Source organism: Coffea arabica, chromosome 5e, assembly GCF_036785885.1.
Source record: "Coffea arabica cultivar ET-39 chromosome 5e, Coffea Arabica ET-39 HiFi, whole genome shotgun sequence".
Classification (NCBI taxonomy): Eukaryota; Viridiplantae; Streptophyta; class Magnoliopsida; order Gentianales; family Rubiaceae; genus Coffea; species Coffea arabica.
The window spans coordinates 39,376,580-39,448,668 of NC_092318.1; the positions used below are offsets into that span (position 1 = coordinate 39,376,580).

The 72,089-nt window shown below is 38.3% G+C and overlaps 2 protein-coding genes and 1 non-coding gene across 3 annotated transcripts; all 3 read left to right on the top strand.

Annotated features, from left to right (window-relative positions):
- Positions 1-854: 854 nt before the first annotated feature.
- LOC113743803 (cysteine-rich receptor-like protein kinase 25) lies at positions 855-34,970 on the top strand. Its single transcript, XM_072048653.1, has 7 exons — positions 855-1,762; positions 32,532-32,675; positions 32,759-32,883; positions 32,972-33,182; positions 33,708-33,945; positions 34,081-34,231; positions 34,365-34,970. Exons 1-7 carry the CDS (start codon positions 907-909, stop codon positions 34,695-34,697), a joined length of 2,058 nt encoding a protein of 685 aa, XP_071904754.1. The 5' UTR covers positions 855-906; the 3' UTR covers positions 34,698-34,970.
- LOC113688653 (small nucleolar RNA R71) lies at positions 16,337-16,443 on the top strand. The gene has a single exon (XR_003448021.1). It is a non-coding gene; the product is annotated as a small nucleolar RNA R71 (small nucleolar RNA).
- Positions 34,971-38,915: 3,945 nt separating the features above from the next.
- On the top strand, positions 38,916-40,826 carry LOC113687317 (uncharacterized). The gene has a single exon (XM_027204954.2). The coding sequence runs from the start codon at positions 38,916-38,918 to the stop codon at positions 40,824-40,826; it is 1,911 nt and encodes a 636-aa protein (XP_027060755.2).
- Positions 40,827-72,089: the final 31,263 nt, after the last annotated feature.

A 72,089-nucleotide genomic window follows, 5' to 3' on the forward strand; every position in this document is an offset into this window, starting at 1 on the left:
GATGGTTACTTTGAACAGAAATTCAGTTCATCAAGTATTAGTTTGCTTTTGATTTTCCTTTTAGCCATGAAACAATCACATATGTAATTGCACTTATTGTGTACTACATATCCTTCACTCATATATTGACTTACCACTATTAATTAGAGTAAATATAATTCAACTATGGGATAATATTCGATTACAACTAAATATTAAGTTGTTATAAATTAACCATTTTTAATGTGTTTAATTTGAATCCTTGTCTTACAAATACTATATTCACTTTTATACACTAGCATTTTAAGTTGTCCTATAAAATTTTTTGTTAAATAAAAAATTAAAAATATGAAAAATACAAAGCGCCATTGTAAAATGAAAATAGTTAAGGAGAATGAGTATAAGTGAGACTTAGTGTAACATTTGAATGATCACATTAGAATTTAGTAACATGAAGGGATCCCATCCAGATACCAAATTGGGAGAAGTGAAGACAAACGTTAATTAAATTTGAATGAAGAATTTACACGTACAATTGCTGCAGTGTAGGATCTTTCTCAGGCCTTGCGAAGCCCATGGTCTGTGCTTCCTAGTCCAAATGGCCATTTTTTGATGCATCGATTTTTCGTCTGGACACACACAGCAGACCTACGGTAGGAACGGTCAATGCGTTCCTACCATAAAGGATCCCATCCGGAAATTTGCAATCCCGTCAAAATCCGTTACTGCGTATTAAATTTTCGTTAGGGACCCATTCATCTGATGGTTCACGTCCAGGCGACTTGGTTGACCGACTTGCTAAAGTAAAGTCATCCTATAGGCTAATCATTTTCGGGGGGCGTGTACAACTTTCATGATTCCTCAACCAAAATGTTGGCTCCTATTTTACAACTGTAATTTGTGGATATTTAGCCTTTTATTCTTTTGATGCCTGCCTTTGACATGATCTCCAGAAATTTGTTGTTCCACTTCCATTATTACATGCTTTGTTTGCTTATTAGCTTCCATACCAAATTCACTAGCCCCGTTAATTTTCTTGCGCCTTACTGTGAAAATACTACATACAACCCTAACAGTCCTACCGGCAGCATTTACAGAACCAATCTAAATTTCGTGCTTGACACTCTATCTTCAACTGCATCTCGGACAGACACCAATGGCTTCTATAATTTCAGTACTGGCAATGACCCTTCAAACAAGGTCTATGGCCTCTTTCTCTGTCGAGGCGATCTCAGCGCTGATGTTTGCAAAGAATGCGTAGCAAGTGCCAGCACAAGAGTATTTCAAGAGTGCCCGAATCGGACGGCTGCTATTGTTTGGTATGACGAGTGCTTGTTACGTTTTTCTGACCAGACAATCTTCTCCAAGGTTGATTTCGGAGTGAGATTGGCTATGTACAACGTACAAAATGTCTCTGGATCGGACTCGTACAGCTTCGTACTGTTATTGGGAAATTTGTTGTATAACACTGCGGATCAGGCTGCAAATCATATTGGGAAAAAGTTTGCTGTTCAACAAGCAAACTTTTCCGCTTTTCATACGTTGTATACCCTTGCACAGTGCACACCAGATATATCTGGTGATGACTGCAAAGGGTGCCTTAAAAATGCTATAGCATTGCTGCCCAGGTGTTGTGCTACCAGAGTGGGAGGTAGAGTAATCTTTCCAAGCTGTAATATTAGGTATGAGCTCTACCGCTTCTACAATACTGCATCCCCTGCACCACCGCCTATGACAAACTTACATTCCTTCACCGGTGCTCCTCCTCCTAGTTCCACTAAAGGTATGTCCTGGAGCGTTGCTCTGACCAGATATTTTTTTCCTAGTGTTAAAAACAGACTTAAATCTTACAATTTTTTTTTGTTTTTATTGAATTCTGGATCGAAAATGAAAATGAAAGGGCTATATTCGCATCACTTTATTTTAAATCCACACCTTTAATGCATTTATAATTGGTATGAATGATAGTAGAATTTGTACAACGAGTAAATCTCACCATTGGCATATAGTACAAAATAGATTTCAGCATAAGCGCATCATACTGATCATAGCACTCATGATTTGTCATATATGGTAGAATTTTAAGTGGACTTATACTTCAGAAGACAGTGATTATCTACATATTTAGCATTTTTGCAAGCATTAGGATAGTAATTAACTATAGAATATATATTGAAGTAATAGCGTGGTCGCCATCGTAGGATCCCTTGTGTATGATAGCTTGGTTTGCGAAACTGGGTTGGGCTTCTCTCCATTCCGTTTCTTTTTAGTTTTCCATTCATTTATCCAATTGACGAGGTCTCGCCTTACACCAAATTTAATAGAATTCTGCTGGTATATAGTTTGTTTAATGAGTATAGGAGGTATTACTATTCTCGATCCCACGAGGGGCAAAGTAACAATTACTAAGACTTTTTCACTTGTTTTATTATCTAAATAGCCTCAAATATAGAAAATATAAATTGAAGGTAAGCAAAATAAGTAAACTAAGGAAAATCACAAGAATGGAAGAATCAACTAAACACAAGTTATAGGGAATAGAATCCACTATTTGTTCTAAACCACGGTGAAACAGGTAAAATATCACTTTTAACTCTTGTCTTCTGAGAATGTAATTTTCTAATACACTTGAAACTCGCTCTCGCCAATGAATCTTCATGAAGATCTATGAAAAAAATTAAGAAAATCCTCCTAAATGTAACACCACCTGTGCCAAACTAAATTTTATTGTTGACCCTCCTCCTTGTCCTTGTAAAGGTATGTTCTGGAACCTTTAGTCTTAAGTCTTACAATTTTTTTGTTTGTATTGATTTCTGGATCAAAAATGAAAATGAAAGATCCACACCTTTGATGCATTTATAATTGAGATTAATGATTTAGAATAAATTGGTGTAAATTTAGTGCCGAACGAAAATATATACCTAAAGGAGACCATCACGTAACTAATAGTTTAGTTGAATTGAAGCGTCGGCATGTAGTGCAAAATAGTAAGATTTCAGCATAAGCACATCATACTGATCATGACACTCATGATTTGTCATATATGGTAGAATTTTAAGTGGACTTATAATTCTTAGGACAGTAATTATGTACATATCTAGCCTTTTCGCAAGCATTCGGACGTTAATTGACTATAGAGTATATATTGATTTAATAGTATGGTGGCCATCGTAGAATTCTTTAGTTATGATGGCTTGATTCGGCTTCTCTCCATTTCGTTTCTCTTTAGTTATTCATCCATTTATCTAATATACGGTTTTTAAAACTCATATTATGATGTTATTATTTTATTTTTATTGGTTGATCAACATAAATAAAGATAAAGTCTATTTGACAAAGTTTTTGCATTCAATTTGGAAGAAACAATTAAACCAGTATAAAAGAGTTTAAGATCATGGAAAATTTTGTAACGATTAATTGAACATCAAAAATTTGTTAATTCAAATTTAACTTTTTGTGTTTAACTGAAATAGTTTATGAGGTATATTATGTATGGCGTTGATTTGCAAAATTAACTTCAAAATGAAATTATCATGGCGTAATGCTAAGAAGAACTCACTTTTGTTTCTCCAAATTTAGACAAGGACATTGAAGAAGATCAAGGATTTGTGCTATGCATGTAAAAGATTCTCCATTATAGTGGAATACATTTTTTCCACTAGTTTGAAAATATTAAAATAGGTAAATTAATTTTACTCCTTTGTGGTTTAATGTTTTGCCATGCAGCCCCTTATCGTTTCGAAATTGCAATTTTACCTTGTGCTTTTGTGAGAGGAGCCATTGAGTTTTTCTTTGTTTTGTGGCAAAACTAGTCGTCAAGATACAGAATAATTATTAAGCACTAAAGTAGGATAAATATCACACTTTAGGGAGTAAAGCATTCAAAATTAAAATTTAAGGATTAGAGTTGTAGAGAGTCCATAATTTAAGGCTCCAAATTGAAAATTAGCCAAGAAAAAAATGTAAAAAATATATATTAGCAATTAATCAACCAAATACCATATTTACCCTCTTTAAATTTGATTTAACAAAAAAAAAACAGTTATCTACAAGGGCCCGGGTTAAGATGATAATTTCAAAAGCATAAGGAGATTATGAGGTGAAACATTAAATCATTGATGGTAAAAGGTATTATTATTCACATTAATCAAACAATTAATTACATTTGTCTCGCAATGGATCTTTTCTCTCCACTCCTTGTGCTACTTCTTGTCCTAACCTTATGTAGTAGGTCATGTATTCTGCATGAACATCCTTTTTTAACCCCGCTTTTGTCCTTGAGTTCCAACTATGACTCACAGGGTTAAAAAAAGATCAAAATACAACAACTAAAACCAATATATGATAAAGAAATGAAAAATATATATACTAAAAAACTCGTAAAAATTTGATTTTTTAAATTAAAATTTGGCATTTTAGTCTATTATCATTTTTTTTACATAGTTAGTGGTTCTTGGAATTCAGAAGAAGAAAAAAAAAGAGTTAAAATAGGTTGTTTATGAAGGATACATGACAATATAATACAAGATGGGACCGAGAGTAAGCTAGGAAGTGATACGTAAAACCTATTGTGTATTCATCTCCCTTGAGATTTGGCCAAATTATAAGTCAGACCTATTGTGCATGTATTTCCATGAAATTTGACCAAATTACCAATCAAACTTTAAAGTTTGATCATAGTACTAAGTAATCCTAAGTATTGATAATGGGGTGAGAGACCGGTAGGATTGCAAGTTAATTGTGCCAAGCTTCTCATTGCCAAGATCAGGACAAGTAAACTTGGCCTCATCTGAGCTACAAAACACCCCCTCTGGTGGCACTTGTAACTTATGTTTTGAAACTCGGACTGGCAAGAAACTCGACTGAGTTCAAGGGTCAGGGACCATTAGATTCGATCAAGTCGGACTAGTATTAAAAGCCGGATGATGTCATTATGATGTCATAAATATTATTAATTTTTTAAAATAAAAAATATGGAAAAAATACTATTAATATATTAATTAGGTTCATTTTTACCTCATAGTCCTTGCATCATATCAAATTCTTAAAACAAATTGAACAAAATGACAAATCAATATCAAATACTTAATACGAATTTTAAATAAAAATTCAACAATCAAATTTTAAATTAATTTGTTAACGTTTATAAAGTTCAAATGCACATGCATGATAAATCTTAAACAAAATTGAGACTTATTTGTACAAGGTGCAAAAGCTAAAGTTGCACACAATAATTATAAAAGAAAGTTGCAAGCATAATTGTAATTGTTCAAAACATAAAGGGTCGAAACACAAAATTTTAAAAAAAATTAGGCTTGGAAGGCAGTTGCCACCTGGCCTTATCTTTGGTCTTCCTACTCTTCAATCGGTCCAAACACCCGTCCCTTATACTTTGATGCCATTAATTCCTCCTCATGCATCAGGCGGAAACATTTCCGCCTCTTTCTTCTCCTTCTCCTCAACCTTCAACCAAATTAAAAAGGAATTCCATTTTTTTTTTTTTTTGCTTTTTCCAGTCAACTTCAACCAATGTTATTAGAAAACAGAAATTCACCAAATTAAAAAGGAAAAAGAAAAACATGACATCATCAAATCACTAGCATGCATCATCACCAAATTACCAGGGGGTTTCATTCTCTGCATTCTCTTTTTTTTCCTTTCATTTTGTGATTTTCTTTCTTGTTTCTTTTCTTCAAATAGGCAAAATTCCCCTCTCTTCCTTTTGACAGGTCGTCAGCCTGTGCAATAATAATAATAAATATAGAACCTAGCTACCACTAAAAGCAGTCAATAATTAATCCTAGGTACTGGAGCAGGGACTCTAGGTGTGCAATGGGTTACTTGATTCACCCTGTTCCCGAAGAGTTTGCTGAATCCGATATACCAGAATTGATTAATTGACGAAATTTACTAAATAATAGACAGTGGCAAATAGGGTCATCTCCTCAGGGACTGGAGATATTTGTCTCTTTTAAAATCTAATTGGTAAGAGGGGGATTCCACGGATAGGCAACTAAAAATAATTAAACAATCCAACTAAAAATAAATAATTAACTAGCACAAATTTAGCAGGAATTAAATCAATAATAAATAAATTCTAGCCAAGGATGCAACTACTCTGGCACAGTCCAATCATCCGATCATTGATGCAAGAGATGTTCACTTAATGTATTAATAGGCTAGTTATAGTCTGACGACCAATTTTTCCTTAAATTATTGATAACCAAGGTACGACCGTTGATTACTCCTAATCAGCAAATACTCCTAGGTACGACCATAGGAAGTAATTTTCCAATTGCATTAATAACTAGAAAAACGTAGCCCTAATCAATAACACGCTACGAGGGTTATTTAAATTAGATCGCACGTTCCCCTAATGTGTAAACACACCAGTTGCCACTAATATTAATCAATCAAACAATTACGGATTTAATTGACTAAATTGGCACGAGATTAATAAATCACATTGAACATCGGGCCCTTGACATCCAATTAATAAAATAATCCCATGAAAATTCAAGCAGACAACGTGCAAATATTAATAAATTAAGGAACACGTGAAAACTAATTAGATCTCACAAATTTTCGGGACTGCGCCGTCGAGTTGACCCTTGACTAGATGGAAGGCTTAGCCACGCCGCATAATGAAATCACCACACGAATTAATAAATTGCAAAGGCATTGCGTTTTCTATTGGGAAGTAAGGAATAAAAGGTGTTTTTCCCGTTGGGGAATATTGTCGAACACCTGGCGTGTGTCAGAGGCCAGTCAGGAGAAGGAAAAGAAAAAAACTAAAGACTAGGCTAAAAACTAAAACTAAAAGAAAAACTAAAACTAGAGATGTCTTCCTTCCCTACGTTATCCCTATTTAAGAGACAAAAGAAAGATAGACTAAAGCTATCTAGGTGGTCCCCACACATGTGGACAAAGCCTCCCAAGTACTTCTTGTTCCAAGTCTCCTTACGTAGCTTTCTTTGAAGAGCCCAAATGACTTATAACTTTGTGGTCCCCACCAATCCAAGGGCCCAAGGATTGAAGCCCTTAGAAGTCTTCATATTCTCCATAAAATCCCTCCTTTTTGGTAGTTTTATGCTTCATTCCTGAAATTAAGTTCAGATACCAAATATGAGTAAATATCAGCAATTAACACAAAATTTATCAGGGATACAAGGGGAAATAAATAATAAAATTACTAACAAATTCTACCCTATCAATTCCCCCCACACCTGAATCATGCTTGCCCTCAAGCATAATTATCTCAGAAGTACAATCAAGATACGAAGCAATTTACAGCAGTTCATACCAAAAACGGCACTCCAAATTCCCCAATAACTTCATCGCAATCAAAATATGCCAAATCAACAATGCTCACAGTTCAAAGTGCACTCATTCACTCCGAAGTGTATAGGATATATATATAAGATGGCTCTCAAATCAACACAATAGAATGACACTACCATAAGCTTGCTCATATATCATATCTCCACCACTTACTTATGAATTTAAATGCAGCAATCAAGGGACTTTGCAAGGTTGTAATGGGGCTAGGGTGAGAAGGTAGGATAAAAAGGAGTCAAAAGGGTGTAAAGGTATAAAGAAAGTGCTCAGAAACTCACTACACAGATTCTTGCACATTGGGAACTTCAAGGCATCTCAACCATCACACGAGTAGAGTAAATTGGCACTTGCCACGACCTTCGACTTTTCCTTTCTCCTCTCTCTCTCTCTTTTTTCTATTTTTTTCGTTTTCTTTTTTTTTTTCAACAACTCCCAACCAGCACCATAAGAATCAACTTTACTCGTTGCTTTCTTGCATTTTGCCTTCTTCCCACGTCTTTTTTCCTTTTCTCTTTTTGTGGGTTTTTTTTTTCTTAAATTAATTACAAAGGCCTCTCAGATACTGTTCCACAATTCTGTATAATGAAATCAAAGCACTTCTTCACACGAGGTTCAGAAAGAAAGTCCAAACAGAGGTTTCGCGGCTAAGAGCTGGGGTCTCAAGCAAAGAATAGGATTTAAGGCTCAACTTGGCTCCCTAATGGTAGTAAATAATCCAAGGGTTGGTTTTAAGAAAGTCTGAAAATGGCTCATTCCTAGGTGCCCTATCATTTCAACGCATTAAACTCATTTAAATGTGGTCTTGACATGCATAACCGAGCAAGTTCTAGAATGACAGACCATGTGCAATAACCACTCAAACAAACGAAAAATTAGGCCCAAAAAATCGCACACGTGGTCAAAATTTATGTCAAGTTCAGCATATTACTCAATCAATTCAGCATCGAGGAAAAATGGAGCACCCCATGGTATGAACTTGCTATGTATACTCATATCTCAATTGCATTCATCACAGTTTAAAGAAGAGAGCTACTAAGGCAAGGAAAATGCACATAAAACAGCTCAAAGCACAACTATTGCATAATTAACCCTCCCCCACACCTAAACCTTTCATTGTCCTCAATGGAAGCGGATAAAGATGAAATAAAGCGATAAAGGCAATAACGCTTCCCTTAATACGGCGGAGGGCAGAGGTGAACTAAGGTTATGGAGGGCACGGTGGGCGGAAACCCACGTGGTAGAGGTATTGTGCTAAATTCTGGGCCATGCCGGCCATTTGGCCCTCCATCCGATCCATATGAGTGTCCATGTGCTGCATCTGGAACCGAAGAGCTGCAAGCTGGCTATCGACGGAGGAAGATGGTAGAGGTGCCGAAGAGGATGGTTCGGGGCCATCCGTAGAAGGACCACCAGCCTCCGCGTCAGCGGTTTTGGAAGCTCTGCGCTTTGGAGGAACGGAGATTGGCCCCGGGGGAGCAAACTGAAAAATGCCCGCCACCTGTCTCACGAGACCCATTTTTTCCAAACAAACCAAATCGAGGGGTTCCATAGTACAAGCACGATGCAAGTTATGATTATTTAAGTCCAAAACCCCAAGATTTACAGCCAACTGAGTGATAAACGAGCCTAAGATTAATGGCTTATTTTTCTTACTTAGCACAGTTCGGAGGTGGAGGGCAAACCAGCTACCCAAATTAACCTTAGTCCGAGTGACCATGCACCAAACGAAAAAGAACTCGGGCTTGGTTAGAGTACCCGAGCTATCCTTCCTACCTGAGAAACTATAGGCCATGAATCTATGTAAATACCGGTAGGCGGCGCTCTTAAGATAAGAAGCCTTAGATTGACTGGGGTCATAGCAGTTTCGGTCCACTGACAAATTTCCCCAATAATCAAGGTAATGAGAGAAAAATGGCTCCGTGTACTCGCACGCACTGTGCATATATTCCTCACTCTGGGAGTAGGGAATATCAATGAATCCAAGAGCCAAATTAAATTAAGTTATAGATTGGGTGAACTCTCTACCCATTAATCGAAACCTCACTACCCCAGGAGTGGTAACGGAGAATTCATCAGGAATATTAAATTCAAAAGTAGCATAGAATTCCCATGTGAGTTCAGTAAAAGCAGGTAGATTGATAGAAGCATAACGGGTCCAGCCTACGTGAGTCAAGTGCTGCGTGACCCCATCCCTCAGGTTCAGCATATCAAGTGTAGGGCCATGGATGTATTTACAAGGAATTATCTTCCTTGTGCAAGCCGAGGCATACCGCTCCTTGTCGGCAGCCCGGGTGAAGGTCAAATTCCCGCCGAAGTGGGCCGGAGAGGAGATATGAACCTCCCTATTCCGCCCAAGACGGGTACGGGGCCCTCCAGGCCCACTCGATGGGGCAGGTCCCCCTAAGGGGACCGTAGGCTGAGGGGTGGAGGTGGATGGCTTGTTCTTGCCTTTAGTTTTTGGTTTAGTCATTTGGTCTAATGGATAGGACAGAGGCAAGGCAAATGTGCACAAAAGAGGGCAACAGGCAGCTGATTCAGTTAAAGGGTCCCAATCACAGCTGCCAATCACAAACAAGTGCACAACCAAACAATAAAATTACCCCAAAAGCTAATTAGCATTGTGAGCAGCAAAATTTTTCCAGAATACTACCAAATTGACCCAAAAATCACTTAATTAAATAAACGCAGCAAAATACCCCCAAAAACTAATTAAACAAGCAATCAGAGTAAAAACTTTCCCCAAATATCTCTGATTGAGCACAAAATTTCACAAATAGACCACAATCAACCACAGATATATCGCAGCAACCCCAAATAACACACAATTTCTGTCCTCAGCTAGCAAATCAAAAATCTGGCCTCAGCTAAGAAATTAAAATTCTGTCATCAGCTAATTAAAGACTAATAATCTGGCCTCAGCTACTGAATGACATAAAAATAAAGAAAGAAATCACCGGAGTGTGGACGAGGCAGTGGGTGAAATAGAGAGTAGGGGTGGCAGAGAGGTGGAGGAAGGCAGCGCCGCGCGTGAAGGGCATGCGCTTGGGCTGGACTGAGCAGAAACGGAAGGCGCTCTGCTGCGCGCCTGGGTTGTGCCTGGAGAGGAACTGGAGTCGCGCGCAGAAGGCTGGTGATGGCTGCTGTGGAGGTTGCCCGTTGTGGCAGGCAGCGGCGCGCGGCGTGGGCTGTGCAGATCGAGAGGGTCGCGTGCCAGGACGACGCAGCGTGAAGCTATGGACGGCGCGCAGCAGGTCAGCGAGCTGTTGAAGCTGCGCGCGATGGGGAAGATCCGCAGCGTCGAGGAAGCAGGGCTGCGGCGGCGCAATCTTGGGAGTGTTGGTGATGCTGCGAGGTGAAACTGGAGCTGGAGGGAGGCGCAGTCGAGGCCGCGCGGCTGCAGAGGTGGACTTGGAGATCGCGCGCCTGGACGGCGCGCCTGGGCTGCAGATCGCGCGCAAGGACGACGCACTTGGGCTGCAGAGGTGGCTGAAACTCGCGCGCGCCTGGGCTGGAGCTCGCGCGCAGAAGGCTGCTGGTGACGTGCAGCTGCGCGGCTGGAGTGGCGTGCGGGCTAGTGGCGTTCGAGCGGCGGCGGCGATTCGGGCAACAGGGAGGGAGCAGAGGAGGAAGAAAAGAAGAAGGAAGAAGAAGAAAGAAAGAAAAAGAAAGAAAAGAAAGAAAGAAAAGAAGGAAAAATAAAGTTTTTTTTTTTTGGCTCCATTTGAGCTACGGTGAGAAATATCCTCTTTTTTTTTGTTTTTTTTTTGGTTTTTTTTTTCTCTCTACGAAAATTAAAATTTTTTTTTTTTTTTTTTTTGTAAACAAAGAACTCCTGTCTTAGGCGTGATCACGTCTAACTGCTATAGAGTCCTCAGAACCTGCACGAAAATTTCTTCCCCTCGGGCGTGACCACCTGGCGTGGGCACGTCTAACTACTATGGAGTCCGCAGATCCTGAGCGAAAAATTCCTTCCCTCAGGCGTGACCACCTGGCGTGGGCACGTCTAACTGCCATAGAGTCCGCAGATCCTGAACGAAAAGTTCTTTCCCTCAGGCGTGACCACCTGGCGTGGGCACGTCTAACTACTAATTTCCTGCCACCAAACATCAAACTATTAATTGACACTAACACTTAACTAAAACTTCAAAAATGCATGAAAACTGAAACAAATAGTCTTGGGTTGCCTCCCAAAAGCGTCTTTCTTTAACGTCTTGGGCTAGACATTGTCCAAAACTTTGCTTAAACTAAGCTAATCGAGTCCCCCAAGTGCATCATCTCCACCCGTTCAGTTGGAAAACCTTCATAATATGGCTTGAGGCGGTGACCATTCACTACAAATTTCTTCTCAGTTTTCAAACTTTGGATCTCCACTGCACCATAATGAAAGACATTAGTCACAACAAAAGGGCCAATCCAACGAGAACGTAATTTACCTGGAAATAATTTCAATTTGGAGTGGTATAGTAGAACTTTTTGCCCACACTCGAATGTCCTCCTTGAGATCTGTTGGTCATGAAAAATCTTATTTTTCTCCTTATAAATTATCGCATTCTCATAGGCTTCATTGCGAATCTCCTCCAACTCCTGTAACTGTAACTTTCTTTGGATTCCGCCCTCCTCAATATCCATATTGCATTGCCTAACCGCCCAGAATGCTTTATACTCGAACTCCACTGGAAGATGACACGGCTTCCCAAATACCAACCTGTACGGTGACATTCCTATAGGGGTCTTGTATGTCGTCCGATAGGCCCAGAGTGCATCTTCCAACCGTTGACTCCAATCTTTCCTATCGGGGCGCACCATTTTCTCCAAGATAGACTTAATCTCCCGATTCGACACCTCCGCTTGACCATTGGTCTGAGGGTGGTACGACGTTGAGACCCTGTGGAGTACACCATACTTGCGAAATAACGCAGCTATGGTTCTGTTGCAGAAGTGCGTTCCCCTATCACTGACAATAGCTCTTGGCATTCCAAATCGCACAAAAATATTAGACCTGATAAAATCTGCAACTACTTTCGAGTCATTAGTTCGAGTGGCCTTAGCCTCCACCCATTTAGACACATAATCAACTGCCAGCAAAATATACAAAAAACCAAATGAAGTAGGAAAAGGCCCCATGAAATCTATACCCCAGACATCAAAAATTTCAACAAAAATCAACGGGACTTGGGGCATATGATCCCTACGGGTTATATTACCTACCCTTTCACAGCGATCACATGACTTACAAAACACATAGGCATCCTTAAATAATGAAGGCCAATAAAATCCACTTTCTAAAACCTTATGAGCAGTCCTCTTGGGTCCAAAATGACCTCCACAGGCAAGAGTATGACAAAAAGCTAAAATCGATTGAAATTCCATTTCACTTACACATCTCCTCATCACCTGATCCGCACATCTCTTCCACAGGTACGGGTCATCCCAAATAAAATACTTGGCGTCGCTCTTCAATTTATCCCTCTTCGATTTTGGCCAACCTGCAGGAAAACTACCAGTTACCAAATAATTGACCAGATCGGCATACCAAGACAATTGAGAATTTAAAGAAAATAAATGCTCTTCAGGGAATGCATCCCTCAATGGTTCCTTGTCCTCTCCAACGGGTATACGACTCAGATGGTCAGCTACTAAATTCTCTGAGCCTCTTTTATCCCTTATTTCCAGGTCAAATTCCTGTAGTAGCAATATCCACCTGATGAGCCTTGGCTTTGCATCTTTCTTGGTCATCAGGTACCTTAATGCTGCATGATCAGAAAATACAATCACTTTAGCACCTAACAGATATGACCTGAATTTTTCTAGAGCAAAAACAACTGCAAGAAGCTCCTTCTCAGTGGTGGAGTAATTCAATTGGGCTCCATTCAATGCTCGGGATGCATAGTAGATGACGTGAGCTGCCTTCCCTACTCTTTGCCCCAATACAGCCCCTACGGCGTGATCACTGGCATCGCACATGATCTCAAATGGTAGACTCCAGTCAGGGGGTTGGATAATTGGGGGTGAAGTCAACAATTCTTTCAACTTGTCGAATGCTTTCTCACATTTGTCATCGAATTCGAAGGTCACCTCCTTTTGTAAGAGTTGGAACAACGGGGCTCCAATTTTTGAAAAATCCTTGATGAACCTTCGATAAAAACCTGCATGTCCAAGAAAAGAACGCACCTCCCGCACATTCGCGGGGTAAGGTAATGCAGATATAATGTCTATTTTAGCCTTGTCAACCTCGATGCCCTTAGACGATACAATATGACCCAGGACTATCCCGTGTTCAACCATAAAATGACATTTTTCCCAATTAAGCACAAGATTAGTTTCTATACACCTTATTAGGATCAATCTCAGGTTATCTAGACATGTATCAAAGCTATCACCATACACACTGAAATCATCCATAAAAACTTCAATAATTTTCTCCACATATTAAGAAAAAATACTTACCATACACCTCTGGAATGTTACAGGTGCATTGCACAACCCGAATGGCATTCGTCTATAGGCAAAGGTCCCGAACGGGCACGTGAAGGTTGTCTTCTCTTGATCCTCTGGTGCAATTGCTATCTGAAAATATCCTCAAAATCCATCCAAAAAGCAATAGTAAGCCCTACAAGCTAGACGTTCAACCATCTGGTCAATGAAAGGGAGAGGAAAATGGTCCTTTTTAGTGACGGCATTTAGCCTACGGTAGTCTATACACTGCCTCCATCCAGTGGGTTTGCGCACTAGCACGAGCTCACCCGTTTGGTTGGCCTCTACCGTCACTCCTGCCTTCTTTGGGACTACCTGGACCGGGCTCACCCAAGGGCTATCTGATATTACAAAAATAATCCCCACATCTAACAATTTCAAAATTTCCTTCTTCACCACCTCCATCATGAGGGGGTTAAGCCTCCTTTGAGCCTGTCGTACAGGTTTGGCATCCTCATCTAGTCTAATCCGGTGCATACAGATGGCCGGGCTGATTCCCTTAATGTCCGCAATTGTCCAACCTATCGCCTCTTTATGCTCTCTAAGGACCCGGATCAGTTTCTCCTCCTGAGTTTTTGACAGTGCCGATGAGATAATCACCGGGAGTGTCTCATTATCACCCAGATATGCATATTTCAGGTGCTCTGGTAGAGGTTTCAACTCCAGTACAGGTGCCTGCACCACAGATGGCAATACCCTCTGGTGAGGTTCGGGAGTAAAAATAGGTAAGACTTCATACCTTTTCGTGGTGGTCTGCAATGAGTGTAATGCACCTATTGTACATTTTAGATCTTCACTCCACTCCACCTCAGGAGTTGTTTCCAACTCGAGGTGCTTGGTCAAAACTACCTCCAACTCATCCCTGCCAACAGTTTCAAATACTTCCTGCACCGCAGGGTCAATAGCACTCACAGAGAAAACTGAGCTAAAGTTGGAGTTTGAGAGATATTTCATAGTATCAAAGATATTAAAGTGCACAGTTTCCCCATCAAATTCCATGGATAAGGTACCCTTATTAACATCAATTTTTGTTTGTGCTGTGCTCATAAAGGGTCTACCTAACAACAAAGGTGAGGGATCGGGGGAGTGATCATCATCCATATCAAGTACATAAAAATCAGCTGGAAACACCAAATCATTAACTTTCACTAACACATCTTCAACCAACCCATCAGGATATGCATTAGTGCGGTCAGCTAATTGAATGATTATTCCAGTTTCTTTTAATGGACCTAGCTTTAGAGAAGCATATATAGATTTAGGCATGACATTAATTGATGCTCCCAAGTCCAACATGACCCTTCTAATCACAGTGTTCCCTATCCTACAGGGGATAGTAAACATACCTGGGTCCCCGCACTTGGGTGGAAGCTTTCTCTGCAGGACCGCTGACACATTCTCCCCAACAATAACCCGTTCATCTCCCCTCAATCACCTTCGGTTGACACACAAGTCCCTTAGGAATTTGGCATATTTTGATATTTGTTTGATTGCGTCTAACATGGGGATATTTATCTCAACCTTGCGGAAAACCTCCAAAATCTCCTTTTCCTTATCCTGCTTTTTTGATTTTTCCAACCTGCTAAGAAAAGGAGGCGGGTTAGTTTTAGCTGTAATTACTGGGTCGGGAAGTACCTTTAGATCTGCACCATTGCTGTCCTCCCTTTCAAGCTCATTTTCGATCTTTTTCTCATCTTTATCCTTAGGGATCACAGGTTCAGGCCCCTGAATTTTCTTCCCACTCCTTAGGGTCATTGCGCTCACGTTCTTCGGATTTAATTCGGGCTGAGATGGCAATTTACCTTGGTTCTGGGAATCCAAACGGTTGATTGTTGTGGCCATTTGACTTATCTGAATCCTTATATCCTGCATTTCGGAGTCCGTCCTTTGCTGATTTTGCACCATGGTTGTCATCATTTGTTGATTTTGCGCCATGGTTGTCATCATTTGTTTCATCATCTCCTCCAAAGATGGACCAGAACTTGGGGGCGGAGGTGGTCGGGATTGGTATTGCTGCTGGTACCCTGGTGGCTTATTTGGCACAAAGTTAGACTGCCTGTTCGGTGTAAAATTGGGTTGCCTATTCCCTCCATAACTGAGGTTGGGATGATCTCTCCACCCGGGGTTGTAGGTGCTTTAGTAAGGGTCGTACTGCTTCCTTGGCGCGGGCGCGTGGTCAGCCATGTTCACCTGTTCTGCAGTTTCTTCCTGAATCATTGGGCACATATCTGCAGAGTGACCTATACCAGTGCAAACCCCGCATACCCTGGCTTGTGATGCATTTCTCACAGCCTGTTGCCTAACAAACGCGGTCAACTCAGTTAGCTGCTGCTGCATGGAGGGTGTCTCTACCTCATTCACCCTGCGTATTGGACAATCCTCTCTCGTACCGAATTGTTGTGAATTCTCTGCCATCCTCTCTATCAACTCCCGTGCTTCTTGAGGGGTTTTGTTCACCAGTGCCCCTCCACTTGCAGCATCAATTATGCTCCTGTCCCCGAAAATGAGCCCCTCATAAAAATACTGTATGATCAACTGCTCACTTATTTGGTGTTGGGGGCACCTGTGCAACAAGTTCTTGTACCGTTCCCAATACTCATAGAGTGACTCCCCTGGATGCTGTTTGATTCCACAAATTTCTTTCCTCAGACTTGCAGCCCTGGACGCAGGAAAGTATTTATCCAAAAAATTTTTCTTCAATTGGTCCCACGTGGTGATGCTACCTGGTGACAGGTAGTACAGCCAGTCCTTCGCAGAATCTTTCAAGGAGAAGGGAAATGCCCTCATTTTTATCTGCTCTTCTGTAATGCCCGGGGGCTTCATACTGTTGCACACGACATCAAACTCCTGCAAATGCTTATACGGCTCCTCACCTGGTAAACCATGAAAAGAGGGTAAAAGAGAAATCAGACCAGATTTTAACTCAAATGAAGTGTTTTCACTCAAACTCGGGAAAGTAATGCATAAAGGCTGCTGATTTAAATTAGGGGCAGCCAACTCCCTTAATGTTCGTGCATTAGCCATGGGGATTTCTTCTTGCTCCGAGTCACTCGAGGTGCCACCAAATGAATCTGTTGGTTCGACTCCTGACTCAGGTATCTGAGATGTAGCACTAGAGTGCTCCTCTCTGAGCTGTCTGGTTTCCTTCCTCGTTCTACGCGCGGTCTTCTCTACCTCAGGGTCAAAAGTCAAATCACCTGTACGAGAAGATCGAGGCATACACTAGAAGAAAACCAGAAGATTAGGACAAAAAAAAATGAATTTAAAAAGAAACAAATAATAATGCCAGTCCCCGGCAACGGCGCCAAAAATTGACAGGTCGTCAGCCTGTGCAATAATAATAATAAATATAGAACCTAGCTACCACTAAAAGCAGTCAATAATTAATCCTAGGTACTGGAGCAGGGACTCTAGGTGTGCAATGGGTTACTTGATTCACCCTGTTCCCGAAGAGTTTGCTGAATCCGATATACCAGAATTGATTAATTGATGAAATTTACTAAATAATAGACAGTGGCAAATAGGGTCGTCTCCTCAGGGACTGGAGATATTTGTCTCTTTTAAAATCCAATTGGTAAGAGGGGGATTCCACGGATAGGCAACTAAAAATAATTAAACAATCCAACTAAAAATAAATAATTAACTAGCACAAATTTAGCAGGAATTAAATCAAGAATAAATAAATTCTAGCCAAGGATGCAACTACTCTGGCACAGTCCAATCATCCGATCATTGATGCAAGAGATGTTCACTTAATGTATTAATAGGCTAGTTATAGTCTGACGACCAATTTTTCCTTAAATTATTGATAACCAAGGTACGACCGTTGATTACCCCTAATCAGCAAATACTCCTAGGTACGACCATAGGAAGTAATTTTCCAATTGCATTAATAACTAGAAAAACCTAGCCCTAATCAATAACACGCTACGAGAGTTATTTAAATTAGATCGCACGTTCCCCTAATGTGTAAACACACCAGTTGCCACTAATATTAATCAATCAAACAATTACGGATTTAATTGACTAAATTGGCACGAGATTAATAAATCACATTGAACATCGGGCCCTTGACATCCAATTAATAAAATAATCCCATGAAAAGTCAAGCAGACAACGTGCAAATATTAATAAATTAAGGAACACGTGAAAACTAATTAGATCTCACAGATTTTCGGGACTGCGCCGTCGAGTTGACCCTTGACTAGATGGAAGGCTTAGCCACGCCGCATAATGAAATCACCACACGAATTAATAAATTACAAAGGCATTCCGTTTTCTATTGGGAAGTAAGGAATAAAAGGTGTTTTTCCCGTTGGGGAATATTGTCGAACACCTGGCGTGTGTCAGAGGCCAGTCAGGAGAAGGAAAAGAAAAAAACTAAAGACTAAGCTAAAAACTAAAACTAAAAGAAAAACTAAAACTAGAGATGTCTTCCTTCCCTACGTTATCCCTATTTAAGAGACAAAAGAAAGATAGACTAAAGCTATCTAGGTGGTCCCCACACATGTGGACAAAGCCTCCCAAGTACTTCTTGTTCCAAGTCTCCTTACGTAGCTTTCTTTGAAGAGCCCAAATGACTTATAACTTTGTGGTCCCCACCAATCCAAGGGCCCAAGGATTGAAGCCCTTAGAAGTCTTCATATTCTCCATAAAATCCCTCCTTTTTGGTAGTTTTATGCTTCATTCCTGAAATTAAGTTCAGATACCAAATATGAGTAAATATCAGCAATTAACATAAAATTTATCAGGAATACAAGGGGAAATAAATAATAAAATTACTAACAAATTCTACCCTAAAGAGTATACAAGGGGAATTGAATGGGAGTAAGTACGTTAAAATGAGGAGGTGGTTATGGTGATTGCGGTGGCAGTTGTAATAGATCTGATGTGACGCCCCCACTTCTCCTTAAGGCGAACCAAAGGGTATCTGCGGGACGCCTGCCCAACTCTCGCCAGGACTCACGCAAAACATTCAAACCTATAACTAATCTAATAGTCACAAGTACAAAAACATAAACACAGTGATGCGGAAGCGTTCAAGTTAACCATGGTCATCTATTATCCAACCCGTACATCGGGTGTTCAAAATACTACTTTAAATCCAAATTCATCACATGCCCAAATGCTACATTCCAAATACAAAAGTACAACCCAAAACCAAGAGACATAGACAAAATGATGATAGAAACCCTAAACAAAAGTACATCAAGAGGGTTTCTCCAATACGTCCCCGGATCCAGTCCTGTTAAGGAAAACAAATCTACAGGGTGAGCAAAACGCTCGTGAGGCCAAGAACACACATGCAAGCATATTGCTCAAATAACAATCTCAATTTACAAGTCAAGCAATAATATTGCAATAATTAACAATTCGAGCGGGAAAAGTAAACAGAAACAATTCAAGGATATAGTAGCTCTCAGGAGCTGAGTTCCACTTGCACGAGCAATAACCTCCACGAATTGATACTCCGTCAATCGGGTAGGTTTAGTCCGTAGAACTCCACTTAACCTGTCCCCTTTCACCTTACATACCCCTGTATCGGGCCCGCCTGTCATTAGTTTGTGGCGATACTATTCGAGTATGCCAAGCAAGACCTCTCATTAGCTCAAGCTTATATATCTCATGGTTCGCCAAGGTTCCCAACCAAACCCATGCCGGCTCGAGTCCAAGGTCGGCCAATGAGATTTGGGCGTCCCCCATGTGCACTTGTGTGTCGAGGAGATTCACTCCAACGACGTATGCAGCTAGCATACCAATACATTTCATTCATTCAATGCATTTCAATCATTAAAATTTCATTTCTAATGAGAACGAGTGTGGTAAAGTACACACTCGACTCCACTTTCAAGATTTCCAATCATTAATAACAATTAAGCATGTAACAAGTTTACATACACCTGACACTCATCAAATATTAGGTGTGAGTAAGGTCAAGGGAAGTTCAAGCGTCCACCGGGGAATCCTCTTGAAGGTTCTCGTGTGTGCCTGAGCAAATAATAGTGAATTCATCATTCACATCCCAAATATCGAGGAATAATTCGTTCGCTAGCATTAATCGAGGGAATTCCGTGAAAATGAACCTCAATTACTCGTAAATCGAGGTTCGAGTGGGGTTTGATAACGTTCAAAAGTATTTAAGTCTTTATCTAGGAAATCGGGGATAAAACGTTTAGATAATATCAAAAGAATAAAGAGTTCTTGAAAAACTGTATTTCCTTGAAATTGGAAAATTTCAGTTTTATTATGAATCTTTGAAAAATCGTAACTCACTCGGCACAAGTCAAGAATTGGAAAACTTTATACCGTTAGAAACCTCTTAGAAAGTACTATAAGTTCCTAGAAGACACTTTTCCATGAATCGAAGTGGAAAGTGCTCAAAAATGAGCTTGAAGGTACAGACTCGGTTTACAAGGTAGAATTAAGTTGGATTTCGGCCAACTTTGAAAATTCGGCACGATTCACACGTTGCAAACCGGCCTCTGAAATTTGTAACTCAATTAGAGTTGCAAGTGAGGTTTATAGCAAAGCAAGCGGATCAAGAATCGGAGTTTCGAGTACCGAGATACGGTAGCTCAAAGTTGGGGGAATTCAAGACTGGAGAAGAATTTCCAGATTTGAACCTCCAACACTAGAAATTTAATTAGGTATCGAAACGAACTTGGATTGGTACCAAAATTGGCAGTATTTTACTCCTATATGAAAGGTATATCTCTATCAAATTTCAGGGAAAAATACCCTCGGAAAGGTAGTTAACTAATCATCCAAAGTTCCGGAAAATTTCTAAGGCAATCTGCCTTTTGACTTTCATTTCCCAATTCAAATCGTTTAACCAAGAAAGCTATCCAACCATGGTTCATTTGTGAAATAAAGGTCTAAGATACATCCATGATACCTTTGGTAATGGTTTAGCATCAAAAATTTCAATTAATAAGATCACTCCCGGGTTTTGTCCCAAATCAGTCCAAATATTTCGTTTTTCCAAAACAGGGCAGTCCTCTTGTTTTGGTCACAACTCAGTCAATTTAGCTCGGAATTGAGCATGGTTTATGGCGTTGGAAAATAAATTCATAGGACTAAAAGTTCACAGAAGGAAACGTTCTGAAATTTTGCAAGAAACCAGCTCGAAATTAAGCCTCAAGTTGCTGCCTCTACAAACCATTCCAGCAGATCCGAGAGACAGGACAGCTATCTTAAAACGAATGGTTCGGCTCCTACACATGGAATCAGAATACTCATTTTATACCGTTAGAAAAGTATGGATGTCTAGTTTCAAATGCCACTAACGGCACTCAATTTTGACGTCGGAGGACAAAGTTATGGTCAAAATGCTACCGCTGGACAGGGTTATCCGAAAATAATTTTCCAGCTTGCTTAGTTCACGAATAAATTCATTTGCCCATCTAAACGTTAATGTTTTCGGATGAAAATTTTTACACATATAACATAACATATAAAAATCAGGTTCACACCAATAAATCACCAGAAATTGGCCTTATCATGGCCGAACAAAACAGGGGCAGTTTCGGAAATTTCTTGTCATGACCTCAACTTTGAGTTTCCAACAATAATACTCCATAAATCCATCATTTTAACCACTAAACTACCATTAAATCCAACATTAATCCTCTAATCAGCAACAACCCAAGTTTGGGAATTCATAGAGCCCACTTTTCAAATTTTCCAACAATATCAAGCCATCCATACACATGCAATAGCTTAAAGATGTATTTCTACCATCATAATCCAAGTTTAAGGTGTAGGATGAGGTTATACCTCCTTAGTGCTTTAAACCAGAAATTTTTGGTCCTCAAGAGGCTCCAAGAAACCGTGAAATGCAGCCCTTTAGTTAGCTAGATCCAACCTCCAAGTAGTTTGCTAGATGGTCTTCAAGTTTGGTGAAGATTGATTGAAGTTTTGTGGTTTATTTGATGAAGAAATTTGTGAAGCAAGGGAGTGAGAGAGAGGGAAGGCTGGCCGGCTGTTGGTGAGAGAAGAAAGAGTGAAATTTGATCAAGGTTAGCTTCCAAGAGAAGATTAAAATGAGTGGTGTAAATTCACTCCAAAGTCAACCCTCATTAGGGCTCGTTTGGTTCGTTTAGGGCTCGATTTCTCTCGCGTTTGGTTCACTAGTGCACTAAACCTCTAATGTACTTATGTTCATATAAATATTATTCACTCTTAATTGTCTCGAAATAAGGGTCTAAAGTCCCTCAAATAAAGCTGCGCGTATGAAAACGCGTACCGACAATTTTAACGCTATTACGCAAAACCTCCAAGAAATTCTTATAACGATAATTTTATTAACTATCACTTAAGTATTTAAATCTAAAATTACCTATTTTAAAGCCGTTGTACATGTCCCAAAATTTTCGGGCTAATTGTACTCCTAATTGGCAAAAATTCTCCAAACATATTTTCACCTTTTCCCTAAACAAGCTCCTAAGAAAAATAATTTTTGAAACGAGACACTTTAAAAATATAACGAAATTATATTGTCATGTATTTAGGTCTAATGAGACTAGAAAATATTCCTCGTGGTAAAAATCCAATTAGATAATTTATTAAGCCATAAATTAGGTTTAAAAATAATAGTTTTTACGAGTCCTCACATCCTCTCCCCCTTAAGAAAATTTCGTCCTCGAAATTTATCTTGGTTGATGAACAAGTCTGGATACTTCTCTCTGATTGTCTCTTCAACTTCCCATGTTGCTTCCTCTACTCCGTGGTTCTTCTATAGAACTTTCACTAGTGGTATCTGCTTGTTCCTCGATTCCTTCACCTTTCGATCCAGAAGTTTTACCGGTCTCTCCTCATAGGTCAGGGTTTCATCGATCTCAATATTCTCCGGTTGTAAAACATGAGAGGGGTCTGGATGATATTTCTTAAGCATGGACACATGGAACACATTATGAATTCGAGATAAGCTCGGTGGTAATTTCAACTTATAGGCTACATTCCCAACTCGTTGAATAATCTTATAAGGCCCTACAAACCTTGGTTGTAGTTTCTTCCCTTTTCCGGACATCAAGCTTGCTTTTAAAGGCGTAATCTTGAGAAATACCATATCTCCAACAGTGAACTCCAAATCCTTTCTTCGATTATCGGCATAACTCTTTTGTCTACTTTGAGCAGTTTGAATCCTTTGCCGTACTAACTTTACCTTTTCATTAGCTTCCTCAATCCAAGACACGGTAGTCGGGTCTAAAATTTTTCGTTCACCTACTTCATCCCAACAAATTGGAGACCTACATCTCCTACCATAAAGTGCCTCATACGGGGCCATCTGAATAGAAGAGTGGAAACTATTATTGTAGGCAAATTCCACTAAAGTCAAAAACTTACTCCAACTCTCTCCAAAGTCCAGAACACAAGTCCGTAACATGTCCTCAAGAGTTTGAATTGTCCTCTCCGACTGTCCATCCGTCTGGGGATGGTAAGTGGTACTAAAGTTCAATTTAGTCCCTAATACTTCTTGCATCTTTTGCCAGAACCTCGAAACAAATCTTGGATCTCTATCCGATACGATACTGACAGGTATTCCATGCAACCTAATGATCTCATCCAAATACAACCTGGCCAACTTCTCCAATAGATATTTCATATTAATCGGCAGAAAATGAGCTGATTTGGTCAATCTATCTACGATTACCCAAATCGCATCATGGCCTTTCTGTGTTCTTGGTAACCCCGATACAAAATCCATAGTGATATTCTCCCATTTCCACTCAGGTATTTCTAGAGGTTGCAAAAGCCCTGATGGTTTCTGATGTTCGGCTTTAACCTGTTGACAAATTAAGCATGTTTGGACAAATTGGGTGATCTCTTTCTTCATATTTTCCCACCAATAAAGACTCTTCAAATCCTGGTACATTTTATTCCCTCCTGGATGTACTGTAAACTTTGATCGGTGTGCCTCTTCTAAAATTTCTTTTCTAAGCCCTTCATCCTTTGGCACAACTACCCGATTTCGAAATCTCAATACACCGTTCGGTCCCAAGTGAAAATCCGATTTGTCCGCCTTTTTAACCTTTTCTGACCATTTCTGTACTTCAGTGTCCTTTCCTTGGGATTCCTTGATACGTTCCATCAAAGGAGAATTCAATACAATGCTCCCCAAAATTACTTTCCTCGGTTCCAGTCGAGGATTCCACTGACTAACTTCTTCCAACAATTCAAATTCCTTAATCATCAATCCAGCCATCTGTACTTGACGACTCAAAACATCAGCCACTACATTAGCTTTCCCTAGATGGTATTTAATCGTACAGTCATAGTCTTCCAAAAATTCCATTCCATCTACGCTGCCTCAAATTCAGTTCCTTTTGAGAAAATAAGTACTTAAAGCTTTTGTGGTCTGTAAAAACCTCAAATGTCACTCCATACAGGTAATGCCTCCATTTCTTTAAAGCAAAAATCACAGCTGCTAACTCCAAATCATGAGTCGGGTAATTTCCTTCACGCGGTTTCAATTTCCTAGAGGCATATGCTATCACCCTGTCATTTTGCATTAGAACACACCCCAATCCTTCCTTAGAAGCGTCTGTGTAAACCACAAAACTATCCTTTCCATTTGGCAAAGCTAACACAGGTGCCCTTGTCAGCCGTCCTTTCAATTCCTGAAAACTTTCCTCATACTTAGGATTCCATATAAACTTCCCGTTTTTCTTGGTCAATTCAGTCATGGGTCCAGCAATTTTTGAAAAATCTTGAATGAATCTCCGGTAATACGCTGCTAATCCAACAAAACTCCGAACCTCGGTAGGGTTTTTCGGTCGTTTCCATTTCGAAACAGCTTCAACTTTAGCTGGATCCACTTTAATCCCATTCTCAGAAATTATGTGTCCCAAGAAAGTCACTTCTTGTAACCAGAACTCACACTTACTAAATTTAGCGTATAGTTGATGTTTCCTTAAAGTTTGCAAAATAATTCTCAAATGCTTTTCATGATCCTCCACATTTTTAGAATATACCAAAATATCATCAATGAACACCACTACAAATTGGTCCAAATAGGGCTTAAAAACCCTATGCATTAAATCCATAAAAGCAGCAGGAGCATTTGTTAACCCAAATAGCATCACGGCAAACTCAAAATGCCCATATCTCGAGTTAAAAGCAGTCTTGGGTATGTCCTTCTCCAAAATCCTTAACTGGTAATAACCCTGTCTCAAATCCAATTTTGAGAATACTACAGCTCCTTGCAATTGGTCAAACAGTTCATCAATGTGGGGTAGCGGGTATTTATTCTTAATCGTAACATCATTTAAGTCTCGATAATCTATACATAACCTCAAACTCCCATCTTTCTTCTTTACAAACAAAACTGGGGCTCCCCACGGGGAATCACTCTCTCGTATAAAATCCCGTTCCAACAAATCCTGTAATTGTAACTTCAATTCCTTCAATTCAGCGGGAGCCATCCTATATGGTGTCCTTGAGATAGATGCTGTTCCCGGATCTACATCAATTTTAAAAGCTATTTCCCGTTCCGGGGGTAGAGACTCTAATTCTTCAGGAAAAACATCTGAAAAATCCTTTACTACTGGTGTGTCTTCCAAATTCACCTTATCACTAGGAGTGTTAATAAGAAAAGCCAAATACCCTTGAGCTCCTTTACTTAATAATTTTCTAGCTCGAATTCCTGAAATAAGTGCAGACGAAGCTAATCTACCCCTTACATCCAGTTTCAGGGTTGTTTCACCTGGAATATGCAACTCTACAATTTTCGTCCTACAGTTTAATTGAACATTATAACGGTCACAAGATTACATCGTATCCCTTAATCGTCAAACCGATCAAATCGGCCCATAATTTTCGTTCCCCTACATAGATTTCACTATTCCTGTACTCCAGATTAGCAATTAAGCTTTTGTCTCCAGTAGGTGTTTTAACCTCCAAGTCATATGGTAACTTAATTGGTTTCAAGTCTATTCCATTCATGAAGTTAGGGTTTACAAAAGAATGAGTTGCACCCGGATCAATTAAAATCCTAGCTAAACGATGAAAGATTGGGATTGTACCTTCTACCACCTCAATTGCCTCAGGAACTTGTTGATAATCCAGCGCATAAACCCTGGCCGGTACTTTCGGTCGGCTCCCTCCGGCACTGGTCTGCTTAGAAGTTGACTTTTCTGGCCTTTGAGCATTTCCCCCTGTCTTTGGTGATTTTGGACAATTGGCGACTTGATGTTCCGTACTACCACAAAATAAACATTTTCCCAACTTTCTCCAGCAATCGTTCTCAGAATGGTTGGGTTTACCACAATATCCACATGTAACTTGAGGGGTCACAGTCGATCCAACAGAAGGTGCCCCCCTAACTTGAGTCGTCCCGCTACGACCTCCTCTAGATAGAGCTCCCCTAGAAGCTCCAGCAGTTCTCGTTCCTCCTTCCCCTCTTCCCATTTTAGAAGGGTGTACATTCTTACTAGTCTGCCCAGAAGTGCGACTAGGAAAATTCCTTTTTCTGTTGTGGAAATCCCTCACTTGAGATCTTACATTCTCAACCCTTTGCGCTTTCTCTAAAGTCTCAGTAAGGGTAGAGATTTGGGCTGCAGCCAGGCCCTCCTGAAGTTCCACATTAAGTCCCTGTACAAACCTTCTAATCCTCCTCCGTTCATTGGCTACTAACTCGGGAGCGTATTTGGAAAGTTTAGTGAACTTCCCTTCATACTCTGCTACAGTAAGGGTTCCTTGTTTCAACTTAATAAATTCATCCTCCCTCTTCTCTTGGATTAAGGGCGGAAGAAACTTTTCATTAAACTCCCTTGTGAAATTCTCCCAAATCCAAGGGGTTTGAGCCCTTTCCCATTTTCCTTTTATCAGATCCCACCAAGCACGGACTACTCCCTCAAATTGGAAAGCAGCAAAGTTCACTCGCCTATCCTCAGTGTAATCTAAAGCAGCGAATATGTTGATCATCCTTTCTAACCAATTCTCCGCGACCTCAGGATCAGGCTCGCCAAGGAACTTAGGCGGGTTAAATTTTAAGAATCTCTTTAGGGCTCTATCCTCTCCTCTTTCCTGACGCCCAAGCTGGTTAAATGGTCCATGTCCTTGTCTATCAGCTAAACGCTCTAGGATATCCGTCATCCTGTTAATGGCAGTAGCCACTTGATTACCCTCTATATTTTCCTGGCCTTGGTTCGGTCCAGTTGCCGATCCCTGGTCATTCCCCTGAGGTTGGGCCGGTCTAGTCCCCCGCCCACGGCTTCGACCCCTTCTTAGCCCTTCCATAACTTAGGCGTGCCTAATGCAAGAAATAAATAAATAAATTATGCGGTGCAAAGTAAAGAGCAGGAGCCGATCAAGAAAATATTGAAATTAACAATAATTTACATTCATTAACATATCAAGTTCATACAATTAGCAAGTCATGGGGTAGTCACAAAAATATAGCACACAGGTGCCACAGAAGTACTTTTAGTCACAGAAGACTAAAGTAAGAGCAAATGCGTCAAAATAAGCCACACAGTCATGCAAAATACAATGGCCTCAGCACTTAGCATCACCCCAGCTAATTCTAGCTATACTGGTCAAAAGAGTCAAAAGAGTGGTCAAACTGCCTAGACCTAGTCCACAGTAGGACTATCAGGAGGAACCTCCTCCTCAGGGTCCTCCTCCGGATCCTCCTCAGAGTCCTGAGCTACCCCCATAGCCTCATCGACTAGTCTAGTGGCATCAGCTACAATATCGGAAGCCTGACTACGGACCTCCTCTCTCAGTCTAGTAAGCTGAGCTCTAGTGCTCCGGAGCTCCTCATTAACCACAGCAGATGTGGCAACCTCGCCCTCAATCACCTCCTCAAGCTCGGCGACCCTCTCGCCCTGAGCACTCACCATCTGTCGTAGCTCGTCCACCTCAGCCTGTAAGTCCAAGTTGGCAGTCACCAACTGACGACGCTCGTCGTCCAAGGCCAGTACAACATGATTTGGGTAAGCAAAAGTCACCCTACAAGCACATCGGGGGTATCGAGGATCAGGCGAGTAGCGTACACGAGCTCCCCCAGCTAAAGCTCGGTAATAGATAGGCCTAGGAGGCACTACATGACCATTCGCATGGCCATCCCCGTTAGCTGCCGGAACTCCATTTCCATTTTCCATCCCTGCAAAATAATAGCACTTTTCGGGTTAGAAATTTAAATCACTATCTAGTTCAAACGTCGTTTATGCATGCCTAACCCGATCACTAGTATGTCCCAAATACCCTTTAAAGTATAACTTAACTATCCGGTCTCAGGTTCTAAGGGTAGAGTATCCAATATGTCTCACATATAGATCTCTAACCTAGCGCTAACCTAGCGCTCTGATACCAACTGTGACGCCCCCACTTCTCCCTAAGGCGAACCAAAGGGTATCTGCGGGACGCCTGCCCAGCTCTCGCCAGGACTCACACAAAACATTCAAGCTTATAACTAATCTAATAGTACGTACAAAAACATAAACACAGTGATGCGGAAGCGTTCAAGTTAACCATGGTCATCTATTATCCAACCCGTACATCGGTTGTTCAAAATACAACTTTAAACCCAAATTCATCTCATGCCCAAATGCTACATTCCAAATACAAAAGTACAACCCAAAACCAAGAGGCATAGACAAAATGATGATAGAAACCCTAAACAAAAGTACATCAAGAGGGTTTCTCCAATACGTCCCCGGATCCAGTCCTGTTAAGGAAAACAAATCTACAGGGTGAGCAAAACGCTCGTGAGGCCAAGAACACACATGCAAGCATATTGCTCAAATAACAATCTCAATTTACAAGTCAAGCAATAATATTGCAATAATTAACAATTCGAGCGGGAAAAGTAAACAGAAACAATTCAAGGATATAGTAGCTCTCAGGAGCTGAGTTCCACTTGCACGAGCAATAACCTCCACGAATTGATACTCCGTCAATCGGGTAGGTTTAGTCCGTAGAACTCCACTTAACCTGTCCCCTTTCACCTTACATACCCCTGTATCGGGCCCGCCTGTCATTAGTTTGTGGCGATACTATTCGAGTATGCCAAGCAAGACCTCTCATTAGCTCAAGCTTATATATCTCATGGTTCGCCAAGGTTCCCAACCAAACCCATGCCGGCTCGAGTCCAAGGTCGGCCAATGAGATTTGGGCGTCCCCCATGTGCACTTGTGTGTCGAGGAGATTCACTTCAACGACGTATGCAGCTAGCATACCAATACATTTCATTCATTCAATGCATTTCAATCATTAAAATTTCATTTCTAATGAGAACGAGTGTGGTAAAGTACACACTCGACTCCACTTTCAAGATTTCCAATCATTAATAACAATTAAGCATGTAACAAGTTTACATACACCTGACACTCATCAAATATTAGGTGTGAGTAAGGTCAAGGGAAGTTCAAGCGTCCACCGGGGAATCCTCTTGAAGGTTCTCGTGTGTGCCTGAGCAAATAATAGTGAATTCATCATTCACATCCCAAATATCGAGGAATAATTCGTTCGCTAGCATTAATCGAGGGAATTCCGTGAAAATGAACCTCAATTACTCGTAAATCGAGGTTCGAGTGGGGTTTGATAATGTTCAAAAGTATTTAAGTCTTTATCTAGGAAATCGGGGATAAAACGTTTAGATAATATCAAAAGAATAAAGAGTTCTTGAAAAACTCTATTTCCTTGAAATTGGAAAATTTCAGTTTTATTATGAATCTTTGAAAAATCGTAACTCACTCGGTACAAGTCGAGAATTAGAAAACTTTATACCGTTGGAAACCTCTTAGAAAGTACTATAAGTTCCTAGAAGACACTTTTCCATGAATCGAAGTGGAAAGTGCTCAAAAATGAGCTTGAAGGTACAGACTCGGTTTACAAGGCAGAATTAAGTTGGATTTCGGCCAACTTTGAAAATTCGGCACGATTCACACGTTGCAAACCGGCCTCTGAAATTTGTAACTCAATTAGAGTTGCAAGTGAGGTTTATAGCAAAAGTAAGCGGATCAAGAATCGGAGTTTCGAGTACCGAGATACGGTAGCTCAAAGTTGGGGGAATTCAAGATTGGAGAAGAATTTCCAGATTTGAACCTCCAACACTAGAAATTTAATTAGGTATCGAAACGAACTTGGATTGGTACCAAAATTGGCAGTATTTTACTCCTATATGAAAGGTATCTCTCTATCAAATTTCATGGAAAAATACCCTCGGGAAGGTAGATAACTAATCATCCAAAGTTCCGGAAAATTTCTAAGGCAATCTGCCTTTTGACTTTCATTTCCCAATTCAAATCGTTTAACCAAGAAAGCTATCCAACCATGGTTCATTTGTGAAATAAAGGTCTAAGATACATCCATGATACCTTTGGTAATGGTTTAGCATCAAAAATTTCAATTAATAAGATCACTCCCGGGTTTTGTCCCAAATCAGTCCAAATATTACGTTTTTCCAAAACAGGGCAATCCTCTTGTTTTGGTCACAACTCAGTCAATTTAGCTCGGAATTGATCATGGTTTATGGTGTTGGAAAATAAATTCATAGGACTAAAAGTTCACAGAAGGAAACGTTCTGAAATTTGGCAAGAAACCAGCTCGAAATTGAGCCTCAAGTTGCTGCCTCTACAAACCATTCCAGCAGATCCGAGAGACAGGACAGCTATATTAAAACGAATGGTTCGGCTCCTACACATGGAATCAGAATACTCATTTTATACCGTTGGAAAGGTATGGATGTCTAGTTTCGAATGTCACTGATGGCACTCAATTTTGACGTCGGAGGACAAAGTTATGGTGAAAATGCTACCGCTGGACAGGGTTATCCGAAAATAATTTTCCAGCTTGCCTAGTTCACGAATAAATTCATTTGCCCATCTAAACGTTAATGTTTTCCAATGAAAATTTTTACACATATAACATAACATATAAAAATCAGGTTCACGCCAATAAATCACCAAAAATTGGCCTTATCATGGCCGAACAAAACAGGGGCAGTTTCGGAAATTTCTTGTCATGACCTCAACTTTGAGTTTCCAACAATAATACTCCATAAATCCATCATTTTAACCACTAAACTACCATTAAATCCAACATTAATCCTCTAATCAGCAACAACCCAAGTGTGGGAATTCATAGAGCCCACTTTGCAAATTTTCCAACAATATCAAGCCATCCATACACATGCAATAGCTTAAAGATGTATTTCTACCATCATAATCCAAGTTTAAGGTGTAGGATGAGGTTATACCTCCTTAGTGCTTTAAACCAGAAATTTTCGGTCCTCAAGAGGCTCCAAGAAACCGTGAAATGCAGCCCTTTAGTTAGCTAGATCCAACCTCCAAGTAGTTTGCTAGATGGTTTTCAAGTTTGGTGAAGATTGATTGAAGTTTTGTGGTTAATTTGATGAAGAAATTTGTGAAGCAAGGGAGTGAGAGAGAGGGAAGGCTGGCCGGCTGTTGGTGAGAGAAGAAAGAGTGAAATTTGATCAAGATTAGCTTCCAAGAGAAGATTAAAATGAGTGGTGTCAATTCACTCCAAAGTCAACCCTCATTAGGGCTCGTTTGGTGCGTTTAGGGCTCGATTTCTCTCGCGTTTGGTTCACTAGTGCACTAAACCTCTAATGTACGTATGTTCATATAAATATTATTCACTCTTAATTGTCTCGAAATAAGGGTCTAAAGTCCCTCAAATAAAGCCGCGCGTATGAAAACGTGTACCGACAATTTTAACGCTGTTACGCAAAACCTCCAAGAAATTCTTGTATCGATAATTTTATTAACTATCACTTAAGTACTTAAATCTAAAATTACCTATTTTAAAGCCGTTGTACATGTCCCAAAATTTCCGGGCTAATTGTACTCCTAATTGGCAAAAATTCTCCAAACGTATTTTCACCTTTTCCCTAAACAAGCTCCTAAGAAAAATAATTTTTGAAACGAGACACTTTAAAAATATGACGAAATTATATTGTCATGTATTTAGGTCTAATGAGACTAGAAAATATTTCTCGTGGTAAAAATCCAATTAGATAATTTATTAAGCCATAAATTAGGTTTAAAAATAATAGTTTTTACGAGTCCTCACATCTGAATTGGAGTAAATAAGGTTTGAGACGAAGAGGGTGCTTTCTTCTTTCATTTTATTTTACCTTTCCACACCGTCGGTTTGGCTATCTTGTATTCTTTCTTCTTAGTATTGGTGCATCTTCCTTTACTTTATATTTAATGTTTCTTCTCCACTTCTTTGTCTTTTATCTCGTTCTATTCTGATACGTACTTTCTTGTTCTTCTGGGGGAAACACCTATTTGCTAATTTGCCACCCAGCTTTTCTAAATTTAGTAATTAATTATCTTCGGCTTTTTTTGCTAGCAATTGTTGTGCCTAAAAATGCTATCCCATTTGTTTTAATTTTTATTTTCCAAGTCTTTTTAAAGTAAGGCATTGTTGTCATTTGATTATATCCAACGGTAGGGTCTGGACAGCCTCATTTACAAGCGTAGTTGTACTTTGGATCAAGCACAGAGCTAAGTTTGTAAATTACTGAAGCCACAGGGGAGTTTAATTCTATTAATCCATAACTAGAACAATTATTATGCTAGGATTGAAAATTGATTGTCGAAAATTTTTTTATTTACCGTCAACATGGAGTATGTGAGACGAAAAGGCAGTGAAAAACTTTTAAAGATACTGAAAGAATATTTTTTCAAATAATGTGTTCTTGCATAGCTATCCGTCTATCTCCTATGAGCTGACTTTTGAAGTAAATTAAACTTCCTTTAATCCAGGCAAAGGACGAAGACCCCCACGAGCAGTTTTTCCAATTGCTGTCCCATTAATTGGGGTTGCTGTTGTGCTATTTATCATGGCTTTTGTTTTCCTGAAAAGAAGATTGCGGAAGAGTTATGTTGCTATGGCACTGGAAACAAGTGGTAAAGTTGATTGATTAATATTACAAACACTTCAGATTTGTTTGAACAAATAAATTGAGTGTATTTGCTTATTTCTGGTGTAGATGGTGTTGCGGATATCTTCACTGCCGAATCTTTACAGTATAGCTTAACTGAAATTCAAATTGCCACAAATAACTTCTCTGTGGATAACAAAATTGGCGAAGGTGGATTTGGTCGTGTATACAAGGTCTTTGCATGAAATATTTTGCTTTTGTGAATATGAATATCTACACATTTAATATTTCAATTAAATTCTAGTATGCATGTCTTCTCAGGGTGTACTTGGTAATGGGCAAGAAATAGCTGTTAAAAGGCTGTCAAGGAGCTCAGGGCAAGGCGCAGAAGAATTTAAAAATGAAATTGTAGTAGTTGCAAAGCTTCAACACAGAAATCTAGTTCAGCTATTGGGATTTTGCCTGGAAGGAGAAGAAAAGATACTCATCTATGAATTTGTTCCTAACAAAAGCCTTGACTACTTTCTCTTCGGTGGGTTCAATCTAGACATACTTATAGTAATTTTTTGTTGTTCCATGTGATCTTGTTCTATTTTACTTGACTTGCCATTTTATGGAAAATGACGGACAAATTGCCTCTAGACAAATGTTTAATTGGTGTGAATTCTAGTTTAGACCCTTAAACCACAGACGCACTCAAACTTTAGTTCTTAAACTTTAATTTTGGATACTTCCCCTCCTAATGCATCACATTTGTCACATATCATCACAATCACTCTCTCAATTGTCAAAACTAATGGGATAATGGCAAGTAATGATCAAAGTGGGATGGAATATTCCATTTGTTTTAATGATTTCATTAATAATTATACTGAAGTGGGACAATTAAAAACCTTTAGGGTGAAGTGTCCACAATAAAAATTTAAGAACTAAACTGAGAGTGCATTTATATTTTAAAAGCTAAAGATGTAATTTACCTATTTGATTATGCTTTCTGGAATTATTGATTTAATAATTCTCAATGCTAGCACAATATATTGTGTTTAAATTTGTGTAGATCCAGAAAATAAACGATCATTGAACTGGTCAAGGCGTTACAATATCATTGGAGGTATAGCAAAAGGACTTCTTTATCTGCATGAGGATTCTCGTCTAAGAATTGTTCATCGCGATCTCAAAGCAAGCAATATATTATTGGATGGAAATATGAGCCCAAAGATCGCAGATTTTGGCATGGCAAAGATTTGTGGAGTTGATCAATCTGAAGGAAACACAAATAGAATTGCTGGGACATTGTAAGTTTTGTGCCCATACTATCTTTTCTCACATAATATGACTTTGAATCTTTATTGAAAATTATCTACACTTCCATTTCATTGCCTCATTGGGGTTATCTTAGTACTGTTTATAACAATCATTGTGGCTTGCAGCGGTTACATGGCTCCTGAATATATGAGACGGGGCCAGTTTTCGATAAAGTCAGATGTATTCAGTTTTGGGGTTGTTATTTTAGAAATTGTTACAGGCAAGAAGAATAGTAGTTTCCAAAAATCTGAAGATTCTGAAGACCTCGTAAGCTATGTAAGTGCGAATTGCAAAACCTCTACTACTGTTTTTATTATTTTTCTGTGGTTTTGCACAATTGCAGTCAAGGATTTGAACAAATTGAAGATTTTATGTGTGAACTCCTTAAAAGTTGAATTATTTCAAAAAGGTTTGGAAGCATTGGAGACGTGGCGAACCTTTAGCTCTTCTGGATTCAAGTATTGGAGATTCTTTTGCCAAAAATGAAGTCATTCAATGTGTCCAATTAGGCTTACTATGTGTTGAAGAATATGTCAGTAAAAGGCCTACAATGGTTTCCGTGGTCAATATGCTCAATAGTAGCTCTATTACCCTACCAACTCCACATCGTCCAGCAGTTTTCCGGAGCCATGGATCGGAAAGCATTGTGGAAGAGCTGGAAGTTGAGCAATCTAATACCGAAAGAATTTCAATTCCAAGCTCTGTAAATGAGGCATCAATTACTGAACCATACCCCAGATAGGGGAAGAAATAGGCCAATTCTGGTTGGGAATATTGAGTGCATCATCAGCACCACATTGTAGTGTTTGTTGCATGACTCGTTTACCAGGAAGGTATCTTTCTCCACTAGTGTTGTAAATTAGCTTCTTCACACTTGAGGATTTAAGGAAGTGCTTGAAAGAAAAATGCAAGTTGTTGTTGCACTATAGATTTTTTTTTTCTTAAAAAAAATAGACAACATGTCTTGAGCAAAGTTGGCTTTTATCACTTATATATAGCAAAGATGGCTTCCTAACTGAGTCTGTCAATTATTTTTTCACTATGTGTTGTCTTCTTTATCATAGTATCAGAGCAAGAATCATAGGGTCATTGTTTAAAATAATACTTTGGTATAAACTTAAACTAGAAACTGTGATGGGCAATGTTTTAAAACCCGGACCGTCAAGTAAACCGGTGAAGTGAAAGGGTCGAGGTTCAACCGGTCGGACCGGTTCAACCCCGATTCAATAAATAAATAAATAAATAATATATATATATATATATCCTAATTTGCCCTGTTAGTGATTTGGCACTGCAAAGATGGAAATCCAGATTCTGAAGTAATTCTACTCTAGATTTGGCACTGCAAAGATTCTGAAGTAATTCTGAAGTAATTCTACCCTAGGATAAAATTTATATTCTAACATTCTTGGTTACACCTGGCAGCTTTTGGTTGCTTCTCTAGTATTCAGACTCCTTGTACATATTTGGTAGTAGACAGCAGATTTAATATGTAGACATAATAGTTTTCCAATTGTAGGTTGTGCATAATTTAATGAGCTCTAATTAGTCAACAATAGATTTGGTTGTTGACCTTTCAGAAACAGGAGGTCACGGAATGATTTAGTAGCAAGAGCCTAGCAAGGGACTTATTTTATTTAATAAGTGGAGTAGCATTTGAGCTTCTGTGAAATACACTAATGGTGGATTGTAGAAAAGATGATTTGAAGAATATAAACCAAAAGGACAGAAACCAGATATGTATAAACATTTTGTCTTATAGACAGAAGCAGAAAAAGCTTTGGCTAAAGAAAGAAAAGAACCTTGCTGTACAGAAAATCAAATTCTGTTTCATCATAGAATCTTTGTGTCACTGCACTTTGGTTAATAAAGTTTTCTAATTATAGGATTAAGTGATTACCTATAACAGCTAAAGATTGAAAGACTGGCAACTATGATAAATGGTAGTATGAGATTATTATTGAAAGAGTCATGGTTATTATATCTATGTTAACCTGTTATATTAACCTGACAAGACAAACAAGAAGATTTGTTCAACAACTGAAAAACATGTTTTGGAAGCTTCTGTCAAATTCTCACTTCACTTCACCAAGTAACCAAACGTGTCAAAAATTCATCCCAATTCGCCAAATGGAAGTACTTGAAGCAAGGGAAACATTCTACATGCTTCAATATCAAATTATAATACAACTCCACAATGACATGGTTATCAATTACTGAATTAAGTGACAGAAGGGACCATATGATAGGCTGTCCAACTGAAAGACCGAGGACTTTTTTTTTCTTTTGTTTTAATCCAGTTTTAGATAATACCAAAAGAAAAAGACTTTTACTGAGGCCGTTGGTGGAATTTAGCAGTGAAGAACTGGGAATTTAGCAGTTTAGTACCAACATCTGATACCTGACCACCAATTAATTGACATTTTTGATTGTCGGCCAAAGACATTAACAGGGAGTGATAGGGCAGTATTTGATAGTAATTTTATTATTAATTTCCCCTTTTATCCCTGCTATTTATTATGTTAATCAGTGATATCTACTTATATTTGGTATCTGGACTTAATTTTAGGAATGAAACAGAAAACTACCAAAAAGGAGGGACTTTATAGAGAAAATGGAGACTTCTAAGGGCTTCAACCCTTGGGCCCTTGAATTGGTGGGGGACCACAAAGCTAGTGAAAGATATTTAGTCATTTGGGGCTCCTCAAAGAAAGCAACGTAGAGACACTTGGAACAAGAAACAATTTGGAGACTTTGTCCACATGTGTGGGGACCACCTAGATAGCTTTTAGTCATCTCTCTTTTGGTTCTTTAAAAGGGGACAACGTACAGAAGAAGGGGACAGCTTTTAGTTTCAGCTTTTAGTTCAGTTTTTTTTAGTTTTCTTTCTTTTTCTCTCTGACTGGCCTCTGACACACGCCAAGTGTTTGACAATATTCCCCAACGGGGAAACATCTTTTATTCCTTGCTTTCTAGTAAAAAGGCAATGCCGTTGCAATCATTTAATTCGTGTGGTGATTTAATTATGCGGCGTGGCTAAACCTTCAATCTAGTCAAGGTCAACTCGACGGCGCAGTTCCGAAATTCTGTGAGATCTAATTAGTTTACACGTGTTCCTCAATTTATTTATATTTGCATGCTATCTGCTTGAGTTCTCATGGGATTTATTTATTAATTGGATGTCAAGGGTCCGATGTTCAATGTGATTTATTAATCTCGTGCCAATTTAGTCAATTAAATCCGTAATTGTTTGATTGATTAATTTTAGTGGCAACTGGTGTGTTTACACATCAGGGGAGCGTGCAATCTAATTTAAATAACCCTCGTAGCGTGTTATTGATTAGGGTTAGGTTTTTCTAGTTGTTAATGCAATTGGGAGATTAATTCCTATGATCGTACCTAGGAGTATTTTCTGATTAGGGGTAATCAACGGTCGTACCTTGGTTATCAATAAATTAAGGAAAAATTGGTTGTCAGACTTCGTCAACGACTATAACTAGCCTATCAATACATTGAGTAAGCCTCTCTTGCATCAATGATCGGATAATTGGACTGTGCTTGAGTAGTTGTATCCTTGGCTAGAATTTTTATAAATTCTTGATTTAATTCCTTTTCGTATTCGTGCTAGTTAATCATTTGTTCCAGTGAATTATTTAATTGTTTTTAGTTTAACTCTGATAAAATCCCCCTTATTCCAATTGGAATTTTAAAAGAAACAAATATTCCTAATCCTTGTGGATTCGACCCTACTTTTCACTGTCTACAGAAGTTATATTTTGCTTGAGCAGGTATTTATTATTGCACAGGTTCGGCACCTGTCAATTTTTGGCGCCGTTGCCGGGGACTGGCGTTATTTATTTGTTCCTTTTTAAATCTAATTTGTTTTTGCTTGCTTCCTTTCTCTATTTCTGGTATTTTTCTAGTTTATGCCTCGTTCTTCTCGTACAGGCGACTTAATTTTGACCCTGAAGTAGAGAAGATTGCACGCCGAACTAGGAAAGAGACTAGACAGCTCAGGGAGGAGCAACCCAGTGGTGCACCTCAAGGACTGGATCCGGAGAGGGAATCGTTAAATCTGCATAGTGATCACTCGAGTGATTCGGACCAGGAGGAAGTCACCATGGCAAATGCACGAACGATACGGGAGTTGGCTGCTCCAAACTTGACCCAACAACCTCTCTGCATAACCTTCCCTCGCCTTAGTGAGAATGCAGCTTTTGAATTAAAACCTGGTCTAATATATTTGTTGCCTACTTTTCATGGTCTGTCAGGTGAGGAACCCCACAAACACATGCAGGAATTTGATGTGGTGTGTTCGAGTATGAAGCTTTCGGGAGTAACTGATGAACAAATTAAGTTAAGGGCCTTCCCTTTTTCTCTCAAGGATTCGGCAAAGGACTGGTTATACTGTCTACCTGCAGGCATTATCACCACGTGGCCAGAGATGCAGAAAAAAATTTTTGAAAAATATTTCCCTGCATCCAGAGCTGCTAGTTTGCGAAAGGAAATATGTGGCAGCAAACAATTTCACGGGGAATCCTTGTATGAATATTGGGAGAGGTTCACCAGGCTACGCAGCCGATGCCCTCAACACCAAATAAGTGATCAACTGCTGATTCAGTACTTCTACGAGGGGCTACTGATGAACGATAGAAATATCATTGATGCAGCAAGTGGAGGCGCACTGGTGAATAAGACTACCCAAGAGGCTTGGGAACTAATCGAGCGAATGACGGAGAACTGCCAGCAGTTTGGTACAAGAGAGGATGTTCCTACGAGAAAGGTCAACGAGGTAAGCTCACATTCCATTCAACAGCAGTTATCTGAATTAACCTCATTTGTTCGACAGATAGCTGTAGGAAATGTACAGTAGGCCAAAGTGTGTGAGATTTGTACGAACATTGGTCATACCACTGACTCGTGCCCACAGTTACAAGAGGAGGGAATTGAGCAAGCAAACATGGCTGGTAACATGCCCATGCCACATAGACAGTATGACCCCTATTCCAACTCATACAATCCGGGTTGGAGGGATCATCCAAATCTGAGCTACGGGGGGAATAAGCAACAAAATTTCACCCTCAATAGACAACAGGGCTTCCAGCAACAATATCAACCAAAGAATCAACCCTCCTCTAACCCAGGTATGTCCTTAGAAGATATGGTTAAAACCATAGCCTCTAACACTATGAAATTTCAGCAGGACACTGAGGCCAGCAATCAAGAAATGAGGGCATGTATGCAAAATTTGGAAAATCAGATGAGTCAATTGGCCTCAATTGTCAACCGACTGGACTCCCAGGGAAAGGGAAAACTTCCATCCCAACCTGAGGTGAATCCCAAGAATGTAAGTGCAATGACCCTTAGGAGTGGGAAAGAGGTTGAAGGACCAGCACCAGTGGCTCTGAAGGACAAGAATGAGGACCGCATTGAGAAGGAGCTTGAGGAAGAAGGAACGCCCGACACAAATAAAGAGGTAATACGTACCCCAGTGGTTCCAGTTAAGCCTAACCCACCACCTTTTCCTAGCAGGTTGGAAAGGCCTAAAAAGCAAGACAAGGGAAAGGAGATTCTGGAGATGTTTAGAAAGGTGGAGATAAATATTCCCTTACTTGACGCAATTAAGCAAGTACCCTGGTATGCCAAATTTTTGAAGGACCTATGCATCAATAGGAAGAAATTGAGGGGAGATGAAAGGATAATTGTAAGAGAAAACGTATCCGCGGTGCTTCAAAGAAAACTACCACCCAAGTGTGGAGACCCAGGTATGTTCACTATCCCTTGTAAAATAGGGAACACTAGCATTAGAAATGCCATGTTAGATCTAGGAGCCTCTATAAATGTGATGCCCAAGGCTATTTATGCTTCGCTAAATTTGGGTCCCTTAAAGGAAACTGGCATTATAATTCAATTGGCTGATAGAACTAATGCTTATCCCGATGGGGTGATAGAAGATGTGTTAGTGCAAGTGAACAATTTAGTGTTCCCTGCTGATTTTTATATTCTTGATATGAGTGATGAACATTCTCCAAATCCATCACCAATTTTGTTGGGGAGACCCTTCTTGAGCACTGCTCGTACAAAAATTGATGTTAGTGAGGGCACCCTAACGATGGAATTTGATGGAGAAATAGTTCATTTTAATATATTTGAGGCCATGAGATATCCTTGTCATTCTAATGCTATTTTCGCTGTGAGTGTAATTGACCCTTTGGTGCAAGAAGTATTTGAGATTAATGGCAGGGATGAATTGGAAACAGCAATCACCAAACATTTGGATCTGGAAGCAACTTATGAAATGGAGTTAAATGTCAGTTTGCAAAGAATGGTTGGAGCCTTGCATTCACTAGGCCGAAGTTCTCCAAGGTATGATGTCGCTCCTATATTCGTGCCTGAACCACACCTAAAGCTATTATCTTCTATCGTGCAGGCACCTGAAGTGGAGTTAAAACCTCTGCCCGAGCATTTAAAGTATGCCTATCTAGGTGAAAAAGAGACGTTACCAGTGATAATCTCATCCAAATTATCACCCAGGGAGGAGGATAAGCTGCTACGGGTTCTAAGAGAGCATAAGGAAGCTATAAGTTGGACAATTGCGGACATAAAGGGTATAAGCCCGTCTGTGTGCATGCATCGAATTTGCCTGGAAGAGGATGCTAGGCCGATAAGACAACCACAAAGGAGATTGAACCCCATCATGATGGAAGTGGTCAAGAAAGAGGTAATCAAGCTCCTGGACGTCGGAATTATTTTTTCTATCTCAGATAGCCCATGGGTGAGTCCAGTACAAGTGGTGCCAAAGAAAGCGGGGGTAACTGTGGAAGAAAATCATGAAGGGGATCTCGTTCCAATTCGAAAGCCTACGAGGTAGCGCCAGTGCATCGATTACCGCAAATTGAACGCGGTGACCAAGAAGGATCATTTTCCCCTTCCATTCATCGATCAAATGGTTGAAAGGTTAGCTTGTCGTGCCTATTATTATTTTTTAGATGGTTTCTCTGGTTATTTTCAGATAGCAATTGCGCCAGAGGATCAAGAGAAAACAACTTTCACTTGCCCATTTGGCACTTTTGCCTATCGAAGGATGTCCTTTGGATTGTGCAATGCCCCTGCAACATTCCAGAGGTGCATGATTAGCATTTTTTCTGAATATGTGGAGAGAATAATTGAGGTATTCATGGATGATTTCAGTGTTTATGGTGATAGTTTTGACGATTGCTTAGATAACCTGACATTGATTTTAAAAAGATGCATTGAGACTAACCTAGTGCTCAATTGGGAAAAATGTCACTTCATGGTTGAGCACGGAATAGTCCTAGGACATGTAGTGTCGTCTAGAGGAATTGAGGTTGATAAAGCTAAAATAGATGTGATATCTGCTTTACCTTACCCCGTAACTGTATGGAAAGTTCGTTCTTTTCTAGAACATGCAGGTTTCTATCACAGATTTATCAAGGATTTCTCGAAGATCGGGGCACCACTTTTCAGGCTTTTACAAAAGGATGTCAGTTTTGAATTCAACAAGGAGTGCAAAGAAGCGTTCGAGAAGTTGAAAAAATTACTCACTTCTCCACCTGTCATCCAAACCCCTGATTGGAATCTCTCATTCGAGATTATGTGCGATGCCAACGACTACTCCGTGGGAGCAGTCTTGGGACAAAGGGTGGAGAAAGCGGCGCACGCAATATATTATGCCTCCAGAGCTTTAAATGGCGCCCAACTCAATTACTCTACTACGGAGAAAGAACTCTTAGCTGTTATTTTTGCTTTAGAAAAGTTTAGACCTTATTTGCTAGGTGCTAAAGTAATTGTGTATTCTGACCATGCAGTTTTGAGGTACCTGCTAACCAAGAAGGACGCTAAACCCCGCCTGATAAGATGGATTTTGCTCCTGCAGGAATTTGACTTGGAAATCAGAGATAAAAAAGGAACAGAGAATCTGGTAGCTGACCACCTAAGTCGAATACTGGTAGCAGAGGAGGAATTACCATTAAGGGAGTCTTTTCTTGAAGAGCATTTACTTTCTATGAATTCATCCCCTCCTTGGTTTGCAGATATTGTGAATTATTTGGTTACTGACGAATTGCCCGCAGGTTGGCCCAAGGCGAAAAGGGACAAACTAAAAAGCGATGCAAAGTACTATGTCTGGGATGATCCCTATCTTTGGAAACAAGGTGATGACCAAATAATGAGGCGATGTGTAAGTGAAAGTGAATTCCAATCTATATTGACGTTCTGTCACTCGTTTGCATGTGGGGGTCATTTTGGACCTAAACGGACTGCTAGAAAAGTGTTAGAAAGTGAATTTTATTGGCCTACCTTATTTAAGGATGCTTACTTGTTTTGTAAGACATGTGATAAATGTCAGAGGGTAGGAAATTTATCCCGAAAGGATCAATTGCCACAAGTGCCCATGCTTTTCATTGAAATTTTTGATACTTGGGGTATAGATTTCATGGGTCCCTTTCCAAATTCTTGTGGATTTTTATACATTTTACTAGCAGTGGATTATGTCTCGAAATGGGTGGAAGCAAAAGCCACCCGCACTAATGATTCTAAAGTGGTTGCAGGTTTCATAAAATCTAACATTTTTGTGCGATTTGGAATGCCACGGGCAGTTGTGAGTGATAAGGGGATGCATTTTTGCAACAAGACAATTGCTGCTTTGTTCAGGAAACATGGTGTACTTCATAAGGTTTCCACTTCCTACCATCCACAGACCAATGGCCAGGCTGAAGTCTCGAATAAGGAAATAAAGTCTATTTTGAAAAAGATGGTCCGCCCTGATAGGAAGGACTGGAGTTCAAGGTTGGAAGATGCTTTGTGGGCTTACAGGACCGCTTACAAGACACCTATAGGGATGTCTCCCTATACGTTGGTATTTGGTAAGCCTTGCCATCTTCCAGTGGAGTTCGAGCATAAAGCATTTTGGGCGGTTAAGCAATGCAATATGGATATTGAGGAGGGCGGAATCCAAAGAAAGTTACAGTTACAGGAGTTGGAGGAGATTTGCAATGAAGCCTATGAGAATGCGGTAATCTATAAGGAGAAGAATAAGATTTTTCATGACCGACAGATTTCAAGGAAGACATTCGAGTGTGGGCAAAAAGTTCTACTGTATCACTCCAAATTGAAGTTATTTCCAGGTAAATTACGTTCTCGTTGGATTGGTCCTTTTGTTGTGACTAATGTCTTTCATTATGGTGCAGTAGAGATTCAAAGTTTGAAAATTGAGAAGAAATTTGTAGTGAATAGTCATCGTCTCAAGCCGTATGATGAAGGGGTTCCAATTGAACAGGTGGAGATGATGCACTTGGAAGACCCTGCTTGCTTAGTTTAAGCAAATTTTTGGGCTACGTCTAGCCAGAGACGTTAAAGAAAGGCGCTTTTGGGAGGCAACCCAATTGTTAATTTTGTGATTTTAGTGGTTAATTATTTAATTATGTCGTTTCTCACGTGGGTACTAGTCACTCCTGATGTTTTCTAACTCTGATCAGGATAGGTAATCTTGGCGTGCCCACGCGAGGAGGGCACGCGTTAAGCGTCTAAGTCCAAGTCCCATGGGCAGAGGACGTTTGTAAAACATGGCGTGCCCGCACCGTGTTGGTAAATTCTCAACATCTCGCGACGCCGGCAGAAAATAGAATCTTGGCGTGCCCACGCGAGGGGGGCACGCGTTAAAGTGCGTAAGGTAACTCTCGAAGGCAGTGGATGCTCTCTAATCTTGGTGTGCCCACACCATGTTTGACGACTCAAAAAAAAAATTAAAAAAAAGGGAATAAAGTATTTTAGCAATTACAATTTTCGAAATTTGAATTCAAAAAGAAAAAAAAATTTTAAGTAATCTCTAATTTGGACGATTTACGTTGGAGTAATTTAAAAAAAAAAAAATTACCTTTTTCTTTCTTTCCCTTTTCTTCCCCTCTTCCCCTGCTTCTCCTTTTCCTTCTTTTCTTTCGGCTGCAACTCCTCCAACACCTGCTGCCACCCACCTCGTGCGCCGCTTCCCTTGCACACGTCCATCGCGGCTCTCCCCTTTTGAGTGCGCCGCTGCGCGCTGCTCTCTCCACCACCACTGCAAGCCGCGAGCCACGACGGCACTTCCCTCACACGCGATTGCAGTCGCAGCCCACGGACAGCCGCCGCTGCGCGCTACTCTCTCCACCACGCGAGCACCACCAGCTCACACGCAACGCGCCGCCACCTGCTACCAGCTACACCTAGCGCGCCTCTCCTCCTCCTTGCGCGACAGCCGCGCGATTCTCAACCATTCACCTCGCGCGACCCCGAGTGCACAATGCCGCGTGCCGCCATTGAAGACCGTCGCGCCTCTCCCTCAGCCCGCCGTTGCGCCCCACCACTGTCCCGCTGTCTACGGTTGGGCACAAGGGAGGTACTTTTAAAAGAATTTTTTTTTTACATACGAGAATGTCAATTTCTGAATTCTGGGGCTATTTAGTGATTGTTTGGATTTCTTGGTGGATTTGGTTGGCCGTCTGATTAAATTCTTCCTTGTGTGATAACCAGTGGTACTGGTTGGGGTCTTTCGACCATAGTTGTTGCTTATATTTGGTCAGATGCCTGCTTGTTTGAAAGTTCAAGTGCTTGTGATTGAGTTGTTGCTCAAATTCTGATCTGCTGTTGCTCGAATTGCTAGCTCTTTGGGTTAATTGCTGCTTTTAGTAACCTGTTTGGGTTCTTGACTGTCCATCTAGAGACAGTGACGCCGGTTTTCGGTCCACGTGTGTCTGATTCATATATTTGGTGTCCAATCGTGGGTGAATTGCTGCGATTGCTGGTTCCATTTGGGGGCACCCGTGACGCCTATATCTGCTTATTGGGGGCGCCCGTAACGCTTATAATTGCTACTCAGTTGGGTATACTGGACTTGCTTGGGGTCATTTTCTAGCTCTTGGATTCCTGTATTGTGCTTTCTATTGTTTTGGTTTGCATGTTGGTCACCATGGTGCGGCCTCGATTTTCTTCTAAGTCTAGGACACCTAGGCAATCACAGCCTCCACCACCCCCACCCACTATTCCCGCCTCTGACTCCTCGCACGAACCTTCCTCCTCTGGGAGGAGAGCTCGCCTTGGGAGACAGAGGGGCGTCCATATTTCTGACCCTGCACATTTTGGGGGAAATTTGTACTTCACTAGGGCCGCCGACAAGCAGCGATATGCTGTTTGTTGTGAGCGGCAAATCACTACCTGCCGATATCTGGACGCCGCCACCTTGGGCCTTCTAAATATTAGCGACCCCTTCCACCATTTTATCAATGGCATTGGGTGGCGCCCATATTCCTGTATTGTCGATCTCCCAGCTTTTGTTGAGTTGGTTAGGGAGTTCTATGCCACTTTTGAGTTCACCATTACTACTGGTTATTCTGTGTCTACCCCCGATGTCATTCACTTTCGATTGATGGGTCAGGAGTTCCACCAGTCGATTACTGATTTTAATTTAGCTTTTGGCTTCATTGATCCGGCCTATGCCGCCTCTCGGGAGTATGCCGAGAGTGCGTGCGACTACATAGAGCCTTTCTTCTCTCGTTATCGCAGTATGTGGGAGGCGTTGTCCGTCGACCCTGCCCCTTATGATCCTCGCCAGTCCAAGAGCTCTTACATCAAGGACCCGGCTTCTCGCTACATCCAGCGCTTCCTAGCGTATAGTTTCTCGGGTAGGCGAGATAGCTCGGGTATATTGTCCAAGCCAAAATTCTTTTTCATATGGTGCATGCATAATAATATTAAGGTTAATTTGGGGTGCTGGCTTGCTTCTCAATTTAAGTCTGTTTTGACAAAAAAGAAGCGCCCCTTGATTCTTGGGTCGTATATCACCCATTTGGCTGTTAACTTGCAATTGCTTGATCTCTCTAACCATGATTTACATGTTGCTTGTCAAATGGAGGCTTTGGACATCCCGTGCTTGGAGCGAATGGGTTTGGTACGGGAGGGTGACAACGGGTGGGAGATTGTTCCCCCGGGACTGATTAGACCTCCTCCTCGTTCATCCTTTGCCAGTACATCCACGGCGGGCGGTGACCCCGGTCCTTCTTCTTCCGCTCCCCCCCCGCCCCTACGGCCGAGGAATGGCACCATCTCCGAAACACGGTCGAGCGGCTTGAGACGCGGCAGAAACACATGGACGTTAACATTCATAATATGGCGTAGAATCTCGCGGCAGTTATGCAGCAAGCCGGGTTCCCTCCTCAGTTCCCGCCTAACCCTCCCATGTTCTGACGACTCTGGGGAAGTACCGTTGCCCTTCTCTTTACTTTTGTTGCTGGTTTATCACATTGAGGGCAATGTGTCCTTTAAGTGTGGGGGGGTCTCTGTCTGAGTGCTAGTATTCCCTGATTGGTGTTTTTCCTTTGTTCTTAGTTTGATGGTTATCTCATTTTCGTTTATCTTCTCTTCCTTTCTCTAGTGGTCAGTTCTAATTTGGATACCAAGTCGGATGTTGGTTTTTGTCTCTAATTCTGATATTGCCGAGTTTTAGTAAAAAAAAAAAAAAAAAAAAAAGGGTATCAAGCTAAGGGGGTTAAGTCAGGAGTATCTCTCTGGTGAATATCAGCAAGTACTTGACTTTTCTAATTTTTAGTTAACTTTTCTAGGCATATGGGATGACTGTTGGCATTTTTCATGTGATTTGGTCCAGCTATTAATTTTAGTTCTCCATGTTTGGAAGTTTGGGGCTGGCTACTGTTATTTTTTTTTTTTTTTGCGTTGTTTTAGTTATTGTGCTATATGGTTAGCATTGGCTGTGTTCTGCTAGTTATCGCCACCGAGTAACCGGGGATTTTCACCTAAAGTGTTGATCCTCGCGTCAAAAGGTGGTGATGGCTATGAGCACTGAGTCACCTAGCAAGAGGAGTTGAGTAACCGGGCTCCTTCATCTGACAAATGTTGGAATTCGCGTCAAAAGGCTCTAATGGCTAGAGACTAATCCCTTTGAATAAAAGCAATCAAAAAAAAAAAACAGGGAGAGAGAAAGAAATAAATAAAAAGTGTGTCGAATGTGAAAGGAGTCAGCTACCGATTCATGGGCTAATGTTGAGATTTTAGTTAATAATTGGACCAGTCGCTGATGAATGTGAGTAATCATCCTTTCTCCCTAGATTAGTTTGCTTTAAATTGGAGGAGTCGGTGGTTAGGAGGCTAACTGGGGCGATTTTTCTGTGATCTTGACCTGTGATGCTTGATATATATTTCTTTAAGTATTGTGGCAATACGGTAAGTGGAGAATAGCCATTGTCCAATTTTGGTGTCCAATACCGGTTCTCATGCTTGAGGGCAAACATGATTCAGGTGTGGGGGGAATTGATAGGGCAGTATTTGATAGTAATTTTATTATTAATTTCCCCTTTTATCTCTGCTATTTATTGTGTTAATCGGTGATATCTACTTATATTTGGTATCTGGACTTAATTTCAGGAATGAAACAGAAAACTACCAAAAAGGAGGGACTTTATAGAGAAAATGGAGACTTCTAAGGGCTTCAACCCTTGGGCCCTTGAATTGGTGGGGGACCACAAAGCTAGTGAAATATATTTAGTCATTTGGGGCTCCTCAAAGAAAGCAACGTAGAGACACTTGGAACAAGAAACAATTTGGAGACTTTGTCCACATGTGTGGGCACCACCTAGATAGCTTTTAGTCATCTCTCTTTTGGTTCTTTAAAAGGGGACAACGTACAGAAGAAGAGGACGGCTTTTAGTTTCAGCTTTTAGTTCAGTTTTTTTTAGTTTTCTTTCTTTTTCTCTCTGACTGGCCTCTGACACACGCCAGGTGTTTGACAATATTCCCCAACGAGGAAACATCTTTTATTCCTTGCTTTCTAGTAAAAAGGCAATGCCGTTGCAATCATTTAATTCGTGTGGTGATTTAATTATGCGGCGTGGCTAAACCTTCAATCTAGTCAAGGTCAACTCGACGGCGCAGTCCCGAAATTCTGTGAGATCTAATTAGTTTACACGTGTTCCTCAATTTATTTATATTTGCATGCTGTCTGCTTGAGTTCTCATGGGATTTATTTATTAATTGGATGTCAAGGGCCCGATGTTCAATGTGATTTATTAATCTCGTGCCAATTTAGTCAATTAAATCCGTAATTGTTTGATTGATTAATTTTAGTGGCAACTGGTGTGTTTACACATCAGGGGAGCGTGCAATCTAATTTAAATAACCCTCGTAGCGTGTTATTGATTAGGGCTAGGTTTTTCTAGTTGTTAATGCAATTGGGAGATTAATTCCTATGGTCGTACCTAGGAGTATTTTCTGATTAGGGGTAATCAACGGTCGTACCTTGGTTATCAATAAATTAAGGAAAAATTGGTCGTCAGACTTCGTCAACGACTATAACTAGCCTATCAATACATTGAGTGAGCCTCTCTTGCATCAATGATCGGATAATTGGACTGTGTCTGAGTAGTTGTATCCTTGGCTAGAATTTTTATAAATTCTTGATTTAATTCCTTTTCGTATTCGTGCTAGTTAATCATTTGTTTCAGTGAATTATTTAATTGTTTTTAGTTTAACTCTGATAAAATCCCCCTTATTCCAATTAGAATTTTAAAAGAAACAAATATCCCCAATCCCTGTGGATTCGACCCTACTTATCACTGTCTACAGAAGTTATATTTTGCTTGAGCAGGTATTTATTATTGCACAGGTTCGGCACCTGTCAGGGAGTCTACCTCCCAATTAAGTTCCGGTTTCACCAGCGGCGCAACTCAACAACAGGGCAACCAAATTATCTACCGAGTAAAAAAAAAAGGAAAATTGCAGGACAAACAGACTGATAGCTTATCTAATTTAAGGACAAACCAAAAAAAAAAATTGATTTAGTCTGATCAGCATATAGTATAATCATTTGTCCGCTGCTGCAATGACAAGTTAATAAGGATCATATGCCAAAAAATTACAGCAGTACATATACATTATACAGAGGGCCGAGGGGACGGAAGGGCAACCAAAACCCAGTAATCAACAACGAAAGGAAAAAAAAAAGGGAAAAAGGATAAACAAACCTGGTATAAGCTGAGATGGGTAGCAGCTGAGAAATGAGAATCGAAACAAATGAATTGAGCTGAAGCGGCGAAGCGAAGAGTGTCGTGAAGGCTGAAGACTGAAGACTGAAGAGTGAACTGATGATTGAAGAAGTGAAGATTAGAGGATTAGACAATTGCGGTCAAAATTGAAAATTCGGTCAAAAATTGGAGAACCGCGGTTCACGGGTTGAACCGGTTTTAACGGTTTTACGGTTTTTTGCAAATTTGACCGGTTCTTGGTCCAGGTCAACAAAGGCTATGAATCGGATCGGACACATGCCCGGTTCGCGGTCGAATCGGTCAAACCGGCCAGTCCGGTCCGGGTTTGAAAACATTGGTGATGGGAATTATTAACTTTGGAAGTATTGTATATAAAGAACTTTATATAAAGTGGGAATGAGCTTGGATTGTTGCTGGTCTTTCGTCCTCCAACTCGTGTGCAAATCACGTGGCCGTGCAAATCCCATTGCTCTTCTTAATTTGGTTGCTGTCTTTTTACTCCTCCGTTCTTTTGTGCGTTGGAATCCAAAACAGATTAATAGAAAGGCTCTTCTTTTGTTGTCTTGGAACGAAAAGGGCTTAGCATGCCTATATAAAAAGCATAAAAAAACAAGCATGCATCTGCTGTGTCTCTCTGCCTAATGTGCCAGTCACACTTCCCATATGTTTCACTTCCCTTCTCTCAGAAACTTTCTCAAAGTCTCTCATTTCTATTCGTTTGCCCACCAGAATAGAACAGAAAAAAACAGATAACTTCTTTGTCTCACCCATTCCTCCTTATTTCTTTGTTGATGGCCGATTCCTCTCAAACTCTCTTTCAGTTAACAGGAAATGGAAACAAGGATGAAGGGGGAAGATGTTTGATTCTTCTCAGCCATCTGAATCACTCTTTTTCAAATGTAATCATGGTAAACTTTCACCCATTTTGCCTATGTTTAATGTGCTTTTTTCTTTTTTTTTTTGGCAACATTTTCCTACTTTGTTTTGATTTAGTCTCTCCAAACATAGGAGCAAGAACATTCGTCCCTCTGCTAAGATGTGGAATAATCTGATATAGGTACCCATCATATCTAGAATTTTTTACCTTCATAAACAATTTCGTTGATAGATATCATTTTTTCGGGTTTTGTTGGAACCTTTTTTCAGAAATATGTGTCCAGTTATTGTTTATTTAAAGTTTGCAATTTAGGTTAGAGAATTTATTAAAAGGTAAGGTTTGTATGCCCTCATTTCTTATTTTATTGCATTTTTTTTTTCTTTTCTTCTGCTTTCTCCTTGGCTTAGAGCATTTCAAACCATTAATGAAAAATTTGAGGAAGTCTAAAAGGAAAGAAGGGAAAAATTAGAAAGTTTCTTCTCACGAGAGTTTTTTTACTGCTTGTAATTTCCAATGGTAAAATTCAAGATGAACAAATAATTTTATTGTTTGACAAGTAAATAAGAAATGAAAAACTTCGGCTAAATTTGTTTTTTCTTTATATTATGCCCTAATTACTTGCTCTCCTGCAATATGTTTCATGTGTCCTTTTTAACTAATATTTCCTTGGCACGAAGCATCTCAGACCATTATTGACGATTTTCAGATAATTTCTTCTCGCGTGAACGTCTACTCTACTCTTAAATATCAATGGTGGAATTCAAGTTTAAAAGGTAATACCTTTACCTTTCAACCAATATTTATTCTTCTGCAAGAATAACAAAGATGCAAATGTCTTGCTGTTGGAGCTCTTGTTTTCTTGGCATCTTTTTTTCCTTTTAGATTTGTTATTAGTTTTTTTTTTCCACTGTTGTAGTTGCATGTTTGAAGATTTTGTCACGGATAACTAACATTCCTCAGCAGATGAATGGTAAGTTTTATGGAACTGAAAAAGTACTTGTTATATATTTCCTTTTGACTGATGAAGAAAAAAGTTAGCTATCTTTCTTTAAATTTGAGAGATTTCTCACTTTCACGTGGTGCTTTAAGGCTGTAAATTTTGGCTCTCGTGCAATATAGCAGAAAGTTACTCTATTCCCTGAGTTTGTTCTTGACTATGGTAAATATTTAATACATTTTAGTTGGCTTTAATTTAGGTGGTTTTACTACCTAGCTTTTTCAGATGATCAGGAACAAAAGGTCACTTGTGAAAAGATTATCTAGAAATTTTGAAAGTGGGAAAAGTCATTCGATTCTAAGTATTTTTTTTGCTATTTTTTTTACTCTGGATTTTCAGCTGATCTGATTTTGCATTTTTTTTTCTTTTTCGTGGTTATCTACCTTGCAGGTTTATATACAACTCTTGACTCACAAAAGGCAATCTGTGAGATGTCTCAATCAATGAGTAGGAGTAGTAATAACATTATCATTTTTGAACAGGCTGTAAATTATGTATCATAAACTGGAAATGGATCATATTGCTACATCATTATTATATTTCTCTTTTAATCTAAAAATTTTCATACTTCATTGCATCCATCCAAAAAATGGCTCTTCCTTTGTTTTTGAAACTTATTTTTACTCAGCTTACATATCTTGGTTTGATTCCTTTTTAGGTGAAAATGTGAGCAGGAGGTGATGGCAATTTTGCTAGAGGCTTCAAGATTTTAATTGATATACTCGTAAATGCTTCAAATTGAATAGCAAGAGGTATATCTACACTTCTTTCGTGGTTTGCCTCAATGTACTTGATTATATAGATATACTATGGGAAATTCTATGTAAAAAACTCCATAATTAAATAAAATTTTTCTTAACTTTCACCCTTTTGTTTGCCTGAACAAAACATGAAGGAACTTCACTATGCAGTTTATTTTCTCTCTTTTTTTAGCTTCAACATGCTGATATTTTTTCCTGCCCATAAGTTGACATGTGATTGATCTTTTGGAGGTGATAATCTAATGAAAATAGAGGGATATTTTCTTGAGAATTAGCAATCAGTAGCTGCTTCAAGTTTATCTGTTTCTAAAACCAATCATAACTACTTCTCAATCTTTTCGGTATTTATTATATCAATATTTTTATCTTTCGGGATTTTGATTGCATGTATCCTATTAAAAATATGGAGTTTCATTCTAATCACCACGTTGAGATATGTAACCTATGTCAGGATACATGTCATTTGGGTCAATTTAGGTAGTGATGAACGACCATTGGTTTTGATGTCATTTGGGTAGTTTTGCTATGTCACTTCCCCTGCTATACTGGGATTTGAATTTGTTGCCTCCACTAGAGTGTTATGGCTTTCAACCCTACTGTTACAGCAAAAAGGAAATTGTTTATTCAAAAATAGAAAGAAAGGAAAAAGTTAGAGAAATTAACTAGGAATTGGCTTTATTAGTGAAAAATTTTGAGTTTCAGTTAAGGTGATTCTCAATATGTTCTTCCCAGCAACTGCAAAACTTTTTCTACCAACAATGTATTAATCCAGTGGTTCACCTTTTGGTTTTTTGCAAGGGGGTGAGGACGCTCTTGCTTGCATGGTGCTAGATAATTATCCCATTTACCAAGCCTTTATTGTCTCCAAATGAGGTCAGAATCGTTGGAGCCCATAGTAAACTTTCCTAATACGACCTGAGAACCTAAATTGTATTCCACCTTGTTTCTTTAGCAAATGCTCTCTCTTCCTCTCTCTCTCTCTCTCTCTCTCTCTCTCTATATATATATATATCAAACACAAACACTACACCCTATTTTTTTTTATTTTCTTCTATAGTTTCCTTTTTTCTATTTTTAAATAGACTAATAGGTCATCTACATTGTTTTCTCAACACCATCAAATGTTCATACATGTTAGAGATGCTACCTCGATTTTGTTGACTTGATATATGATGAATCAAGAAGCCAATTATATTTTAAGAAATGCCATGCACCTGCTCAGATTAGAAGTTGGAGCGGATTTACTGAAAAATGTTGGTTCCCATTTTGGTTGTTGATTATTACAGAAATTGACTACTTTCACATTGGTTAAGGTCGTAAGGATAACTTGAGACGTGATGAAGAGGAGGAAGATGACGATGTAGCTATTCAAGAAAAGGTAAGGCAGCGGGATGATTGGAAAAAAGATATCCTGCACAGTGTTGACAATCAGATGCTCAACTCTTATAGAGTATCATTTTTATGTAGACGATAATTCTTGTAATGTTAGTCTTGTATTTTAAAGATAAATAGATAAGTTTTAACTTCAATGGCAGTAAAAGTCTATTTGTCCATTTCTTAGCTTTTATCATACATTTGTTTTACTAAATAATAACTCAAACTAAATAATAACTCAAATACGACAAGCTAATATTTCTTTTCTGTGAATATTAAAATTGACCTGTGTCCAGCTATTGTTCAGTTGTGGATTAATCCTTATAAATATCTTATAACAAAAAATGTTATTCTTATTTATGACTTAGTTTTTGTTAAAAGATTAACACACTTAAAACAATATTATGCAATTTTTTTCATATATAATATTCATAACTATTAGCCAAAATTGGGTTGGGCTGCGCATGGTGAACATCTGCTAGTCTGAAATAGTGCGGGATAGTAGAAGTCTTCACCACGAGTCAAATGCCTAGAACAAACGTTTCCTCCTCAAGTACCAAATTATGCAAGCAATGATTCCTCCTCGATGCCAACCATGTTTTGTGTTTACAAGTCAAATGCCTACAAACAAGCAATGATTGCTCCTGCAACATCAATTATGTTTTGTTGTCCAAGTTTTTGAGCTGCATATTTTGGACAAAAACAACTTGGAATATACACTTGAAGTAGTAAAACTATACATGTTTCGTAACAATTTACTCCACAACATTGGCAAAGTTTCTGCTATGAATTGGTTCGATCAGGCTTTTGCTTTACACCAAATTTTAAAAGCCAAAATATCCCATTTTGTGTAAGTATACAAATCATTTATCAAATATAGGGGATATTAGATGTCGATCCCACAAGAAATATTATCAACTATCGGTGTTATTCGAACTCCTCTTTTATTTAGATTATTACAAATAAAGCAAATGGATCTACACTACCAACATGCAACACAAGTAGTAATAATTGACATGCATAATTGACATGCAAATATGCTTAGTGTTATGGAATTACTATCTAATTATGCAAATGAAATAACCAATTAATTGAATTCATTATTTTGGTTGGTTATGACGTAATTTCCAAATATATGTGATACATGCTTTCACTTATGTATTAACTGTACCTATAACTATCCTATTCCTATTAATGTGATATGAAACTAGCTATATATTCATTAAATTCTATGAAATTAAATGAAACAAGCCATCAAAACCACTTGGATTTTTCAACTTAGAACTCGAACTAGCTGCATATGAAATAAGAAGCCTCTGAACATTAGAGCTTAGAGCAGCAGTGATCCAAGTTTTCATACAAAATGGATCATACACGTCTAGAAACAAAAGGTGACACCCTTTGATCGATGAATTCTTAGAAAGAGCAAGAACTCTGTCCACAAAGTTCATAAAATCTGTCTTTTTAGGCTGCTTCTTCCTCTTCCATTTCCTCCGCCTGTGCGAGTAACAAAATCTCTTTCTATCATCAAAGGTTAAGTTGTAAATGGAAGTCCATTTGTACTCCCATTTCCTTGACAAGACACTAGTTCTAACAGCATCCTCTGTTGGCAAACAGGATAGGATGTGACTCAAAACACTTTCGGGAAGTTCACTGATTCTATCTTTTTTACTGTCCAATAATTCCTTACTTCGACTTCTTCTCTTGTCCATGCTTCCAATTTTTCAACTTAGAACTCGAACTAGCTAAGATCACTTGGATTTTGGATTAGAACTGGAATTGGTTAGTTGATTCCTTCATTCGTTGGAAGCTAGAATTCCATATTTGTAGGTTAGTTGGGAAAACGGAAGGTCTGCTTAGTTGCAATTGACACTGTTAAGGTTCTCAATAATAATTCAATGTATTTGGTAACAAGGAAAACGCAAACTGACTTTTCACAAGTACTCTCCCTAAACCATACGTACGCATATTTAGGAACTAAAACGGTGATCAGATGGAGTCTCAGAAATTGAGTATTGGTGGCATTAATATAGATAGATGCTACAGTGTACGAGGTTCATGAACTACTTCCAAACATACACACAGGTTCCACATTTTTTCTCGCAAATGAATTCTTCCAATACACTCCAATAATCGTATTTCATAAATGCTATCCATATTTATCCTCTTGAGAAATGAAAAATAAGAAATGGTGTCTTTGGATCTTTCAAAAGATAGAATTGATTCAGTATGTAGCTTTACGACTCCATAGTGGAGGGGAAGTTCATGCATCTCTGACCAGGCTAACTATGGAACTGTGCAGATAAAGCAATTGAGACAGGAAAGGCATTTTAGTGCTCTCATATGCAGAACTTGGAGATGTCACCTTATTGATATTACGAATTCCTTTGACGAAAATTATGTATGGTTATCAAAATAGTAAGAAACGTACCAGAATGATAGGGATGTTGCATAATTGCCTTTTGTGTGCAGCAATTCTATTAGCTGTGAGTAGATCCTGGGATTGAATGTATTAATCAATTTTGAAGTGACATAGGAAAAAGAAGTAAAGAAAGATATTTAATCTAGTCAACTTTCAATATTACAAAGTACTCACTTTTGATCTACACACACAGCCATACAATCTCACATCTACGATATCAAGTATTCTCCAATGCATACAATCACAAGAAAAGAAACAGACCTGGTAGAAACTAATTTGACCAATATTTCTTTGCATTATGATATACTTCTGCAGGATAAGGACTTGGGTATGTTTACAATTCATAACAAGTGCAAATGCTCCGGTTATAGGGCTCGGATTCAGGTCAATTATTTGCCTTCACATTACTCAATGATAACGATATCATATAGGAATTAGAACACGAGTTTCATCTAACTGCTATATTCACATAAATGCAGGCCCTGAAGCAATTGACAGCGTATAAGAATTAACTATTTGAATTGAACTGTCATTACTTGATATGACATAATTCAAGCCCAGGAGTTTCAGTTTTGGTAAAACAATCAACTCCGTGACATTCAAGGTAGCAAAGTTGTATAATTTTACAACTTTTTGCACATGAAAGTTGCCCTCACCAAACCTTCATGGTGGTTATATCTTACGTAGAAGATAGAATTGTTGAACATTAGTACGAGAGAAAAGGCTAACAATACTTGTTTAGATGTGCACACAGTTAAAATAAAAGAGGAAAAAGCCACCAATACTTGTGCATATGGATGCATGTCTGCATCAATATCAATGTGAACATATTGTCCTCAATGTAATGCTAATAACGTGTTTTTTAAATCCTTTTGCCTTATTTACGAATTTTATAAAAATTGCAACCTTTCATTCTTCCTTTCTTTATGTCTTTCCTTTTTTTTTTACTCATTCTTTGTACCTTTTTACAAATATTTCCTTGGAAAATTGTACCTAAGAAAAACAATATTTAAAATAAACAAATATACTTGTTTTATGCACTCTTCATAAAATGTTTCTGCGGAATGTCTTCTTTTGCCTTGTACATGTATAAATATTTTCTCAAATTATTTTATGAAAAATTTTAAGTAAATAGAGTATTTGAATATAATTATTTTACCAAAAATATTTGAAAAACCATCATGAAAATAAAAAATTATCTAAAATGCATGAAATAATCTTGTTTAAGAAATACAAATTAATTGGTAATGTGCTTGGCTTTAAGAGAGTAGTAGGAGAATTAAAAAAAAGAATAAAGGCTTCAGTGCTGGGCAACTATTTATATAAGTAGGTTGTTTTCATACCCAAAAGAAAGTGAAAAATAGTGGTTGTCATTAGGGTTGTTAATGGGTTGGATCAACCTAAACTCGGCCTATTTGATCCGAATTAATTTGAGTCGAGCCTTGCATATTATTGGGCTGTAGGGTTAGGTTAAGGTTAAGACTCGATTAAATTGTAAGTCGAGTTTGAGTTTAAAGAGACTCAACTCGATTAAAACTCGACTTGACCTAATCAATTAAATACATAAATAGCTATTTTTTTTATTCATAATGATGTATGTTAGTTAATAATTATATATTATACTCTAAATAGTTTATAACATATATATATTATGTAGAGGTGGCAAAATGGGCGGGATTTGCTTGGGTTTGTGATGGAACCGGGTCATATGGGTTTGGGCCCAATCTTACCCATATGTATTTTGGGACTAAGTTGGGCGGGATCACTTTGGGATGGGTTTAGATTGATCCCGCCCAATACCCAAATCTATTTTCTACATATTTTTTTCCTTTAATTCATTTTTATTTTTTATATAATTTTAATATTTTTGATTTATTAAATTTTTTTTAAATTTTATTAAATAAACATGCAAGTGCTTTATACTCAGGATTCCCATCAAAAATTGGATTAACAAATAAAGGAAAAAATAGATATACAGTCATATTCCAACATATATCAAGATGGCCAAGGTACTTAAGGTATTGAATATTTATTCTCATCATTGTCCAAAGATGACAGGTCTAAATTGACTGAAATGTTGAAAATTCTTGTGGATAATGACTAGGAAAACTACTAGATTATATTCTCTAGTATAACTATAAAAATTGTTAAAGATAATTTTTGAATCTAAGACTCCGTTTGGATTGGCTATTTTTTCAAAAAATAAGTTTTTCAAATACAATGTTACAGTAATATACAATAACTCAAAAAACATCCCATCCATATTAGTATATCAAATATTTCAAAAAAATTTTATAGTAAAAATTTTTCATATACACTGCTATAATAAAATATTTCAAAAATACCCCCCAAAAATAGTTAAACCAAACAGAGCCCTTGTTATTTGAGCCCAATGGGTACCCAAGTATTTCCCAAGTATTCCCATCAATTAATGGGTACAATTGGGATTTGTCCCATTTTAAACCCAATATCAAAATCCAATACCCATCCCGCCCAAAGTCCCCATGGGCATGGATAACCCATTGGGACTTGGGACAAATTGCCACCTCTAATATTATGATACAATAAAATAAATATTATATGTATATTATTTTTAAAATTATGTATTAATTGTAAGTTTGGGCCAAGCTCAAATTGGACCGAAACTCTGGTATCTTGGTGAACTGAGTATGCGTTTTACACATTGAGCCTAGATACTGAGTCCCAAAACATGAAAGTGCTACTTTATTTTTACAAGCCAAACTTGGACTTGTCAAATCTAACTCGTAAGGCCCACTTGAAACCCCTAATTGTGATGGAAAAATGAATGCATAATTTTGTTCTAGTCATCTTGGTGAAAAGTTTTCATTTCCCTTTAATTTGTCCAGTTACTTGTGGTGACAATGAATAGGACTACAGGTTAAACATTAAGGAACCACCAAAGCACATAAACACAAAAGTTAACGAAGTCTGAAAAAAAAAAAAAAAGGACTTTCAGGAGCGTGGAAATGGTAATCTTTATTTTACCCCAGCAAATGTAAGTGATTCAAGACCTGGTGCCATCTTCATGAGTGCTGCATCACACTGAATTGGAATGCTTGCTGAATACACTTTGAGGTGGGCAAGCTCATAAAAGAAAAGAGGAGGACATTGCGGATTCGCACCAGCAAGTACCTTGAGGAGATCGGGCAATTAGGCTAGCATTAGAAGGGCTGAAAGGTGAACCAACCTACTCCATACTTGAAACTAGTTTAGCTCAATAAGAGATTGTTTAGAATTGGTTCGCTAACTAATCAAGTCAAACTTGAATAGCATCAACTTTCAAAGTATAAAAATGAAAAATTAGAATTTGTAGATAAGAAAACGCAACCTACTCGAGCTTGCCTTGGTAAAACCTCATTTGAGATCAGCTTGAATAAATCAAGGTCAAAAACAATTTCAAGCTTTTTACAATAATCAAAGAAGTTTGAATAGTTTGATGTTTGGTTTGATTAGACTTATTTACAGCCATAAGCATCAGTCAAGATACAACACAAGAATAAGGCATAGGGGTATTTTTTAGCAAGATCATGTACATCATGACGCTAATCATTTATCAGAATGGCAAGACGTCTTAACTCATGAGTCATGATAAATCGTAGACTGAGCCTGTTACTTGCCTCTATATTCTTATCTACAATCTCAAATTGCGTGAATAATGAAAGGGAATAGCAAGAGGTAATTGCAAAATTAAATTCTGAAGAACTATAAATGAACAATTTTGCTTGAGGTGAGATTTAGAAACTGGCATAAAGGAGAATCTTTACCCGGACCAGATCAGTAGATAGTTCCAGGAAGCTGATGAAAGCAGAGAATCTTGTCAAGATCATACAGGCTCGAACACCTGTCGCGCTTCTTTGGTTAATATTGTCATTCATTTCAGGCTCCGAATACTCTAGAGATGCATCAACAATTTTTGATAGGCTAGAAAAATAGATATTGGCGAACTTATCAACACTACATTTGAAATTTGCAAGGTTGCCCCTACAACTCTCTATTTTCCAGTCAGTTGTTCCGTCATTTGCACGTTCACAGATGTTCAAAGATGGAGCCTGTCATCTCGAACCTAGCAAGCATTGGTGTCTGTATTTTAAGCTTATTCACATTCCTCCATTAGCAATCTGATGACAGAAACTCTTCAATGACAGAGTAGGTAAGAAATATGGCTAGAAGGGTCACCGTTCTGGAATTCAATATCATGGATATCCAAAGTTCGATGGTTTGAATTACATATGGTCATTGGAATTTTAAACTTGCAGAGTTTGAGTTTCAATCTCGTCAGAGAATCAAATGTGAAAAAACCAACGGGGAAATACTAAGTTCCCTTCGTATGAAATACAAAGCCTCGGGACATTAGCTCTTAGAGCAGCGGTGATCCAAGTTTTCAAACGGAATGGATCATAGGCATCTAGAAACAAGAGGTGACACTCTTTGATAGATGAATTCTTAGAAAGAGGAAGCACTCTGTCCACAAAGTCCATAAAATCTGTCTTTTTAGGCTCCTTCTGCCGCTTCCATTTGCCTCACTTGTGCGAGTATCGAAAACTCTTTCCTTCATCAACATCAAAGGTTAAGTTATAAATGGAAGTCCATTTGTACTCCCATTTATCAACACTTGTTCTAACAGCATCCTCAATTGGTAAACGGGATAGGATGCGACTCAAAACACTTTCGGGAAGTTCACTGATTCTATCTTCTTTACCGTCCAATAATTTCCTGCTTCCACTTCTTTTCTGGTCCATACTTCCGATTTTTCAAAACCAGAACTGAAACTAGCTAAGATCACTTGGATGTTGGATTAGAACTTGAATTGGTTGGTTGGTTCCCTTGTTAGTTGGAAGATAGAATTCGATAATTCTAAGTTCTTTGGGAAAAGGCAAGGGCTTCTTAGATGCAATTGACTCTAGGCTTCAATAATAATTCAATGTATTTGGTAACAAGAAAATTGAATTTTCACCTGTATTCCCCCTAAACCAAATAGGCGCATCATTTTGGAACTCAAAAGGTAATGCAATGGAGTCTCAGAAATTGATTATTGTGGCATCAAGTGTAGAAAGATGCTACAGCAGTGATAAACAAAAATGGCGTCCTTGAATCTTTCAAAAGATAAAACAGATTCTGTATGTAGCTTTATCGGTCCAGACTGGAGTGGAAGTTCATGCATCTGCTGCCAAACCGACTATGGCACTGTTTAGATAAAGTAATTGAAATAGTAAAGTTAGAGATCATCCCTTGTTGAAACCAGTCTTCATTTTTTTTTCTTTTTTTTTCATAACTTCACCGAACAGGATTATTCAGATGAGGCTGCCGACAACCGTGAAGGAACCAAATTGATGCCTGGAGACTTCTTATCTTCCCTCAAGGTAGTCACATTGCAATTTTCCTATTTCCCTTGCCCATCGGAGAGTCCATCGGAGAAGGTATTGTTGGCATTATGTAGCCTTATACATGAGGTGAGAGAGAGTTCTTGGGAGGTGAGAAAAATTATATACGGGTTAGGTTTAGGTTCAAGTTGTTATAATCTCATAATAATCTTTTGTCTCATTTATTTTCATATTTGTAGTTTATTTGTCATTAAATTGTTATATACTTTGAGACATGTTTGTTTCGCGGCTGGATCAAAACAAAATCGTTGGGGAGAAACACTTTTTATTATTTGTCATTAAATTGTTGTATAATTTGAAACATGTTTGTTTCGCAGTCGAACTACAACAAACTTGGTAGGGAGAAACACTCAAGAGATAAAAAAAATTATACAAGGGTTGGATTTAGGTTCAAGTTATTATAATCTCATAAAAATCTTGTGTCTCATTTATTTTCATCTTTGTAGTTTATTTGTCATTAAATTGTTGTACACTTTGAGACGTTTATTTTGCGGCTAGATCACAACAAACTTGTTAGTGATAAACATTTTTCATTATTTGTCATTAAATTGTTATATACTTTGAAATATGTTTGTTCTGCAGTTGAATCACAACAAACTTGTTAGGGAGAAACACTCAAGTGAGCCTGCTAAAAAGACCAAATATGTAAGTTAAGAACCTAACATTGATGAAAAAGGTTAAACCGCTGGGTTTCGGGCCCTCATTTACATATTAAGGACTCTTTCTCTCTCTCTCAAACTAACGTGAAACATAATTCTTTATTCATGAGTCTAATAATCTCCCTCTTCATGAGTAACAAGTTCTTTTTCAAGATACTTTAATACTCAACGCAATTCCACCATAACATCTATGTTATTTCCTCTACCAATCATAGATCCAATATTCTTCAACATCCAAACTGGATTTCAAACCCGGCCAATCCATGGCATACTTGGTCCAACAGTAGTCAAACTTCTTGGCACTTCAGTCTATCACCAACAAGATAAGCTCTTCTTCAAGCACACTTCAAATCTCAACGCAAACCCACATTAACGTCCAAGGTCATGTCTTCTCTCAATCATAGACTCACTCTTCTTCAATATCCAAATTGGGTTCCAAGCTCCTGCCAACCCATGGCGCATTTAGTCCAACACTAGCCAATCTCCTTGGCACTTTAGCCCACCACCAAGAAGAGAAGTTCTCTTATCCAACTCTGAGAAAAATTCACTTGCCTATGAGTAGTCCAATCTCGCAATTAGAAGATTCGGGGAAACACCAGAGAGAGTTCACCAAAAAGACCCAGTATGTAATTAAGTCAGGAATCCATCATTAACCAAAAAGTTTAAATTATTAGGTTTTGAGTTCTCACTTACATATTAAGGACTCTTTCTCCAGTTTTCGAACCAATGTGGGATATAATTCTTTTGGAATCGAAGATTAGTTGTAAAAGAATTTTAGCGGCTCAATCTTGAATCTAATGGATCATTTTGGATATGTTAAGTGTCTATTTATCCAAGATATGATTTAGGATCTTCAAGTCAAATGGCCAGTATGAAAAATGTGTTTAGCCATCTGCCTTGTTCGTCAGCTAGAGCACAACACTTATGGAGAGCTCCCTTGTAGTCTGGATTTGCGAATTCCTTAGTGATGTAGTCTCCATAGCTTGATCGGTTGAACCCTTGAGTTAGGATTTAGTGGTGATAGCAATCTGTCCCAAATTTCAATGGGTTACCCATCCTTTAGACAGGATGGATTTTCTAGTTTTGAGATTGGGTTTGATACGAATCTAATTCCATTTATACCCATCAATTTGCCCATTTTGCCATCTCTAGGATTTAGTGTCGGCCCTTTATGTTTGACAATTGAAGGGTAAGATTGCTGATCGAATGAATCCCTAATATTGAGATAGGTGATGGGATGGTGTGGGCTGTAGTATAATCTAATAGGGGTTGAGGCTTAGTTTTATGGTGCACGAAGATGTTGCAAACACTGGTTCGAATTTGACACATACAAGTTCATACCTTTACCCCTATAATTAGAGAATATTGCCCCACTGCTCTTCAACAAGATTTTAGTTTTTTTTAAACATATTTAAGTAATATTATTCTTTTTTATCACTTTGTCTACTCCAAGAGGATTGATTAAAAATAATAAATAACTCATTTCACCTCTCACATTTAAATAAAAACCAATCACCAAAGATTCAACTTTATCTTTATTCTTCTTCTCACTCTTGTCCAATTTGCTCTCACCATACAAATCCATTCGAAAAGTTGCTGTCTTTTTTTTTTTTCTCAATACATATAAATTTGTAAAAATTGCTAGCTCTCTTGTTATTTCACCTTCACAAATAGATAAAACTTTACTAAGAATTTTGATAGGGATTTAAAATTTGAAAGTAGCATAATTTAACATTTTAAATTTGCCCCCATTGAATTTTTTTCTAGCTCCACCCCTGCATGGCTCATGCTTTATATATAGAAAGATCAATGGAAAAAGCATGCCATATGGTGTGCAAATTAATAAAAAATTAAGTTATATTTATTAATGCCAGTGGAAGTTATTATAACTTTTATATTTTTTGTTGCAAACAAAAATACAAAAGAAGTATGATTCTTTTTTCTTTTTTTTTTGCCAAAGAAATAACAGATAAAAAGAAATTATTGGAAATGATTGAATTTTAGTAGTTATCTATAGTAAATCTTTACTTTTGGAAAAATAAAAGATGATAAAAAGTTTTAACACTAAAACCATGCCTCATGCTTTATATATAGAAGGAAAATCATCCAAAATATACCTTCCAATTCGCCAGTGGAATTTTGTCATTCCTTAAATTTAAAATGGTGATTTTACTTTCCTCATAAAAGTATAAGAGGTCTAATATGATCGAAATCACTAATTTCAACCACTTATGGCCTGAAAATAATCACATGATCCATACATGATCAATAGATCATATATACTAACCAAAAACTCTTTTAACAAACAATCAGGGCAAAAGTAAAAGTGACTATAACTAAGGCAGGTTTAATCCAATTTTTTTTTCTCTCTCTATCTCTGTCCATTTCTTCTCTCTTTTTTTTTTCGTTTTTCCTTTTCTCTTCTCTTCCTCAGCAAATCGTGGAATTGGAGCCTGCAAATCATAGATTTAGCTCTACATTTGCCAAAATTACTTTTTTTTTTGTTTTTTTTTTATTTGGTGTTGTCTTCGAAGTTAGAAAAATATGCAAATGTGAACTCTTCAATCGCCGTTTTAATCCTTTCAAGATCTTTACCCAAATCACTAGAGAAATCATCCACAACAGTCTTAATATGGGTCCGCCTGTCGTATTTAGCTAGCCCTGACTGAGGAGTTCGACACATCCTTGATCTTATCCAACTTCTGAGACACCCGGAGTAATTCAACCCTCTTTCCCATAGTTATTAAACCCGGCCCGGAGGGGAACCCGGCGAAAGAGGTGGGTGAACGGGTTACTGGTTCAACCAGTGGGTGAGTGGTTCAACCGGTGGGTCACGAAATATATTTAAATATTATGTTTCATAATTTTTGATATGGTTAAAACTATAATAAATTATGTCATAGTAAATGCTCAATTAGTCTAATTTATTATAGAATCATTAATTCTTATAAGAATTAACAAAACCTAAATGCAATTAGTAATCCATCAAATTTCAAGAATAAAATTTTATCTAAGTATAATTATCTAGTTTATTTATGAATTTTAAATGCAAAGAATTATTAGGAACGATATTTGCCTTTAGAATGAATTATGTGATATGTTATTTTTTAAATTCATTTCATAATTTATAGAGTCTGGGGAGTAATAAAATTTATTAAAAGATTCCAAATAAATTATGTTTTGGAAAATTAAAATAAGAATAAGTCTAATATATAATATAAAAAAAGACTAAATGTTAAACAAGTGAGCTGTTGGTGCAGCGGTTGTTGCATTTCCTTCAATACAAGAGGTTGTTGGTTCGAAGCTTCACTCCAGCATCTTTCTTCCAAACATTTTTAACATGCAAACCCGGTTTCCTATAAAACCGGACGGTTCTCCGGGTTTGACCGGTTGAACCGCCGGTCCGTTAAAAAGTCAACGGTTTAGTTGTCAAAACGATCCAATTAGCTAACCGGCCCGGCTCAATGGCCGGTTCACCGGGTTGACCGGTCGAACCGCCGGGCCGGGCCGGGTTTAATAACTATGCTCTTTCCACAAGTTAAAAGATCAGAAGAAGTTCCTTTTCTTGGTTCCTTGCCTTTTCCTAGACGCTTGACTAGGAGCAGAAATATTGCAACGTTGGAAAACTTTTTCAAGACTAAAGTAACTAAGCTATAAGACTAAAAAATCCATGCTAAAGTTGGTCAATGGTCAAAGGAAGGACTCCTTCTTGTACGTAATAGTTGGGGTGGAGAGGGGTGGAAGGGTAAATATATATATTTTCACCTTTTATTTGTTCCTTGATTTTTTCCTAAAAACTAGATCATCGCGTTTGGTCGTGTTACAAAATAAGAGCTAATTCATTGTTAATTTTATTATTTAATTACTAGTGTTACATAAGTAATTGATCATCTGAAACTCTCTTTGTTAAATATTAATAGGTGTGTTTTACATATTACCCCCACTCTTTTAATTTCAAGAAGTGCAACTATTAAAACTTATTAAAAATCTTCACAACTAGTAGGGTATTTTTCGGAAGCCAAGGTGGGGAGGGGGCAACGTAGCTCCACACCTGCCTCAATCTTAACACTTCTGCAGTTATCTGATCTTAGGTATTTAGGTTTGCTAAAGTTCCAATGTGGAGCAAGAGAATAGCAGTACCTTTTCATTCTTGAAAAATCCTTTGTCTTTTAAATTCTTTTGAGTTTTACAAAAATCTATTATTCTTTTTCCTGTTCGGGCAATCATAACTGTTAATAATGGCTGAAACAATACAAATTATTCCCATTTGATAATTTCAGCATATATGAAAATAAAATATTAATAGGTCCTAGAAGAATGCGCCTTATAATAATTTCCAAAAAGAATAAATATCTAAACTAGATTAAGCATTTTATGAACAACATGAACATGTGCACGATAAATATACATATGCTGTAAATTTGGACAATTTTGATAATGAAAATATTGAATTCAAATTTAAAATTCTGCACAATAATTTCTTAACATAAACAAAGAAACAATACGAATAGAAAAACAATCCTGAAAAGTTAAATTTAACATAAGAATTGTAATGAAATGCTAACAAGCAAATGGATTATCAAAATTGATAATATAAATGAGGAGTTACACGCGTAGCTCTATTGTGATAGGTTTCTTGCAATTACAAAGACCAACAAAGATCATAGTGGTCGCTCCTAAGGCATGAAAATTGTTCATTTTTACCTTTTGAGTTGCGTCTTACTAATGCTGTAGGCACCCTTGTAAATATGTTCGAAAATCCAGCACAGACATGGAATTGGTCATTAAAAAATGGGTAGACGTTTCTTTCCTTTAAATTAATGCTTGTCTTATGATTTGTCCACTTAACCAAACACAAGGAACCGTAGAGAATTAAAAGTAGTGTGACAATGAAAATTATTGGAAAGTTTCAGTCCAATTAAAATGTGACAGACTGTACATGATCTTGTCCTAAACTACACATAACCTCCCTTGGTTTTTCATTGACACATGATTCCTCTTAGATTTCAAAATGTCCACGTAACGCCCTATAATTTCATGGGATACAATAAATAGACAGAAAACGCCAATGGCTATAGTGAGTGGATAGAAGTGCTCCAAAAATGCATGTGACGAAATAATGATATATACTTAATGTCCCGTATGATTTGTATGAATATCCATTTTAATCTTCTGTAGATTTTGCATTTATCTACATAATTCTCCTATTGTTTTATGGAAGATGGTCTGGTCATTGTTTGAATTAATGTTTTAATAAAGGTAATACTGGTATTTCAAATAAATATATTTTAGAGGTTATTTTTCCATCAAATTTCCACGAGGCTGTGTATCATTTCCCCTTTGAACTATATTTAGAGAACTCTTCCTTAAAACCAGTGTTGAACTACTATATAGATATTCAATTTGGGTCAACTTTTTTTTTATTTAAATTTGGGTCGAATTTATTCTTTAGAGCATTAGTAAAATTATAATTATCCTCCACAATAACGTTGTTTTGATGTTGTTAGCATCCTCAAATTTACACTCCCGTCAAAATCCTTTAATGACGTATCGAAGTTTTAGTTACAGACTAGTCATCCGATGGCTCATGTCCATAGGGGTGTGCAAAATCGAAAAATTCCGATTTACCGACCGAATTCGAATTGAATTCGGAATTTTCGAAATCGGTAAATCGGAAATCGGAATCGAATTCGGATTTTCCGAATTCATATATTTCGAATTTGGTTCGAATTCGGTAATGGAGTTTTTCAAATCGGAATTTCCGATTTCGAATTCACAATTCGAAATCGGAATTCGAATTCCGATTTCGATTTCAAATTCGTTTTTAATATATAAATATATTTTTTATACATGTAATATAAAATTTATACTATATAATATAATATAAAATTTATATAATATAATATAATATAATATAAAATTTATATAATATTATATAATATTATATATTATTATAAATTTTATATTATATAATAATATATAAATTTTTCCGAATTCGGTGAAATCGGTGAAATCGGAATTTACCGAATTCCGAATTTAATTCGGTACGAATTCGAATTCGGAATTGGTGAATTCGAAATCGAATTCGGTCGAATTACCAGGTACCAAAATTTCGAAAAATTCCGAATTCAAACTTCCGAATTACCGAATTCGAATTCGATGCACACCCCTACATGTCCATGCAACTAGCAAAGTGGTTACTCCTGTATCAACTAACGAGAATCATTGGAGTAGAATAATTTTTATTTACTTTCTTTTTTTTTTCTTCTTTTTTTTTTATAAGACAATAAATAAATTTTCCCTCATAGAAAATATATAAGAATAATCAAAGGAGGAGTATAACCTTTATCGACTATATCAATCACTTAATTGAAAAATTAAATAAAGAGGAGAAATCTCATTCAAAATGCAAAATTATAGGCATAATTCTTCCAACTTTACCGGATATACTTTTTAAAATGTAAGAATCCTAATTGCATATTAATCATTTCCAAGTTAAATGAGGATTAAATATTCCAAAATACATATAACGTTTCAACAAATGGAAGAATAAAACACTTAAGGTTGGAACAAATTGGCCCTTTTTGAATAAAAATGCAAAAATTTGAAGAACTTTTGGGCCTTAATGAAATATTGGAAAAGATTTTAGAAAAATTTTGACAAAGTTTTTTCTTATAAATGGATGAAACTCTCTGCCAACATTCCCAATTTCAAGCAAATTATCCACATGGCAATATATCCAAGCACAATTCCAACATTTCTAAGCATTTAAATCCACAAAATATCATCACATAACGTTAAAATGCAAGTTCAAATATTTCCCTCCCCCACACTTAAACTTCACATTGTCCTCAATGTGAGAAAAGGAAAATAAATAAAGAGTAAAAGAAAATACTGCTCAATTGAACTTGCGCAATCCGAATCCATGTCCAAGTGATGAATTTCCAACCATAAGTAGTCCAAATCACTAACACCACAACAAAGATGAAGATCACTTGGATTAGTCCACAAAAAAGAAATAAAGAAAATTACTAAAAAGGAAAACATCACAAGTACTACAGAAAAAAAAAAAACTAGCGGCAATGTCACGTGGTGACGAGCACTCCCTCAAGTAGCCGCTTGGTCAGGTGAAGAAGGTGGAGTTGGAGGAGTTTCAATGCCCAGTTTGGTCTCGATGCGACGAAGACGCTCGGAGTTCCGCTTGTTCTCTTGTCGACTCTTCTTCACCTCAGTCTCAACGCAAAGCAGTTTATCCATTATCTTCTTCAGAAATGATCGAGTGTCCTGAGGCGAGGATGGACGACGTGAAGAAGACGGCTCAGTTGAACCCGGGGGGGTGGTTGTGTCAACCCCTTCAATTCATGCAATTTCCGCTTCCTCCTCGTGCCTAATATCTCCATGAGCACCTTCTTGAGTGGAAGGACCACCTACGTCTTTACTCTTCAAAATAAACTTGCAAAATTCAAGTGTAAAGACGTCATTTTTCTTGAGACCTGTAGGGATAGCGTTAGAAAAATCCACTCCAGCCCTTTGAAACTCCAAGGTCAAGAAGCGATGATATGAGAAGCATGTTTAATGTCATTATTTCGAACCACTGTCCACATGTGATTGGTGATAATGCTTCCCAATGGAATGTGTCGGATGTTGCCTAGACCATGCTCCATTTTATCCAAGAAGTAGATGTCACTTGTGCGTGCCTCATTGGTTCCACTTGCCCTCGAAATAATATTGGACGAACAGGTAAATAAGAAGACGTTGCGACTCCGAAAAGGATGAGGTCAATACTGAATATCTCCCAGTCTTCCGAGTAGCCTTGTACTCAACCCCCAAGCGTACAAGTGCCTCTAGCATGTTCCAAGAGTCCAAATAGTTGGGTTTGAAAGCTTTCTTCAAATCTACCTTATACCCAACATCCGAAACATGAAGATAGCTCTCCAAATCAGCTCTATGGACTCGAACTTGTCTCCCTCGCACTGTACTGGTAATCACCTCTGTATCGTAGTGAAAAACCTTCTTGTCCTCCACATTTGCATAAAATTCTCGGACAAACTCTTCATAATAGAAGTTTGGGATGTTAAAGAAGTTTTCCCATCCCAATTTGGCAAAGGAGGCCTTGAGATGGTGGACGTCCTCAGCATCCTGAGTGATATCTTTCTCCACCAATACCTTAGCTCCCTTCCTAGCATTGCACCAAGTTTCATTTTCAGCGGAGGTGAAGCGTGACTTATCATAAGGGACTTCCTCCTCTTGTTCCCCTTGTGCCTCTTGTTCCTCTTGTTGTTGAGTCTCTTCTCCGGATAATGGTTCGTCCTCAAGCACTAAACGTCTACTTGCTTTTCTTTTCATGCGCGGCGGTCTAGACGTCGAAGATTCTCCTCTCCTATTAGGAGGAGGAGATTTCACTCCGGCTTTCTTAGTGCGAGCCATTGAACCTAAATTCAATAATTAAACATTAACTTCATTTAATAGGTACATTGCTAAGTAAAGATAAGGAAAACTCATTCACTTTTACCCCTTTATCTTTAATTAGACAATCTTATCAACTTACTTATATAATAATTAACAATTAACACCATAAGTAAAAATCAAAATTGATTATCAACAACAAGTGCTCTTATCATTTCCCCAAATAAAACATTTAAGCATATAATGTCCAAATAATTAGAGGAAGCAATTAAACAAACACACAACTCACTTCCAACTTAATGACCTAAATAAGCATAATTAAGTATTAATAACACCTTAACCATGAATTTTAAACTTAAAAAGGTCATTAATTCTTCTTTTCACCAAAATTTCTAGAATAAACATGCTAAAAATCAAAGGATAAGCCAATTAAGCCTAAATTTAGCATGTAAATATCCTAGAACAATCCATTGATCTCCTACATTTTTCTTTAATCTAATTAGCTCAAGAATTTAGCTAATAATTATCAAATCAAATTAATCCTCAAAATTAGCTAAAAATTGCTAAAGTCACCAAATAATCACAAACCCATGAGTTAAACATCACCAATAATCATCAATAAGCTCAATAAGCATAATAAAAAGCATCAAACTCCACAAAATGAAAAAAATTCGAAATTGCTCAAACATAGAAAAAAAATGAAAATTGGCAAAATTCAAATGACAACATTTGGTGAAGATTTGTTACCTCAAACTTGTTTGTTGATGATTATGGATTCAAATGGTGAAGAAACCCCCAAAAATTTCACTCCAATTTGGCCCCAAATGAAGAGTTCAAAAATTTGAAACCCTTGTTCTTCTCAAACTCAAATTCGAATTAAAACTTGTTTTTGAAGGATTTTAAGTTATGAAATCAACTCACAAGGGAAAGGGGAATGTTTTAATGTATTTAGTTTGGAGATTGGATGGTGAAAAGATGAATTTTAGGAATAGTGTGTGTTTTAGGTGTGAGTGTGTGTGTGAATTGAAGAAGAAAGGAAGAAGGAATTTGGGGAATCCGTGCGCGGATTCCCCTTTGATGCGCAAAACCGGCCAGAATCCGCCAGTTTTTGGCAGGATATCAGGCCGGATTCTCTGCCGAATATTAGCCAGTAGCCAAACAAAATTTTTTCAATATCGCAGATCAATCCGGCCTACAATCCGGCCGAAACTTGGCCGGATTTCTGGCCGGATTGAATTTTTTTTTTTTCAATTCTGCATATCCAGCCGAAATTTGGCCAGATTTCCGACTGGATTCGAGCCAGTAGCTCCAAAAATTTTCATTTTCTTCCCTTGTTAATCCGGCCAAATATCCGGCCATTTTATGGCCGGATTTGAAGCCGGATTTGTTGCAGAAAATTTTTATTTATGCACTTTTTCCTTCCGTTTTCCATTTAATCAAGCTTGCAACTCACCCAATTTTCAACTTTCTTCATTTTTTTCAAGAAAAACTCACCTTAAACATGAAAAATGTGCTTTTCTCAACTGAATGCAATTAGAATCATGAAATCATGCATTGATATAGCATTAGCTTAAAACACTTTAAATGCATGAATTAGATCAAATGAACAAGAAAACTCCCTTTTACTTCCTTCTAATCTCTTTTGCACTTGAACAATTTGGATAAACCATTGCCATTGCCACCTATAAAACACACAAAAACAATAATTAAACAACTTAAACTTACTAAAAATAAGAAATCGTTGGGTTGCCTCCCAACTAGCGATTCTTTATAGTCATTAGCTTGACTATATAACCTCATTATCAAGGAGGTTTGGTTAACGAATAATCCACCATTATAGGTAGTGGTGGATCATTAAATGGTGACTTTATAGCCAAAACCACATGATCTAATGATGTGAGAAATGAAAGTGGCTTACTTATCTCAAGTGATTCATAGATATTATCTTTAATATTCACCACTTGAAAACTTACCAAAGGAGCTGCAATGAGGCTATCTTGGGCATTAATACCTTTAGAACCTATACTTTCAATGCACTCCTCAAGAGGGGTGAAAAATGAGTCATTAAAACTCACCTCTTAAGGCTCAAAGTTAGTTCCAAAGATATTATCATGTGAAATGGATATTTGCTCATCAAAACACACTTGAGATTCATCATTTTCATCAAAATGCAATCCATTTTCACATAC

Excerpts from the sequence above, each read along its gene's own strand:
- LOC113687317 (XM_027204954.2), top strand. The coding sequence starts at position 38,916 with ATGGCTGGTAACATGCCCATGCCACATAGACAGTATGACCCCTATTCC.
- LOC113743803 (XM_072048653.1), top strand. The coding sequence starts at position 907 with ATGCCTGCCTTTGACATGATCTCCAGAAATTTGTTGTTCCACTTCCAT. Across the intron at positions 1,763-32,531 it reads TCCTCCTAGTTCCACTAAAG|GCAAAGGACGAAGACCCCCA; the intron begins GTATGTCCTGGA and ends CCTTTAATCCAG. Across the intron at positions 33,946-34,080 it reads AATAGAATTGCTGGGACATT|CGGTTACATGGCTCCTGAAT; the intron begins GTAAGTTTTGTG and ends TGTGGCTTGCAG.